At 44.5% G+C, this 72,089-nt stretch overlaps 1 protein-coding gene across 3 annotated transcripts; it reads left to right on the forward strand.

The window, feature by feature from the left end:
* Window positions 1-2,643: 2,643 nt before the first annotated feature.
* Window positions 2,644-56,800, forward strand: LOC117144405 (polyadenylate-binding protein RBP45). 3 transcript variants are annotated; one of them, XM_033309540.1, is made up of 9 exons: window positions 2,644-3,396; window positions 15,098-15,287; window positions 41,609-41,696; window positions 44,105-44,180; window positions 44,547-44,643; window positions 48,893-49,082; window positions 49,229-49,621; window positions 50,529-50,682; window positions 51,470-56,800. In XM_033309540.1, exons 1-9 carry the CDS (start codon window positions 2,659-2,661, stop codon window positions 51,497-51,499), a joined length of 1,956 nt encoding a protein of 651 aa, XP_033165431.1. In that variant the 5' UTR covers window positions 2,644-2,658; the 3' UTR covers window positions 51,500-56,800. The 3 variants fall into 3 exon arrangements, with proteins under 3 accessions (XP_033165431.1, XP_033165434.1, XP_033165432.1); XM_033309543.1 differs by lacking the exons at window positions 2,644-3,396; window positions 15,098-15,287 and adding exons at window positions 19,090-19,217; window positions 20,795-21,773; XM_033309541.1 differs by lacking the exons at window positions 2,644-3,396; window positions 15,098-15,287 and adding exons at window positions 19,090-19,217; window positions 20,795-21,773 and having other exon boundaries at window positions 52,917-56,800.
* The last annotated feature ends 15,289 nt before the right edge of the window (window positions 56,801-72,089 follow it).

The following is a 72,089-nucleotide window of genomic DNA, read 5'->3' on the forward strand; positions in this document are numbered from 1 at the left end:
GTGTGTTTGTGGGCGGGGCACTTGAGGGCGCGTGTGTCCTTTTAGGAAAGTGTCAAAAACCGTTGGTCAAAAAACCGTATGGCAATTATTCAACACAATTGAATATGAAGTGTGGCGATGGCAAGGGCGGGCATGTGAGGCGCAAAAAAAAGTTGCAGCGCTGGGCAAATAATGAAAAATACACCCACATCAGTATTTTTCGGCTGTCTGCACTCAGGCGCACACACACCCACCCACTCGCCCACCCACTCACACATTTGCACCCTTTTCATGTCCTGCTGCTCCTGCCGCCGTTGCCGTTGTTGTTGCGCAGTTGCTGCCGCCTGGCAATTTTTCGGTGATAAAATATTTAAATTTAATTAAGGCCACCGACGAGCAACACGATTGCCGGGGCCAGCGGCCAAAAGGGAAGATGAAGTGGTGCCGTTCCTGGCCGGACCTTTGACCCTGCATTCCCGTTCCCAGGAAACAGGGGGGAAACACGCGGGGCTGGGGGCATTGGATTGGGGGTCCAGGTCCTTTTTGCGCCTTTTGCATTTGCGTATGGTGCGTTTTGCAGGCTTACGGCTCTGTTGGCCGGCAAGAAATTCATTAAAAATTTTTGCTTTGATGCTACCAAATTCTTTTTGTAAGTTTCTTTGTACTTCCAGCTTTGTATATCTCACGGACAGCACAGGGCCACAAAACATACTTTCAAAGGACCTCGGCGGTCGGTCTGTGTCCTTGCCAGTGATTATGTGCTCGGACTAAACCCCTTTCGGTTTTTGTAATTAAGCTGCGAGCGCCACAATAGTTGCATATGCACGCGTTTCTTCCCAGATATGGTGCACACAAATTGAACACGATTACAGCTGAAAATTGTTGGCCAAAAAGCAAACTTTCCACATGCTGGCAACTTAATCGCCGGCAAGAAAAGTCAGAAAGTTGCTGTCTTGCTTGTCTAAACCCTGAAACTAAACTATTCCGGCTCTGCCACCAAACTTTTGATCTTGAGTTGTGCAAATATTTTTCATTATGCGGGCCAAGTATTTATGGAATTATGGAAATTTGTTTTCAAGATATTTGTTTCCGTTCTCCGCAAAATGGGAAGTTCAAACCTGACAGATTCAAGAGTGGATTTCGGGACATAATCTGGTTCGATTCGGAGTCTGTTTGTTGTTTCTAAACACCTGAGGTAGTGTCTCTCTATTGATTATTCATTTTCAATAAATGTAATGCATATCTAAACAGTTTTACTCACTATGTTCTGATTTACAAAACTGAACTTCTTCTTAGATCAATACAAACTTTTCACATCGTTGACCGATTGCCAGGCCCCTGGAATTATCCCCGTATTCATTTCAGACCTGCAATTTTAGGAGTCCTCTGTCAAGTAGCCCATCGACTCCTGATTGATACTGGACGTATGTTGTAAAATGGGGATTTATGGCCTGCAGCCAGTCTGACAATTAACCATGGCCATTGCCAACTGGCTGAGGCGAATGCAAAGCTCCCAGCTCAGAAATTTGGCTACAGGCAGTTGCTACAATGGCTGGACACGTGCACCTGTCTTGTCACATCTAATATTCCATTGTTTGGTCTGTGGCAAGGACTCGTTGCTGGCCAAAATGCGTTTTGGAACATTCCAAGAAGCGAAGCCAACGGAGTCAACAATGCTCTATGGACAGAGGCATGCAAATTGGCCAGGAAAAGGGAATGGAATGAGGGCTGGCCAGAAGGAAAAAGGGCACAGGCCCAGCCAATTTTTCTTGCATTTGCCTTCGAGTTTTTCGGTTTTTCCCGTGTTATTGTTACCCCTGCCCGTCCTGTTTGTCCAAGTTGCCATTTCAAGCGTGTTGCAATGAAAAGCAAACTTTCCATCGCACACGCAGTTCGGGTTAGGCATTCGGTCTTCTGTTTTCGGTCTCTGGGCTGTTGGGCTGCTTCTCTGCTGGACTCAACAGGCGAACACGGGGCGTATACGAAATTAAAATGCACTCAGCTGAAAAATTGGTTTTCTCGTTCTTGACAAACTTTGAGTGATTTCTGAAAGCCTCCGACGGATGCCAGCCCATGGAGGGCGAATCGGCAAACGAGGCGCCAAAACCCCACCCACAAGAAGATACTTTTTGAAAAGCCAGCGCCTCCTTACCTTGTTTTCTCAAAGATGTTTTAATAAGGCGTACATTTTAATCAAGCGTGCCGAAAATAACTCATAAATTATGGAAAGCCAAAGTAAGCAGATGCCGAGGCCAAAGGAATGATAACAAGAAGCCCGAAAATTGCTTGACTCATTAAAAATAAATGATTTGGTATTTTAAGCCCTCTTCTGAACTTTGCTGGCTGTTGCCCACTAAATGGCTGATTGATAATTTAATTGTTCCTAAGTTCGCCATTTGATTTTAAGTTAAAATATCTTACCAAATGACGTCCCCTAACTGTAGTCATTAATGAGCATACACTTTTCTGATTTTGGTATTTTATTTTCAGTTAAATATAGCTGACCTTTCTGTCGAGGCCAAGATAGCGAACCTGTCGACCGGAGTATCGACCAGTCCCGCCTCGGGACTGGGAATCGTAGGCATCCTGCCCTGCTCGCTCCATTGGCAGCCGCCGGGCAAGGCGCCCAAGTTGCTGAGTTACTCCTCCGGTGCCCGTGCCACCAGTCAGCCCTATGCGATGTCCGCCTCCGGGAACAGTTGCTGCAGCACCAGGACACCAGGTTGCTGCCAGGACTGCAGTGGCTACCAGCAGGAGTACGAGCACTTGCCTGTTCCGCGACTGCAGCACCAACAGCCGCCACCGCCGCTCTACCAAAATCAACAGCAGAAGCAGGAGCATCAACAAGGCAGTTGCATTACCACCTTGCAGCAGACAACCACAGCTTCATCCAACTGTTCATACGGCAATTGTCTGATGCCAACAACTGCAACTACGAGCACTTATGTGAGCAATATTGGAACAGAACAGTCGCTGTTGACTATGCAACATTGTCATTCTCATTGCAACATGCAACATTGCAACAGCACCTGCGGCAGCAGCAAGGCACCTGCTATTTACAATAACATACCTGCCCAGTCGATGATCTTTGTACCCGTGATGTTGCCCATGCAACAGCAACATCATCAACAGCAGCAGCATTATTTGCATACGCAACCTCCTCTGCCACCGCCAGAGGATTGCAAACCATTGTTGCAGGCCAAAAGCGTACCACCGCCGCCACAGCCACCGCCTATGCTCACCCACTTCCAGACGATGATGCAACCACCACCACTACCACCTTCACCGATGATGCCTCCACAACGCTTTGGGTGCCCCCTGCCCAGCAGGATTCCTACCACGCCCCCCCTGCCGGGTACCTACCGCGTTCAGAGCCTCAAATCCGCGGCTGCTGCGGCTGTCAGTGATTACCAGCGGGTAAGTACAAATTTAAACTATCTGAAAAATATGAGAAATTTGAAATTTAATTTCTAATTTTAAACCAAAAATCGAATCAAAGTTTGGCCAAAATACCTGTAAGGTGTCTGACATTTATCCAAGGGGCTGGCTGTAAACCTAGAATATTTGTAGTACATCAGCGGCACTTAGTCAATGGATGCAAATCCTCTTGGGCTACTAAAATGTTGCAATTTGCGAAGCACAGCAGAGGCAGGGACAATGCCACGTATACTTAATATTTATGGGTGTGCTGCTGTTGCTGCTGCTGCCAAACTTCAATTTACATAAACATAAAAGACAAGCAACATCGGAGGAGCTCTGTTTCTTCCCCTACCCTTTAGCATCTGCATGCATGTTGTTGGTGAGATTTAGCGCAGCGACAGGACACAAAAAATCAAAGCTACAGGGGAGGGGGTGGGGGCTCCAAATGCAAATCGGAACGAGCGGAAGTGAAAGCGCAGATATGGAAAGGTATATGGGGGGTTAAGGCGGGCTTACGGCGAGCACGAAAAACTAATGCATAACCTAGTAAGATCATCAACACGAAATTTTACAGCAAACTCATGTCCAAGGATGCGGAAATAAACTAGTTGTTTTTGTTACCAGGTCCGCTACCTCTGCCACCTCCTCGCCCGCCACCTTTCCCCTCCTTTAAGTTCCCCCTGCCACAATGTTGTCCTGCGCTCAATGACTTTTGCATTTAATATGAGTAAAGAAGCGCAGGACAACAAGAGAAACGGGCAGCAGATAAATACACTGGAAAGATTCAGAGTAGCTACGATTATGGGATATTTAAGTTTTATTATAATTAATACTCAAAGATGTCTTAGAGTATATAAGAGTATTTCATGAGATTTTTATGTCTGTCCTTCAAATAAGTTCATCTGTTTTTATAAATTTCTTATAGTGATATTTTCTCTGTGCAGCGGTGGGCTAAAAGCTGAGCTGGACTTGAGGATTGGTCTTCGGCCCTTTACGGCGGGTTGAGTCCTGGCCAGCGACATGCAAAACGTGCTGTTTAAATTACGTTCCTGCCTGCAGATTTCTGATTTCGGATTTCAGGTGGGGCCGCCTGCAAGGACAAGCAGATAGTGTCTGCTGTCCGTTCGGCTCCTGAGCTGCTGAGCTGCTCAGCTCCACAGCTCCTTCCTTGCCGATTCTTGGCCGTGTCCGACGATTCGTTTATTTGATAGCCTTGCTGTTGATGCTCCTGCATAGCGGATAAGTTGGTCCTGATTAAGAATCTGCAACAGAATAAACGGGAAATCGCGGCGTCAAAGGTTCGGTGGTGGTCACCTGGCCATGTCCTCATGTCGTGGATAGGAGTCGCGGTAGAATTTCTTAGAAAAATGCATAAGTTCGCTGCCAGCAGTATGCTCTATTCACATTTTTGATGACAACTCTGTAGCATCTTATTTGCAGACCTTCTTCGAGTGATATTTATTTTACAGGCGAATTAAACATGAGAGAAATGCACATCATAGTCCTGCATCCTTAATGCTGTTCATTCACATGTGCTTAAGTAGTTTTATTTAGAAGGAGTACAATCGCACACAGAGGACTCTGCACATTTGAATGTTAAATCTTTTATGAAATGCCATTTTTTTCGACAGTCCGTCTGTCTGTCCGTTTGTCCATATCTAATACATCCAGAAAACGCTCCTGTGAGAGTGGTTTTGTATGGTCATGTGTGTGTGAGTGTGTCCGTCGGTTTGTTGTGGTCTTTCTGCAACTTAACAATACCTTTTCCTCACTTTTCCCAGCTTTTCTCCCGCCTTCCATCCGCCGGCATTCGCTTTCGTTTGTTTTTGCATTTCCTTCCCCTGCTTCTGGAAAACTGGGCGCGCTATCATGCACAAAGAAAGCATTTTATGTGCTGCCTTTAATGTTTGTACTAGCCCACAGTTATAATGTACTCTCACCCAGCGATGTATGGGTACATATAGTACATGTGAGTCTGTATGGAAGAGCATAAATGGGCACTTGAAAAAATTTCTAAGCGCTTTAAAAAAAAGGTTTATTTTAAACACATACTTTCTTATTGACATTGAAATCTACATTTTATTAACTGAAACCTATAAAAAAGTATATTTAGATTATATCGTTTAATTATGTTTTTTTTTGTGCACTTTATCCACAATGATTTTAGTTCCTGGGCCCCTGCATTAGAAAGTTTTCTCGGATCTGTGGTGCATTCGGAATCACTTGAATCCTGGGAATCGTCTGGCTGTCTTTGGCCGCCCACTTGACCCCGCCCCCGGCATTGTGTTGGAAAAACAGTTGGTTTCCATCTAATAATTGTTCTACTCATATTCCATATGCACTTGCGGAGTATTTCAAAGCGGATTTGGTTGTTGGGTTTTACTTGTTTTTATTTTCCTACTATTTTTTTTGTTTTTGGTTATGATTTGCTATGCTGTGAGCTATTCCATGTTGTTTATTTGGGCTGCCGAAATTTCTTACTTAATTCCGCTCCCTGGAAACGATGTTTCGGGGAAGTGTTACTAAGTACTTATATCATAAATAGAAATACAGCCCAAAAACAATTAATGCTAAATGAATGATAATGAAGCAGAGAGTTTTTATTCTGGCGGGCTTGTGCACAATTTACTAAGAGGATTTGGGTAAGCCCACAATTATGCTCCGGATATTAGGCTGTGGCGGTTTTTCCTTTTACAACTCTAGTAAATAAGCCAGGAAAAGAGTTTGGGACAGCTAGGCATATGGTAAATGTACATAACACTTTAATCCATTGTATACTGTGCTCTGTGTACCAGATTGACGGCACTTTAAGAAGCTTGTGCCAAAGAAGTGTTAATTGCGAAAGAGTCACAGCTTCAGCCACTTGGATATTCCCTTAAAAGAGTGCAGTAGTGCTAAAAAAAGGATACGAAGCAGTGGGGCACTCCGAAATGGGAATCCTTCAGCCGACAGGAGCAGGAGCAATTGTGACTTAATGGCCTCGAAGGGTCGCGAGTGATGCGTAAGTGAATCCATATTTCATATGTCGCGTTAACGGGCCAGCAAAAAGCAGACACACAAAGTGAGGAACATATTTCGAGGAGTGCCAGAATGCGTTCACTTTATTGGAAGAAATCCAAGGAAAAAGTGGAAGATACCAACCAACGAGGCTGTCATTATTTCGCTCACAGCAGTGGCAAAATGAAACTGAAACAAAACGAAATAAAAGCAGAGGAAGACGTCTAGCGGAGGAAAGTCGGCAGTGTCCTTCTTGTTGCTTAAGTATAAGAAATTTGATAGCTGCGCCAAAGGATGCGATATCAAAGGATTGCCTTGTGGCCAACGAGTGACAAACGGCGAAGGAAAGTCGAAGGAAACAGTTGACAGCCCCAAACAGCCAAACTGGCAAATTGGACAAGCGCTAGACAGGACGAAAAGAAAGGACCCTGCAGAAACCCGCAAAAAACGCACCCAAAAGCGCATATCCGAATCAGAACTTGGCCTTAAGGCCAGTTGTAGTTTCCACTCGCTGCCAAGCAGCCAAGTTGCGGCATTAACAGAATGTGGTGACTTTCTCGCCTTTCACAGAGCCTGTAAATGTGCTCCATTGCTCTCCAGAGGATGTGGCGCCCGCCCCCGGAATGGGAGCTCTATGCCGATCTCACCATGAGATTCTTGGGTCCTCTGTTAATTCAATCTGCTGGCTGACTGGCCGCGAGATGGCGCCCCAAAGTGCCAGCCACTGCTGTTGAGTGGCCCGAATCTCACCGCATCTGATTGTGTGAGTGTCCGCCGCCGCGTCCTTCATCCTTGGCCCTTCGTCCTTTCTCTTGTGCGCGCCTGTGTGTGCGAGTATGTCGCGCACTGGCTTGCCAGAAGGCGATTAACCCATTATGAGCTGGGAAATTTAGTCTTACGGAGCTGTATATATAACTACTACTACAGCTCTGGATGAAAAGTATAAAGCGCAAAGGTGCATGTATACTTTTTATTTGAGATTTTCTTTGATGTTTCCCAAAAGTGCACAGTATATTACAAGGAGGTATAAAAATCAATTCAGCCAAAAAGATACAATAATTAATCAAAGCTAAAAAATTCTGTTGCAAACGAATAAAAAAGTCCAATAAAGCCTGAAAATTCGAACAAAGCTGAATGGCTCTGGCCAAAAAATAAAAATGGGTTAATCCTCGCGAAGCAGATAAAAAGGACGCGGGCGTCAGGAGCAGCATCGTCCTTCTTGTTGTTGCTGCTGCCACTTGAAAGCTTTTACCACAATGCTTGTGTATCGGTGCGTGTGTCCGTGTATCCCTATGTGTGTGTGTGTGTGTGTGTGCCCATCAAGTGCTTCTTTGTTTCTTGCTGTGTGTGCGAGGGCGCCAAATTTCAAAAGCAGCCGTGCAAAAGCTTTTTTCGCTGCCAAACGGTTTATTTTGCACGACACTCGACATGGTACGCATCCTTTGAAAGTGTAAACGCCGTCAGCAGCTTCACTTTCAATGGCAGCCCATACGGCGTATACTTGATACTGGCTGCTACAGTTGAGGCGCGCTCAAGCGCCGTCCCTTAAAAACCCTGGCCAGTCCTAATTTAATTTAGTGTAAATTCAGTTTTTCTTCTTCCACTCTTTTTTGTTTTGCTGTTGTGTGGCTCGCTAAGGTCAAACCGCCAGGAACAGGGCGAATTAAATGCAATTGACAGTTGCAATTTCCAACTGGCTGTCAGGCCAAATCCCACAGAAACTGCATTCGAAACAAGGGAGTGGCGCAGTGCTAAGTCCAAACTCGCTGTAACACAATAAAATGCAACCTCAACTGACACAAAGAAAATGTTTTACCGAATGTGAGCCAAGAAGGCGCTCGTGCAGGGACGAGGGCAGGCTCAGGTCCAAGGGGGCGTGGCTAAAAACAAAAAAAAAGGGAATAGACATCACGTAAGCGGAAAAACCAATGCCAAGCGAAGCCAAACCGCCGCGGCTGTCAAATTAGAGGCATTCAGGCAGGCACCTCGGAAACTTTGTAGGAATTTCTCATCAACTAGTCGTAGCCGATGTTTCCAATCCCACACCTATGTGCATGTGTTTCCGTTTCCGTTGGACAAATGAGGTGATACCCGGAGAATTTTCAGCATGAGACGACATAACTCGCATTGCAAGTGAGAAAATCACTGAAATGTATTCACAGATTATTGAATCAATCATTTTGGTTAAGTAAACAATTTGCACCAAAGGCGTTGATTCATATGCTACATAGTCCATGACCACTGTGATTCCACTGGCCAGCTCACATGTAATCATAATTGAAATACCCCGGCATTGTTTAAATTAAAGTTTTGCCAGCACTCGTCCTAAGTTGTAATTTAGTTTCACTGCTCGAGAGAAACAATAATAACCGACGCGTCGAAGTTGTTGTCGCAAATTTGCCTGCAGTAATGAATAGGCTGGCATGTCCTTACACCGATAGAAACGACATCCTTAATCAGGATTGATCAATCTCAATCGCACATTGTTTGTCCTTGGGGAAAACATCCATTTTAGGTCACTTAAATTCAGCAAATGATGGCCGAGTATTTTATTGCAAAACAGTAAAACTAATATATGTTTTGACTCTTATAAGTGATTAATTGTTGTATTATTATAAATATAAATATATTATAAATATTATCAGCATATATTTTTGTTCCCAGTGCACCGAAAGTGAAGCAACTATCGATATCTGTCTCAGCTTAGTGTTTGTAAAATACTTTCCAAAATTCTGTCCAAGCTTAGAATAAAATTTATTTAATGGCAAATATTTGCCGGGAAATTACCTGAGTTGAAATGAATGCGAGCGAGTAGGTAAATTAGAATGCAGACACAGGCAGGGACTTTAAATTTCATCTAATGACTGATGCATGTGAGTTGTTTGTTTCATCTCGATGCATTTTGTTGGTCAATTAATTTGCATGTCGTTGGTGGCCGTAACTAAGGATAACAGGGCTCCGAAGATGTTCGAGTGAACACGTCGGCCACTCCCAGGTGGTATTTCTTCATTAAATTAGTGTATGTGGTGACTTTGACAAAACGGCTGTCTGTCTGTTAGCTCATACCCTGCGCTTTTCCCTCGGTGTATCCTTGTTGGCAGTCCAGGAATGTGGACGATGGCCTTGTTTTGTTTGTCTTTTGCAACGTGTTCGGGCATCTTTATTTTCAATAACAAATAAAAATGCCCAAGTAGAACGTAAAATAAATTGCAGCCACGAGCCTGCTGTCTGCTGTTTGGGCCTCAGTTTGCAGACTGTCCTGGATTCCAGTCCATTATGTGTTTCCTCGCATTTCCTTTGCTTTTCGGCATTTAATTGGCCGTATAATTGATTGGAGTTGTTGCTGGTGCTGTTTGTTGTTGTGGCCACTTCCCGGCATTCGATCCCCTCATCTAACTCATTATTTGTGTGTGGACTGTGTGTGTTTGCAGCAAAACATTTCAAAATACCAGCCCAAGTGGCAAAGTTTTCTTTGGCCAACTATTGAATTGAATTGGCCCGTGGCACGAGCCTTTGATAGACTTCACAGCCCCTTGCCCCATTTTGCTGACTGGGCTTTCCGTTCCGACTGCCCCTATAAATTTGTATTGTGCCGGCTTGTTCTCTGCGGTGCGTAATTAATTATATTTGCTTCAGCCTCAAAATGTCAGTCGGTCTCTAATTATTATTATGCCAATAGGGGGAGAATGGCCATTGGCCTCCAGCCCCAAAAGCGATGCCAAGTCTGCATATCTTTTTCGGCCTGGCTCTCACAGGTTGCTTGACATTAATTGATTTATTTGCCTTTTACATAAATTAGGCGCTGAATATTTGGATTCCGTGCCGAAGTGCTCATGGGATGAGATCTAGTCTATGGCATCTGATTTCACTTGGTTTAAGCATTAAAGTATTTTCTATCTTACAACAATTATTTATTAACTAGAAAACATATCTAGTACTATGTAAAAATTTAAAGTTTTATTTAGTAATGTATACATTAAGTATTAATTGAGTAATGCCCATTAATAGCCCGTGTAATAAGGAAACACATTGTAAGGCAGAATGTGGCCAACACAATTGTTGTATCAAACTTTTGGCATTATGCCATTTAGCCGTTTTGGAGCAGACCAAAGTCCGTCGCTTTTTGGCGTTCGATGAGCTGGAAAACGCGATCGTGGCGGGAAACGGAAAAAAGGAAAACTTTTTGACAGCGCAACATGCAAAAACAAATTACCAAACAGTCAAACTGTCAATTACGGGGCAATTAGTTGGCTTCGATTAAATGGCAGTCGCCGTTGTAGTTGCTGTCGTCGCTTAAGCCGTTTTGGCCCCGTTTACAATGGCAGCACGTCGTCCGCACTACCAAGTCCCCAACTTCGAAACTCCCAGCTGGGAAGCAGTGCGCAAATATTTGTGGCTGAAAATTAATGTCCGACAAGCCAGCGGCATGGACAACTTTCTGTGATAATTGGCCCACTGCACTGGGCCCGCTTAAGTGGCCGGCCAGCAGTTTGATTTATTCCCGCTCCCTGGGCTGAGACTCCGGCACTCGATAGCCAGGTGCACGGATCGGATGCATCCCCGGTGGCCACTCAAACGGCAAATACACAACATTTACAATTGTGCCGGCCAAGCGTCCAGCAGTTGCACAATGCACTTTCGGGCCTGGCAACTGATAAGAAGATAAATGAGCCCGTTCGGCAGCCGGCAGGAGTTAAGTCCTGCACTCAGAAAAGGATATGCCGTGACTTATCGAATTTCGCAAGCAATAAACTTTTTGATAGCACTACCAATAGTGAAGAATGTTCGAAGGACTTGCATTAATAAGTCGTTTCATTACTTTTCATTAAGGAAAATATGATTATATTTTCTCTGCAACTGTAGAACCTACAATTTGAATCACACAACACAACCCTAAAGTCAAGCTTAAGATTCTCTTGAGTGTACAGCTAATAAATACTTTCATATGGCTATAAGAAATGGCATTTGAAAGTTTTATGATCGCATAAAACAGCGGAGGGCTGTTTCCCATTTAAGCAGCACAGCCCCGCCAGGATATGCAAAGTGGAGCCGAGACGCTATCCTTCCAAAAAGCCGCCACTCCTCTATCTTTGTTTGTTGGCTCAGACTGCCGTAGGCTGGCATATGCGAACTGGAAATTATGAGCGATAGCATGGCCCGTGCGTCTGAACGGAGTCTTGGGCTATATACCCCGATCCGGCCTTGGATCTGGCTCCTCTCCCGTGCATCGGCACATTTGGCATTGCTCATACGAAGTGTGGTCGCAATATGCATTGTTGCGTGTCCTTCCGGAAACAGCTCTCAGTACACTGAAACTATTATGCGTTTGGATTATACATTTTATAATCCTTAATATGCATTTCTGTATAATCTCATCTGAGTTTAACATTCATGTGATGTCTGATACTGATAGTGGTTGAGATAGTAAAATATAGTTGGTTCGCACAACTTTGCTCACATTTTTTCTCTGTACTGGATGTACGGAACTGCATGCTGCGAGTATCTACGGCACTGCACTCTTGCCGATTGATGCCTTTGGCATGCTTTTGTGTGTTGGCTCCAGCTGCAGTTTCGTATCCATCCTCATTCTCATCCGCATCCCCATCTGCATCTCCATCTCTTCCCAATGCCGCACCCTGAGTGATGTGGGGCCTAATTTATGGCCCGGTTTGCCTGCTGGCCCGTTCTGCATACCGAAATGGCAAACGGCCACTGTCAAAGCAGGAAAGCTACAGAAACTGCAGCGGCGACTGCAGAAAATTGCATGGCATTAGATCGCCGATTGCCCCCGCAACTGGGCTCCTATAAATTGCATTGCATACCTCGGCGCGCTGCTAATTATGCAATCCGACCCGACCCGACCCGGCCCGCTCGATCCAATCCAATCCAATCCGATCCGATCCGTTTCATGCTGGTGCGGTCTCAGGAGAGCCAGCTGCTAGCCTCATAAATATGCATTACAGCATATACTTTCACCTGCCGCTGGACGCGACATCAATCAACGTCCATTAGGCCGAAGAAGTGCGCCAGGAAGCGGAAGTGTGGCACACATACGCACGTACGCAGGTGCCACTTGAAGGACGAGACACGCATGAAGGAAAAGTGGAAGTTTTGTTCGTAGTACTTACTTACCAAACAGAGAACAATTAAATTTATTTATTCCTTTATTTGTTCAGGATAACAGTTGATAATTTGTTTTTCCGATAAATAATGCTTTGGTTTTAAAGCCTCTTGAGCTCATTTGCCATGCATCCTGTTTCGCTGGAATCAAACGTAGCGTTAACGTATTTAACATGTCTGCTGGTCATCAACTAACAAACAATCTGCCTCCGTTTCCTTGGGCTGCCCAGGAAGGCAGCCATGTCAACTGAGCCTGCTCCAAGCCTCCGAGTGAAAAGCGCACACAAACACACACACACATATCTTCGTCCTGTCAGCGGCAACAACAAATGATAAAATGTTTGCGTCCAGCCAGCGACTTTCTCTTACTTTCATCTCCATGCGGAGTGAGGTTGGGGAAGGCGAAATAATTTAATTTCGCCTGCCATGTTCGCCGCAGGCCGTCGCCCGCTGAATTTGTTTTATTAAAAACTGTGCACTATACGCTGGATGGCAAATGAAAGAAATGAAATCAAATACTCAAAAATGAGCAAATAAGGCGAAACGAAGGCGGCGACAACGCAACGAGAAAACAGAAACAAAAATGTACAAAATATGTACCCGATGGGGCTTGGCAATTTTGTAATTTCTTGGGGTAAATCGCGAAACGCTTTGTTTTGCAGATTTCCTTTGACGGTTTGACGGTTATTTAATTTGCTCGCCCCCAGAAATTGGGCCACGAAATCTACGTAATCCCCAGTTCCATGACAAAATCGCAGGCGCCGGAGGGATCGCGGAGTTGATGCTAATGCTATAAATGCTCGCCCATCATTTGTCTTCATTCATCTTTGGCAATTGTCCACCCATCCGAGTTTCGAACGCCACTCGAAATCATTAATTTCAAATATTATCCCCGACTGACTGAAAGCCCCACAGTGAATGGTAAATTGTAATACGAGCGGCATATTCATAAATATGAAATAACTTCGGTGCCATTTAGCGGCAAATAATTTGCTAAAGCCACGCCCACTTTTCAGTGTGGGAAAGTGTTGCTACACAGGGAAAAATACCTCTAAGAATTCTGCAGTAAAATTGGTACCTCTTTGCCTAAATATTTTTTATGATTTTATAACATATCTTAAACCAAACTTTTATACGATACAGAGTAAGCAAGTTGTTATATAATTTGCTTTAAAAAATGAATTCTTTAAGCGGAAATTAGATTGCATTTTGCTTAGCTTAACAGCAATCAATATTTAGTATTTTTGTTTTCTTTTTCTTAGAGTGGCTGGTCCTTTTTTCATATTTATCGTCGCTTTCCCCAGTTCTTTATTAAGCAAACTAATCATGACCCTTTGTGGCCGACACGTGGCTGATAAAAGCGAACCCGGGGACAGCAAATAATGTGCGCTCTGATGGTCGGAATGGGCCCAGGATAACCGGCTACAGGACTTTAGGATCCTTCGCAACAGCTTCTGAATTCGGCATTCCCATAACGCCGAGCATATTCAAGGTTCGCCCAGGCAAATCCTTTAAGTGTCATTCGGTGGCCCCCTGAATTCGGTTGCATCGTTTGCTCTAGTTTTTCCTCGGGTTTTTCCTCTTTTTTTTGGCCAGCATTTTTGGCCGAGTTGTTTGCTCACTTTTTATGCGTTTGGATTTGCACATTTGGACACTAGTTAATTATGTTCTTAGTCCCTTTTATGTCACAATTTTCATTTGGCAACATCAAATAAACTAAATGTCCGGCAGGGGCTCGGCCGGAAAATGCCGCCCGATTTCGGGGGAAAACTGTCTACCGCAATTGTCGTGGCAAGGTAAACAAATATGCGTGTACGGCTGGCTGGCTAACTACATTGCCCATTGGCTGCAGTCCTGATCCCGGGGTTCCTGGGGTTCCTCGTGTTCCCCGGGTTCCAAGTGGGGTGGCTTGGGATGGCTTTGGGGTGGAACAAATGTGCCTATTTGTAGCTGGTGTGGGGTCCTTTGGTGCGGTCGTCTGCTATAAAATTCTGTGCGGAATGGACATTCGGACTTTTAATATGCTCGAGTAATGTCTGCATTAACAGAATTCATTTGCAGGACATGGCCAGCAGCCAGGACAACCCCATCCATGTGTGCATGTGTGTGTGTGTATCTGTGTGCGTTCGCATGTTGTGTTGGTGTGGAGGAAACAAATTTATGTCGTGCTACTTGCTGAAATTGGATTTCTGGCCGCTGCTCCCCTTGGTTGTTATTGTTGTCGTCACATCGTTGCTTTTTAGTCACCGAAATGAGCGGAGAACCCAAGGAGAAATACAAAACTTAACCCACAGGACAAGGGTTGGGGTGAAGTTTGTTTCCATTCCTGGTTTTAGTACGTGTAATCCTTTTTCATGATTTGCACGCCACTTCAGAGGACATTTGTCGGCCTTGGCATTAGTCTCAGGTTAGTCGTTTGTCCTCAGCTCAGCTCTCCCAGTCGTAATCAAGTTGAATGCCTCAATTAGGGTCCTGTCTCTACCTCGAAATTGGAATGACCTGGCACGTGTTTTTATTTTCATCTTTATCTATTTATTGTCTAATTTTAATGGTCCATCGCTTCGTTCGCTCTCCGTTGCAGAATGGCAAATTGCCCAGGAACCTGCCCGCCCTGCGTGCCATGGAAATGGCGTTGCGTACCAACTCCTTTGCCACGCCCCCTCCACCGCTCCCTTTCCCACTGCCACCGCCTCACGCAGCAAGGACCGAAGGAGGCGGACAGGACATGGAGGACTCTGACGAGGAAATGGAGTACATGCCGCCGCTGCACAGTGAGTACAGTTGCAATGCTGCAAACTTAATATAGAAAAAAGAAAACAATTAATATGTATTGTTAAAAATAAGTAATATTTTCCAATATTTTACTATTTAAATAATTTTTTCATATATCATATCATAAGAAATATCGTATTGATAAGAATGTGGTTCAGGTGCCAATTATTTCCCTTGGAAAAGTATGTGATGTTTTTGAGTTATAAGCGTACACCTTAAAGCCAGCAATGTGTCAATATTTTCTCGCGGTGTAAGAGCACCTTTCCCTGTCCAGTGGCAAATTCAATTAAAAATTTTTGAAACTGCTCCACCTGCACGTGCGTGACGAGCTTCTGACGTCCGGCAATGATGGTCGGGAGCAGCAGCACCTGGCCATCGTGGCCATCCCGGCTATACTGCCATCCATTGGTCCTTTGGTCCAGTGGTCCACTGGCTCAGTGGTTCACTGCTCCGTTGTCAGAGGCACTGTCAGGCGTTTCAATTTACTTTTATGTCTCGCAGCCTTATCGCGGCGCAAATTGAAATGAAATCTTGACACAATCAGCATGCCCATGCCACCGGCAGCTCGGATTCCCACATACAATTAAGTTAAACGCTGACCATCAATTATGGGACGGGCTCTAAGGCAGCTGGGTGCCGGTGTGTTCCGCAATGTGGCAAAAGTTTGCAGCCCAAATATATATCTTTGTATATTTATTCCAGGGTGGTAAATAGACAAGCAGGACTGGAAAAAAGTCAAGTCAGAGCGGCAAAAAATTGTCAACTTATGAGAAGTCCGCTCCCTTTTCACCCCAACTTGCCGGGATGTTTCGCTATAGATAATATCAAAAACTTTGCTGTGCAAACAAAAGCCTTGGTAGCACTGGCAAATCGTACCGAAATCTCCTCCAAGCTCGCCTGTTTATTTATATTAATATTTTTATCATTTTATGACGACTCTACAAATGCGAAAGACGACGTTCTGACCACCTTGAGCCGGGATTGTGGCCGAAACTTTCTGCAACTTAAATTCACTTTATTTGCTCGTTGTGTGTTGAGCAACCGTATTAATCCGCTGCCAGAGCACCATTTACATTTCATTTGTGCGCCACGCCCGTGAATATGATAGAATAATGAATATATAAATCAAACGAAACTTTCTCCGTTACGCCTTGTGTAGTTGGTGTTTAGCATTTTGTGTAATAAATCAATTGTGGAATATTTACTGTTGTACGGTCTTGGAAAGTGCTAGATTTAACTCTTTTCTCTCAAGGATTATGATGTATTTTGGTCTAAATGTATGCAGCGATTTCTTTATGACCAGTTATGTTTTGGGTCATATAATTAACCTAGTTAAATTAACAGTACTGTATAAATATGGTTAAACAAATGCAGTGTTTTTTTCATTGCGATCAAATTAAGAGGGCTCAAATTCAAGGGGATATTAACATCAGCTGGCTTTCGTCTTCTCCTATTTTTTACCTCCTTTAAAAAGCCCGCGGCAGCAGCTGTAAGTGCTTCGCTTTGCAGCTGTTCCAATTTTTAGTGTAAATAACCCCGGCAGCAGCAGAAGCAGCAGCCTTGTTTTTGTCCCCTGCTTGAGTTTTACCAGCCAGCCCAACCCATCGCCATCCGCCCACCCATTTTCCACTTTCCACGCTTTCCCTCTTCGGCACACTTGTCAATATGAAAATGTTGCTGCTCCTGCTGCTGGGCCGCTGATGTTGCCGGTGGCGCTGCCGTTGCTGCTGCATTTTTTCGCTCACCTGAATGTTTGTTCAGTCAGAAAGTTTTGATTTATTTACGGCGCAAGTTTTACATTTTACACGACACTCGCCTCCAATTACACGCCGCTGCCACTGGCGCAGCCAGCAACCCTTCCAACTGAACTCATTTGCACCTCAGCAACCCTCGGCTGCAGCCCTAAAAAAGTGAAAAAATGCAAAATAAAAAAAGGGAAAACTGAAATGCTTTCCTTCAGATTTTAATCGCTCACGTGAGTCCTGCGAGTCTGAGTGTGAGTGTGTGTGAGCGCGCAGTTGCTGTTTGTGTTCTTACATATTTAGTCGCAGGATAATATGTCGCCAGGCTGCTATCGCTATCGCTGTTGCTGTGTTACTTTCTGATTTTCCTGCTCATGTTGCTGTTGCCACTAACTTTCCATCATTGTCGTCACGGCGCACTTCGTCATTTGCATATTGCAGTAGGACGTGGACTAGTATTCCTGAAATAGGTCTATGCTAATCAAGCATTCGATGGCCTATATATAATATAATAAATTATATATAAAAAAATATCTTATATCACAAATTAGCTGTTTCCTTACATTTGAAATAATTTGTTTGTTGTTTCATGCGATACACCCGGCTTATAAAGTTTATTTATATAATTTAAGTTATGCGTGCGACAAGTTTCTTACTTTTTGTTCGCTTTTCCCAAGCTTAACCCCTTCTTTCATGAAGGTTTTTCCACTGGTGTTGCATGCAATGCAGCCGAAATCTGTTACACCATCGACGTCATTTCGTCCTCGTTTGTGTTTGTGCCTGGCCCATGAATATGCAACGCAGAGTTTGCCTCGTTATTCCGCCTTGTAAGATTGGTATGGGTATCCGTATCCGTTTCCGCTTTGCGGGAAATCGATCAGGGGTCGCTTTGAGATACCAAAAAGAAGATTGTCGCCTTGGAGGCTCGTCTCGAAATTACAGGGAAGCTTACTTAAATCGAACCAATGTGGTAAAATTATGTGTTAGTACTAGTAGTCTGATAAAATCCTTAATATTTATATTACCCTCAACCTCTCTAGGAAAGTCAGGAAACATTCCGTTTGCCTTATGAACTTAAGAAGTTCTCCCGTATTCATGGTCTTAAGTGACCTTGAAGGCGGTGGAAAGGAATATTTCAGCGGCAGTCTCTTTGCCTTTCGTCTGACCAAAAACCAGAGCCATTTGCGACTTAGACTCATCTTGGCCACTTTTCCCTCCACATGGCCGCAAAACGCCGCCCAGACTTTTGGGCCCAACGACTTTGGAGGTCTGCGTCTAATACGCTCTCGGCAAAGAGTAACAGTTGCTAAAATGTTTTCCATTGTTTTCACGCTCAACAAAAGGCAGACAATTAGTTTTCTTAAACGACAAATCAAGTAGAAATTAAGTGGTGGCGGGCAAGGGCAAAAGCAAAAGCAGCCGCAACGAGCTGAGTGCTGCGGGTGGTTGGGTGGTGGGTGGTTTACTGGGTGGCTGGGTGGCTGGGGAGTGATAACAAAACAAAAGTGGATTATTGGCTCTCGAGCGCATAAACAATGGCATGTGGGTCTGGGCCTTTGTTTGTTTGCCTAGTGTAAAGCGTTTAAGAACACTCCACTCACGACTGTGCGGCTTTTGCATAATGAGCAAAAAGGCGCTAATGTAATCGGCACTCGAAAACGCTGTTAGAACTAGACCTTATTAAGAAATATGATAAGGCAGATTAACAGAGTGGTTTCGTATAACACACAAGTGTGCCATAATAGTCAGGAAAAGTAGGGAAATTTTCCTAAGAGTTAGCACAAGGAAAATCGCGGAAAATCTTTAGTCAGTACAGCAACCTTTTCGAATTTCCACATGCGCATGCCTGTGAGAAAGATTTTCCCAACAGGACTTCGGCCGTCGCTCGGGACTTTTCCTTTTGGCCAGCACGAATGGCAAGCATTCGGCAAGGATGGAAGATTTTCGGAGCGGCAGCGACGCCGGCAGAATAACGGTAAACGACCGGAGCGGTACGATGTGTTGACTATTTGTGAGGCGGACGAAGGCGCTTCGCTTTCAGTTTGAATTGTGTCCTCGTTAAGAAAGGATATTCGTTACATTGTTGTTAAGTTGTTATTATAATTTCACAAACAAACCAACCAACCAACCAAAAGCAAACCGAAAGCCAACTGCTCGCTAAAGAGAATTCAAAATAAAAACCGAAAAGTAAGAAAAAGCGAGAAAAAGGAAAATCCAGCAATCGACGAAGTGATACAAACGAAAGCCGAACAAACGAAAAACTAACTAAGAATTAAATAAAATATAAATTTGCAAAAATAAATATTAAAGCTTGGAAATAAACGAAAATACATAAAAATCAATTATATGCTTATTTAGTAAAAATCTCTTTAGTTTAATTGTGCTGGCTGTTTTAGTGTTTCAAAAAGATATATGATTTGGTGTTTCTGGTTTTTCAAAAGACTTTTGTTGCATAAACGTTCCAAGTGTTTCGAACTTAAAAAATTTGTGTGAATCGGAATTTAATAAGTGTGATTTAGAGGCAGGATTTTTTTTCGTATAGCTTTTAAAAGTCCCTTAAACTTTGGAAATGATTTTTCTAGAAAATCTATTTGAGTTGTGCATTTTTGAAAACGCCTAACCCGTTTTGAGTTCCTTGGCTCCGTTGTCACCCAGGCGAGCATCGATTTTGGCCATATTTACATAGCCAGCCAGAACGCTTTTTGCGTGCATGTATTTTGTTGTGCCTGTTGTGTTTTTGGCCATATCCACATTATGTACAACTACAGGCGTCTGGCACTTCGGCTTGTGGGCCACATAAACCGACAACGAGCAGCCAATAAATGCTGCCTGCCTGCCGACTGGGTTCCTATATAAAAAGGACACTGCAGCTGTGTGTGATTCATACTCTCATACACACTCGCACACACACAGAAGTACACTCGCCCGCCGGAATAAAAATGAAGGGAATGCTGGGTGTCGTATGTATTTTGTATTTTTGGTGTGGCCCTTGCACTCGTCCTGGTTTTTTGTTCGTTTTATCCTTGCGGCCGCGAGTGCTTCCGTGTGTCCTGGGCCCCCAAATAAACATAAAAATATAAGTTTATATTTATATTTATACATAGCATTTGTCTGTCCGTCCGTCCCTCCGCCTGACTGTCCTCCTCGTGCGCGAGATATAAAAACCGGAAGCGTCTGATCCTGACACTTGCCAACACTTGGGGCGTACAGGGTGTCAGGACTTGCTTTGTTTGGGCTGCTGGGAATGCCATCTTTCGGGGTCCTGTCGTAAAAGCCCAGCTCGGTTCCTTGTGCGTGTTTTTTGGCACTTGTATTCCGCTGCTTTTATTATTATTGTTATAATTTTTTTTTCGCCTGGGAGCTGACTGAGCTGGCTGAGCTGTCTGTTTCTGCTTTTGGCACTTAGACATTGCGTTACGCGCATAACTTTTTATTTTTTGTTGGCTCATGTTTCGCTTTGTATGCGAATGCCGGAGCACACAAATCGTAAAATATTAAATTTAATTTTTCAAATGATGTGTGAATGGCTTAGTCTTGATATATGATAATGGTTGTGCGCGCTGCCAATAAAAACAGGGCGAGTCGTCAGTTTTATTTACTTTTCTTATGCTTCGAAGGACTTTGATCACACTAGCAGCCAGGCGAAGTTAATTATCCTTGTTTGTTCGTTTGTACTTATGATTTACAGCTTGCGGAATAATTTCATTTTTCGTTTGCAAATATTTCGTCAAGCTAAAGAAATGTGTGCTTTAATATTTCCATAGAAAAATATAACCAAGGGAATCCGCTTGCCTTGAGTGCTGGGGATTCTGCCTGGAAACATAATTCAAAAACCAAATGAACTTTTCGAAAACAAAATTCATTGGTCTGTGATAAGTGAAGGTCAAGCAAAGAGGAAATTTTTTATAAAAACTAAAAATCTAAAACCAACCACAAACAACACGAAGCGGAACAAACGTCAAGGAAAACCACAAAAAAGGCAGCATTTTCCAAATTAGCAAAATTGTAGAAATTATTTAATGCATCAAATCGTTTGACCAAACAACAAGCAGCAGCATCACAACAACGCTGCGGTTTCACACAAAAAGGCGGCCATTCAAATAAAAACCCGAACGTAGCCAAATTATAACACAATTTATTTATATCATCAACTGCAAGGCGCCAGGCACTTCATTAAGCATTAAAGCGAGCTGCGTTTAACCGCAGAACGTGCAAATTTCGCACCGCAAAAGTACCAGCACCACTGAGCCAGCCGGAAAATGTTGGCCATGCCCACGCTGATGATGCCAGCCACCGCCCAGATGACGCTCAGCGCCGCCCACGGAAAGCCCTACGAGACAAAGCTGCTGGCCATCCACCAGACGCACCTCCAGCAGCAGCAGCAGCAACAGGCACCCGCCCCCCCGCAGCAGCAGCAGCAGGTGCAGCAGTCGCAGCAGCAGGCACCCAACGGCAAGCAGCAGTCGCAGCAGATGACCATTGTCACCACCCAGCAGCAGCAGCAACAGCAGCATCCCCAGTCGCAGTCGCCGCACCAGCAGCAGCAGTCGCAGCAGCAGGCCGCCGCAGCAGCCGCCGCTGCAGCCGCAGCAGCCCACCATCAGCAGCAGCAGGCGGTGGCCGCCGCAGTCTGTGCCGCCCAGCAGCAGGCGGTGGTGGTGCAGCAGCAGCAGCAGTACCAGATCCACTCGCAGCAGCAGTCGCCGCAGCAGCAGCAGGTGCTCTGCATCTCGCCCAAGCAGGGTAAGCCAAAGAATCAGCTAATATTTCGAATGGAATCTCCACCCTTTCTGCATCATTATGTTCTAAGACTAATGGCAGCATTAATATTAGTGCTTCCTGTGCGTAATTGTCATAATCGATATGTTGATGGGCCAGCTAATAAATTCGTACCTCAAAACTGGGCAGCTCCCTTGACGATTCCCTGATGGATGAACGTTACCCATTGAGGTGTGGGCTCGTCCCATTTGTTTACGAGGACCACCAACACTTTGGGCACTTATCGATTGGCTTTTATTGCCTGCCTACGCCTATGGCCGTACTCCATGCCCAGTCCCAGTCCCAATTTGAGTCGCAGGTCCATACAAATTTCACGAGTTTTACGAGCAGCTTGAGCTGTTCAAGTAATGCTTTTTATGGTCTTCGTCGTAAAAGTCGGCCAAGCCTCTAATAGCTGTCTAATGTTATTTGGCCCCAGAACGAGGGCCGCGTGTTTGTCAAAGTTTACGTTTTCACTTAGCCTCTAAATATAAAGAAAAGCAGCCCACACACATCCACCTATCGGTATCACTATCACAATTATAGAAGCAAAGGTGTTTGTCTGCCTTTGTTGCCCAGCTAAGTCAAATAGAAATCAATTTGAAATTATTGACAATTTCCACAGTGGCATTGGCTCAGTCAATCGACTCGACGCGATTCGATTCGATTTGATTTTGATTTGGACTCCCTGATTCTTCGATTTTGTCATAGTTGGCATTCTGACTAAACGAAAGGCAAACACACTCGTGGCAAAAGCAAACAGACGGCGTGGGTGGCAATGTAAATACCAGGATGGGGCGTGGCACTTGTCTGTCTGCTGCTCTTGTTTCTTCGCTTCTTTTTTTTTTGTAGACTCACAGTCAGAGGAAAAAGTGCAAGACAAGACGAGCCCGTGAAGTGCGGCGGACAACGCGGCGTATACGTAACATTTAAACGCACGTCCACACTTGACCAGCTTTTCCGAGACAGGGAATTGAAAATCGAACTGGCGAACTGTGGAGCTGTGCAGCTGTAGTGGGAACTGTGGAAAGAAAAGTTTCTTTCGCAAGTTCGCTGGCGTTGCTTTGCGGCAAATTTGTTTTTAAATTTGCCGAGTGTCTGTCGAAATTTTCAATTGAATCCGTTGTTGGATGCAGAAACAAATTGCCAAAAGCGAACGACGACACAAGAATGTGCAACTCGAAAGTCGTAAGCAAACAGACAAAGGCAGCGTTGAATTTGGCTTATAAAGTGGCTACTCTTTTTGTCTGAGTGTCGCAACCGGCAAATGTCGTCCTTTGTTAAGGACGGTAAGGACGTTGACTGATGCGTTGGCACAGCTGCCAAGTAGCCTGGCCATTGTTGTGCTCCCAGTTTTCTTTTTTGATTTTTTTCCCTTGGCTTCGGTGGGCCAACTTTAAACAGGTGATCGATTTTTCACTTTGTCGCCATGGCGCTTTTCGCGTTGGCCGAGCGAAAATTTAATAAAATGTGGCGGGTCGAAATTTAATCCGCTTGCAGGCGGCTTGCGACACCTATCGTATATTAAATATGGCATATTTAAATTATAAAATAAAGTGAAATAAAATTGAGCGCGCCGAGCTGGGCAGATTATGCCTGAATTTGAAGCCCATTTAGCTGTTGCCGCTGCCATAATGCAAATTATTTATATTATTTTATCTACCAATTTTTTCCTAGCTCTCCATCGATTTGCATATTCATGTTCCTGGCTGCAGCGATAGTTTTTGCACACTCTTGCGCCTGAATGTAATTGAATAAATAAGCATATTAAATGTTTACCGACAGCCAACATACATTTTTTATAATTACAGCTTAAGCTGGGCTCCTTTTTGCTGGGCAGACCTTGAATATATTGGAAAACACTATAAATTCCGTTGGCGAAGCCATTAAGAGCCACGTAATTAGGCTGATGAATTCAGAGACGCAATTCGGAATAACAATTGGGGGGCGGGAAAGCACCCTTAAAGTGGAGAATAAATTCAGTTCGGCGTCTGCCGCTGAGTTAATGCATTTTCCGCTTCCATAGGCAGACACAAAGACCGATTCGTGTGCAAAAGTCGAATGTCCTTTGGCTGCTACTGCTGCTACTGCTGCTCCCTAATGATAATGATGATGATGATTACGATTATTATTGGCAGGCAGTGCATTGCATGCCGAGTGCATTTTGTCAACCTGCTCAGTGCTCACTGCTCGCTAACTCATCGCCCATTATCGTCATTATTGTGGCCGTTAAGTACGTTTGCCGCCATTATCATTCCGCAATGTCCTGGCGTGTCCTTGCTTGCAGTTATTATGCTTTAAATATGCCAGCTGCGTGCTACGTATATCTTGGGCATTTTTTTCTGCCACAACGCCTCGTCGTTGCAGCTGCTCAATGGTTTTTAAAATTGAAAACTATATATCAATTGTGCCTAGGCCAAGGGGATAGTTTGTCGTCTGGACCGGAGGCATTGGCATTGCCATCGCCATCTCGTCCTTTGTCTGGCTCCGTTATTTCCACCCAGCTTCTGCGAGCTGCTCTGCTTTCTCCTTATGGGCTTTCATTTATTTGCTATTAACCTGTCATTGTTCATTTTTATTATTGTGTGGTTTTTATGCTCGCTTTTTGCGCTTTGTCCTCGCCATTTGTTGTTGCAATCGTGTCTCGCGGCATTTTCTTACACGTGTATGTGTGGCTGTTATATGTGTGTGTGCAATAAATTGTTATTATCGCCGCGTTGCAGCATGTCGTCGTCGTCCTTTTGGAAGGACCTCGCCTTGTCCTCCGCAGACCATGCCGAAAGATTTATAACTTTTATTATTATTGAAGCTTATTTGCCGCTTTATCTGGCGCCCCCGACTTTGGTTCACAGCTCAGCCATAGTTTACGACTGGAAAATCAATCATACGCCATGTTTGACGCCAAGCCAAGTCAGCCGACCATCACCTGCCAGTTTGCAGAAGGAAATGGAGTCCCCAGGGATACCCCTTTGTTTTCCCCGGTTGTCAACGTCGTTTTGTATTAATTTTTCACCGCCACCCGACACTCATTGATGTTGGCTGTCATTAATGTCTTTGCCCTGCTGTCCATTCGCTGTCCACTTTGGCAGCGACTTTGTCTGGCTGCCAGGAAGGTGCTGGAATGCAGCAAAGAATACCCAATACCCAAGGATGCACTCGCAAAAATTGCACTTCGATAAAAGAAAAATTTCTTTAAATCTTTAAAAATTGGTAAGACAGGTTGTGTCGGAAGTTTACACACCTATTAAAGCTTTTCATAATATATGATGATCCATATAAGTTAACCATTAGTAGGTGGCTTTGCACTTTTCTCCGTGTGACAGGATATAGAATACAACATATGGCATCCCATATACATAGTGGAGAATGGGACATTTCTTTACGGGCTGCTCTCTTAATTCAGTGGGCGGTGCAAGTGGGCAATGGATTAGTATTCCAAGTGACGTCCAGCGGCTGATGCCTTGTTATTAAGTGGACGCTGCAGTTCCACTTCCACATGCAACCGGCTGGACAGAGGGAAAACTTTTTAACAAACGTCACTCCTGTCCAGAGCTCCCTGGCATTCCGCCTGATTTTCCGCCTCGCTTTCCTCCTCCTTTCTTGGCTCCTTTGCTTTTGTTTTTTTGCTAAATGCCAGCAAACAACAAAAGCAGCATAAGGCAGTTTGGACAGCCGGGATGAGCATACAACTACGTAGCTAATACTTTAGCAGCCGGATTAGGTTCAATTGGAGCGGGCAGCGGGATGAAGCGGAGAACGGGGCGTAGAAAAAGAGACATCCCGGCTGGAAAAAAATCTCAAGCCCACACACACACACACTCACCAACACTCACATGCAACAAGGACTAAAAGAGAAAAGGAGAAAGGAATAAAAACTGTTGTAGCAGGCATTAAAGTTTAAACGTTGGTAAATTCCTACAGCTTCCGCTTTGTTGGACTTCATGACAGTCACAGCGGGGACAATGGACCGCTTGACTGGACAAGGCCAGGTGGTGGCGGTGAAGGCGGTGGAGGGGTGGGGCAGGCGAGGTCCTGTGGTCTGGTCAGGTGCGTCGTGTGCGTGATGGGTGCAAATTAAAGGACGATTACAAATATCGATCAAGTAGCCTTTGAAGGCGAGCCAAGGCAGTAAGTCGAATATCGTGTAACATCTTTGTCTTCTCTTGTATGCGGGAAAACCGAGCTGGGAATGATTAAAAGCTTTAATGTTCTTTAGTTTAAGTCATAAGGGGATAGCAGACCTTTAAACCATCATGTATTCCGATATCAAAAACTTTTTAAGGACCCCATGCAGCTTTGTTTCCGCACAATATCCCAGTGACCGCTGGCTCTCAGTCGAGTCTGCCAAAAAGCACATAAAACGTGAATACTTTCCCCAGGAGCGGCGTTGCACTCTTTTGTGCGCTGCAGTCGCAGATAAAAATGTTTGGCGGGCCATCATAACACGCACATGCACAAATACAAGCTCATATGGTGGCAGCATTGTGCTTGTTATCCTGCGGGCACAGCATCCACATGCGCATCCCAGTGCTCGTAATTTCGCAATCGTCAATCATGATCAATGTTTTATACACAGCATTTTAAATGTCCGCCAGACTCACATGCAAAATGTCTGGTCCTCTTCCTGTTTGGAAAAATCGATGCCGTTGAGCCGTTCCGTCTGGCAGCGGCTTTAAAGTCCGCTTGGGTTGGGTCTGAGGTCAGCCGGGGGTCAGCTGGGCAGCCATTTTGCCAACCGGGTGGCTGGGCGCCTTTGTCTTTGTCTTTGGCGCCTGTTTGGAGGCTGTCGCAGCCACAGGAACTGGACGCAGCAACAGAAACATGCCATGTCCGTGGCACCGGGCACAATGCAGCCAGCAGTCAACGCATTTGACAATGTCAGCCGGGTAGGCATGGTTACCATTCAGTTTTGGCTTAAAGGGGCTTCCCTTGGGGATCTATGATGAGCTTGGGGGTGCTGCAGATGGAGTTGAAAGTTCAATGGGCATGTTGGCAATGGGAATATTTAACTTATTTCTGGCTACCGTAATTTAGTCAATTTTAATTTAATTCTCGTCCCAACTTTACCAGCACTTTTTTGACCCCTTTTGAAACAGCCCCAACCAATACACCCCTGTTTGCCTTCGGCTGCTGCTTGTGTTGGCCATGCGATGGTGCTATCTTGGTCATCCTCCGGCCATGACCATCGTCAACAGGATTCTCCTCGAATGACTAACAGCAGCTGCGGTGCCTGACGTCAACTGAGGCAGAGACAGAGGCAGCGACCGCACAAAAGCCACAAAGCCACATCCGTCTGTGCGCCGCTTGGGTCACTCGCTGCTCTGCTCCTGGGTCGTGGCATGGCCTTTTGTTCTGCAGCTGCCGCGTGACCAGCCAAACAAGCAGCACCACCCCAGCGCCAACCCAGCACCACCCACTGCTCCTCCATGCTCCCCTGACTTTGTGGCATCCGCGACACTTCCCCGTTCGCTGATTTGTATATTTCGTGGCAGCATAATTTATTGATTGAGTGTTTGGCCAGTCCACAGCAACCACCCTGTGCCGCACAACCAGCAAACCACACGCCACCAGGCCACCCATGACCCTGCACCACCTTGCGCACCCACCCACTTTCAATTCCGACTTTCAATTGTCATTGCGAATATTTCAGCTCGTTCTTTTTGCAGCGTTTTGTTTTGCTGGCCCTGTCGGTTTGATTTTGTCAGCTACGCTTTGTTGCGCTTTTCGCCAGCTCCGTCTGTCCCGCTTTTCCTGATTTTCCACGCTTTTCCCCATCTTCATTCCCGTTAACTGGGTTTTTGCATCCAAACTAACACCAACCGCCGATCCACCGACTTCGCTGAAAATTTAAATTGGTTTGTTTTGTACTGCGGCGGTTTCTGGTGCACTGGCAGAAAAGTGCCACCATTTCAACATTAAGTTAATTATCAAATTGTTAAATTTTATATTTATTGCTGTCCAAATATTTAAAGGTATGGAGTAAAAAAGTGATGCATATATTCAGACTATATTTGATGCTAAGGGAATTCTTTTAGTCTGTTTAATGGCATTTGCATAATTGACATAAAAGGACACTTTTCCCAGTGTCGTACTGCCACTGTTTCCAACAGCGCTGCCATAAAATTGCAAATTGCAATTCGCTGGCAGGTCTTGGTCTTTTTCCACTTCCCTCCCCGGACTTTTCCGCCCGCTTTTCCCCGCACTCAAGATGTCTGGCAGACATCAGCGTCATGTTGCGCATCGTTGACAAAGTTACGAGAAACTGTGGTAAATTTTATTTGAATTTCCAATGCATCTGCTGCCGCTTTCCTCCCTTTTCCCCCCAGCACCAAACAGCAGCTGCTCGTTGCGGTTGGCAAGCGTTGATGAATGGAATGCAGTTAGCACCCGAAAAGCATGGAGCTTTCTTTTGATTTCACTGCTTCGTGCCCTGCTCTCCCCTCGCTATCATTCTGTATTTTAGCCACCAATTAATCATGGCCCTGGGCAATCACTTTCTGCTTCATTAATGATCGCAGCCAGCCGCAAAAGATAAGCCCTGGCAGAGCAATTTTTAATCATAATGGGATCTCGGATCCGGGGCTCATCCCCAGTGCCATGTCAAACTTGTTGAGGCCGTTTGGAGCCGAGGAGCCAGCCCGCATCATCGGTGGTATTGGAGGCCGAGGGCCAAGACAAAGACAACATGTCGAACAAGAAGGGAGGTGGCACGCTTTAATGATAACAATAAAACAGCTCACACAGCGCGCGGAGGCATCAATGTCACACATGAGGAGCGGGAAATGCGGAAAAGCACCAGCACAACTTTCAACTTTTACAGCAGGGCAACAAAAATGAAAGCATGAGGGTGTTTTTTCATTTGTTTTTCTTTTTTTTTGAAAAATTGCCACACCAGCAGCAGCAGGAGGAGCAGCTTCTGCGTTAAATCAAAAAATTATATAGTCATATAGTCGGGCGCACACACACACACATTGGCGACATGAGCAACACATGGCCCGGAACAGGAGCAACATGCTCGGTATTTAGGTGCGGGCCCACTGCGAGTGATAAAGGCGATAAGGATGGCAAGGAAAAGCCACGGCTGGCAGAAATTAATTTATAATAGGCATCCTTTACGAGATGACAAGGCTGCTGAATGAGATAATGGCATCAAAAGGCGTGGCTCGTCGGGATTTGTGGCCCGAACCGGTCTCGCATGTTTGGCAAATAACGAAATTACTTAACGCTGGAAAATGGGATGGCGCTTGTAAGCTGTTGCTAATAAATATTTAAAAATGTTTGTGTGCAAAATGGGAAAATGTGATTTAGAGCAAAGGAAGAGAGGGAAGAACTTCCCTAGTCAACTGGCAATTAATTATGCAAGTCGAGACGCGGCAAATGGCAAATGACGTGGTCGAAAGGTTGGTCAGTGAACCCAGGAGCGCCTAATTTGGGTTTTATACCTGTCTCGTCTAACGCTATCTCTCCAGCAGATCCTGTCATTAACTGTCGCTCATCGGCATTAGCTCACTAGAGCAGCACAAACACCATGAATCCTTGGATCCAAACTGATGGCTGATACAGGGCGCGCGCAATAAAGTGTATTTTATGGGCAAATTATGTTTATTAGTGTGTCAAAATGTCAACCTTATGCACGACAAAATACGTATTAAAAAGCACATATAAAAATGAAATATGAAGCCTCAGACACAGGGCCATAAAAGTATGGCTTTTTCGGCAGCCAATTTCGAGAGTAAGGTAATTTCGGAGCACCAGCTTAAGGGAACCGCAAGCCACACAACAAAGTGCCGGTCAAAGGGCGGCAAAGGCCAAAGGGCGAAAAAGGACGAGATGCAGGACGAGACTGCAGGCATTGTAATTCGGCCTTGTCCGTTGTCTACATTGTGGCAGCAGATATAATTCGATTTGCTAGCTATTCCCAACCCGCACGAGCACACGATTCGAATATGAAAATGAAAATCATCGTAAAATTTCTTCAAGAGAAAAACCTTGAGCGATCACTGAAAGTAATGTGCAGCAACGTTAGTAAATTACTTGCAGAAAGTTATCATAAGCATAAATACAGGTTGTTATTTAACTTACAGCTCCTTAAATTATAGAGTGGTCTATGGTTTTATTCTCATGATTATTGGCAGACTTTTGTTGCCAAATGCACACTCTTGATTCTGTTTTTCCAAGTGTAAGCCAACGAACCGGGCAGCAACAAACAGATTACAACAATGGGCGGGCAACATTGTTGCATCAGAGAACGCGCCGCGATGCATGCTAAAAGTAATGCACAATGACAAACGCTCGTCCCAAACCACCACCATTACCACCACCACTACCACGGCTACCACCACTGGCACCGTGGCACCACCGAATCCGGCTAAAAACCCCCGGGGCGAGTGCCACAAAGACTGGGCCAGCATATAAAAATAGTGGCTGGCAAGATGGAGGAGGAGCGAGTGCCTTTGCCTTTGCTTTTGCCCCTGCGATTGCGATTGCAGCCCACGCAGGATGGCCAACGCGCATGACGCGCTCCTCCAACCGCCGCAAACTCACTGGCTGTTCCGCTGACCCACCGCCCCACCAGGAGCCACCAGGAACCGCCGAGAAGCGCCCCGACCACCCAACCGCCCACCAGCGGAAGCTGACGAAATGTTGCCGATGAGCATTGCTAACGATGTGGGCAAGAACAACACAACGCCTACGAGGACGAAGCGATGACGATGACGAGGACAAAGCCAGGACGAAAGCAGGACGAAGTCGGCAGCAACAAAATTGCAGCTAGCCACTTTCTTCCTGGGCGGGAATTGCATTATCTGTTGCGTTTTTATTTGCCGTCTATGTCTGTGTCTATGTCTTTGTTGCTATTTTCTATTTTCCAGCTTCGGCTGCCTTCATTTTCCGCCCACTTTTTGTTTTTGGCCCGCTCGTTGCTCGTCGTCGGCGGTTGGGCGTAAAACTTTTAAATTAGAAATTTTTGTTAGTTGCAGCAATCGAGGGTGGGGTAGGGCAAAAGTGAAGTGTTGGGACGCCAGCACTCAATAGTTTTTTACACTTTGTTAGGCGGTTAGTTTTTGTTGCGCAGCTCTTGTTGTTCTTTTTATTTTGTATTTTTTGTGTGTTCCTAGTTGTGCGCTGCATTGTGGTTTCCATTGGCACTCGACAGTTGCTATTAATTTTTAATTTTTTCTTTCGGCTTTGCCTTCTGCGTTTTTTTTTCCCTTGTGAGGTCAAAGTTTTAATGCAATTTCGGCGTGGGTGTTGAATAAGGAACAGCCTAAATGATTTGAAAACCATCAACGGCTTATGGGTATATGATGAATTTAAAGGGAGAGATTGTGGATTTTATTCCTTTCTGTTACCTCTTTTTTGCTAACAATAAAACCCATTAACATTGTGCGCCCACAAAAGTAGGCAATACTTTCTGTGGGCTTCCTTTGTGCGCCACCCCCGTCAACTAGTTATTGCCTATTTGCCCAGGTCTGGAGTTCAACAAAAGATGAGGTGATTGAAATTTCGCTCCACAAAAGAAAAAGCAAGAAAGCCAGAGATAATTTCAGCAATAGGCGTCACCTAATGGCATTCCGCAAATTGTTTGTTGAATTCACAGGCAAGGGCAAACGCCTGTCAAAACGACTGAGATTCAGGACTTCGGGACTTATTTCCTCCTTTCAGCCCGCCCCTCGTCCTGATGGAATGGCATAAAAAAGGTTGTCATGCTGCCAAGAAGCGGCGAAGACGATGACAAAAAACAACAACTTAATACCCAGCTGATGCCTATTAAGCACAGCATTTGTGGCACCAGCAACACCCGCCACCCACGAGTCGAATCCCACCCACTGTGCAGCGCTGCGTGTGTCTTGCTCTGATTTTGTGGCTGTGATATTTTCATTTGCTTGATTTGTTTTGGCATAATTCTGCCATCTTACTGACTTTTTTTCTTTGGTAAATTATTGGGAATTTCGTTGTGGTTGCGGAACTCGCATCGTTTGGGTATTGGCAAACCGCAAATCAGCAGTTTTCTGTTTTTCCCCCCAATTTTTCCCTTTAGCCTCGCATTAAGCATTCGCCATGGTGGCCTGGGCTCCACTAATTTGGGCTTGCCAAGTGACGATGCACACGTAGCAGCAATAATTTCGGCTAATTGCTCTCTGAACAGCAATTTAAATGCGAAATGAATTCAGTGTGGGCCACACGCCCACAAAAGAGGGCCAGAAAATAGTTTCATTTGAAGCTTCTGCTGCAGTTGTAATAATATTACGCATACGCTGTGTGCGCCCACTGCAGGCTGAATATTAAAAACGAGTTTTGCCGTTTGGCCAGACAACCGGACTAGACCGACATACCGACCACGACCCACTGGAATCCGGAATCCGGTATCTGGATATCTCGTCTCGTCATACATACATGTCGAGTATGACTTTCATTGCAATGCATATCTGAGCGCAGACATCGCTCGGAAAATGGCAGAAATTAAATTCGTCTCTCGACTGACAAATGTCCCCCGAGTGAGCAAAACCAGAAAAGTACTTGACGATACGTAAAAGTCAAGTCAAATTGCAGGGGACTCGCCCGAACGCACCCCCTTTTTCATAAGTCAGCTTGTAATGTTGTTAAGCATCCAAAGATACTGTCAGTGTAGTGGCCACAGAATGCAGGGGGGAGTGTCCTGTGGGCACGACTCTTCTGGCTGTATCTGCAGCATTGTATCTTTAGTGCTGCCGCCGGAGTCGGCAACTTCAACTTGGTCCGGGTTTTTGCCTCTGCTTCTGGTCGTCAGTTTGGCTTGGTTTGGCTGGGTTTGCTTTGGCTTGGGTGGCTGAAGAGCAGCTGATGTTGATGATGATACACACTCAAGTGCGCTTTGGGTACAGCAGTTGAGTAAATACACAAATAGGACTCACACACACGTGGGCAGGGAGAGGACTGCCCTCAAACTCACCCACACACACATACACACACACGGGTACACGGGCACACGCGTCGTATGCGCAATATGGCGACGTCTAAGTTGACTTTGGCGCTGTTGCCGCTTTTACTTATTTATGCCAATTTTTGGCCTGCGTGTGCGAGAGTGCGATGTGCCAGCCGGATTGTGGCTCGTTTGTTATTGTTGATTTTCGGCTGGCATTGCTTCTATTTAAGCATTTAAAGCAAGATGCTACGTGAGTTGAATGCCGAGCCTGGAACACCCCCAGCCTACACTGCAAGAAGTCTGCGCTAATTTGAGCATTAACCATTGCAAGATAGCAAGGCTAGAGAACAATAAAAAAATGGTTTAAGTGCAGAAATTTTCTTAGTATTTATTGAAAAAACCAATTTTTAAATAACATTAGTCAATAACATTTATAATTTGTTCGATTCATATTCTGTCTAACTTGTTCATTTTAAAATCCTCACCGCTGCGGCTGAGTAATCCCCCCTATTAGCCATCTAACATGACCCACTCCCATCTGGGATATGTTTAAATTCCACCCCTTAACCCACTGACTCCCCAGGGACATTAAAGACCTCTAAACCAAACCAAACGAAACCGAACCCAGTCAACCAACGAACCAAGTAGCCGGCACAAATTTAACCAACTGAAGCCACTTGGGAATCGCTCTGACATCGCTCGCGCATTGGTTTTATTTCATTACTTCTGCGCCAATTTAAATATTTAACGAACATTGCGAGTTGATAGCATTTGCCGGCAGCTTTAAATTGACAAAAGCGAAACAGAGCGAGATCGAAAAAAGAAGTGGGCAAATGAACGCGACTGTGGCATAGATTAAATTTCCGCTCTTATGAATGCGCGTAGCTAATAGAAACGGTGGTGCAGGATGGGTGGTGCTGCCTGTTTGGGTGGTTGGCCGTTTGGACGGTTAGGAGGCTGCGACAGCATGGTAGCTGCATATATTTTGAGCTAGGTCCCTGCTGATGCCGCACATCCGTGGTCCCCGGTCGGCGTTCGTCAGTTTCAAATGTCCGAAAAAAGAAATCCAATTTGCTCGGCGCTGGTCCGCGTTGGCAATGCCCCATGGACATGCGTTAATAAAAAAAAGAAAGAGCTCAAAAAAAAAAAAAAAAAAAGATGGAATACGTCGGGCCAAAACAACACAGGCACAAAAAACTGGCCAACTGGCGACGGCTGCAGCCGGCCATCCAAATCCAAAACTGGGGGCCACGGCCATGGGAACGTGTAGAAAATAAAAATTTCTATTTAAATGGCAAAAATCAACAAATGCAACGCAAAACAATCTAAAACACAAATCGAAATTAAATGACCGCACTTGCACACAAAAGCGGGCTCCACAGAAAGCGCCCAAGCACACACATACACACACACACACAGCTATATGTGCACAGTGAAAAAAGGGGGGGAACATGGCAAAAACAAGCCACTCGTGGCCAACAAAAAAAGTGCGGGAGTTTCGGAAAAAAATGGAAAGCAAGTGACTGAAATAAAGTGCAGCAGCTGCGCAGCGTTCTAAAAAAAAGGTAACAAGTTTGGTAAGAGTGTGTGATTGAGGGGTGGAGTATGGAAAGGGGAAGGGGTGTCGGTCAGCTTGCCGGCCGCTTTTCCATGTATGTGTTAGCCAAATGCTAGACGCGGGTTGTGCAATTTCAACATTTCATTCAGCGCCGATTTTTGAATTTCCAGTTCGTCGTCTTGTGCAAACCGTCTGTGATGCATTTATTGTTTTTTTTTTAACAAGGGAATTGCATCAACATCGCTGGGATTTAAGACAGAATTTAAAGATATACTACATAGTGCATACATCTCTTTCACCTTTTTAATAATTTTAATGTAATGAAACTGAAGTTCATGGTTATTATACATTAATTTATTTATATGGCCACCCTTTGAAATGATCTCATTTGGCACCCACTTCAACAACTTTCGGCCAGATTAATTAACTGCAAACGTGCGAGTCTAAATGAAGTCACTTGCCCGGTTTTTCCATAAGAACAGAACCACATACACTTTACAATTAACACTCCAACGCCCTGCGAACCCGATTCGTAGGGTACGCTACCATCCCATCCTATCCCAGCCTAACCCATATGTACAAGTCATGTTGGAGCTGGGAAAAAAGGAGTATCACTGCCACTATTACGATACTATAACTACGACAGCGATTCGGGTGCCTAACGAGTGACACTACGAAATAAAGGGAAATGCCCCGTAAGTGTGGATATATCAACACCTACCGTATACAACCGCCCACAGCACAAACAAAAATTGGAACTGGCCAAGTGTAATGAAAGCGGAAGAGAGACGAAAGACCGGTAACGGCGGAAAATAAAAACGGTAACCGCAATTTGACCCAGGTTTTTACTTGCTTTACATTTCGTGGCGCCCGACAAATATGCAGATTGGCACACGGGGGCTGCTCCCGCTGTCCCCTCGCCAGCGACGCGTTTACCTCTAACATGTGCTACCAACGACGACAGATACATTTTCCGGGTGCTGGTTTGGTTTGTTTCCATCCCCCCGCGCCGGATCCCAGCCCAACCCAACCCAACCCGTTCCACCCCCTGTGACAAACGCTTACAGCAGCGTTAAATGTTCACCGGGGGTGGCTGGCGGGGATGTTGTCTACAACCATGCAGTGCGTTTGTGTGCGTGGGATATAACTAACCCGGACCCAAATGCAAACATATGGGCTACCAAACAGCACGGACAAAAATTATTTCGAATATTTATGAAAAGAGTGAAGTTTATTTTGAAACTTGAAAGGGCTTAAAGCCATTTCAATATCAAACGTAGATGATTTGGGATATTATATCACTTTAAATGATTTTTACACATTTTGTTACAATACTTCATAAAATACTATCTGATAAGATGGTAACCTTCAGCTGTTCAGCAAGCTGCCCAATTTTCTTGCAGTGTACTGCCTGGTTTCTTTAAGCCAATTTTTTTTTTGTTTCGGCCAGAGCTGCTTTTGTTGTTTCTAGGCCGGAACACACGCAATTTCCATTTCGCAGTGGCTCTGTGTGTGAGATTTCGAAGTTATAAGGCAACATGTTCTTGGCACTCGGCACTCAGGACTACGGACTTTAGACTCAACCTTGCTGCATTTCTTGGCCCGTCCTGCCTTTTTTCGATTCCTGGCTACGCAAATTCGTTGTCGTCTCCGGTTTTCCAAGCGCTGCTGCTGCATTGTCGCCCCACACGATTGTCAACCCCATGAAGTTGGAAAATCGGAAAAATACCCGTAGTAGGCAGTAGGCTACTGGCATTTAAATGCGAATTTTGCACGCGATCTGCAAACGGAATGTGGGACCCTGCCACATTTAAATCAAATTATTGACATTTGCTTAAAGGCCGGGCGCTTGAGTCGCATACAAATGATTTAAGTTTCGGTCGGCACTTAAAGTCGAGCACTCGCAGAGTCAGCACTAAAAAGGACTTGAGTTGAGGTCCTGATAAGAGTCGGGAATTGCCGGGCTTGCTGATGACGCCGGTGGTTGGGAGGGATTGGGGTTTTTGTGGCCCCGGGGGCAGCAACCCTTTTGCCGCATTTGCGTTTGCCTTCGCTTCTGTCATGTTTTGTTTTTAATAGTTACTGAATCTCATTAGAATTTAGATGAGTCTTAATGAGTCATTGTTTTACACGTTAGACGAGCGCAGAAGACGCCGCCGCCGGTGGCAACACAAACAACAATACGACTGTAGTGCACTGCTCCCAAAAGTTTCCAAAGCCAGTCACGAAAACATGAAAAGGTGGCGAATTTCCGCGCAAATTTTCTCAGCACCCGCGAAAACACAGACACAAAGACAGGAAAAGCGAGTCACAACACAATGAAATTTTCATTTGATCTGCGCGACGCGACAACTTAATGAGGCTGCACCAAGGGTGGTGCCACCTGAATTACACAGAGAGAAACACTTAAAGGCAAATTTGATGAATTCTTGTTAAACAACTTCAGACGATACTCAAAATCTAGCTAAGGTATCTGAAAAAATCATTCATAGCGCAATGGATTTTATATTTGTTCTGTACATCTTACTCTTTTATTTTCTCCGTGCACTTACACAATACAAACGAAAGGGGCTCATTTAAGTGGCAACTTAAATGCCACGCACACTTGCGGAAATGATGCTGACTCGAAGAGCTCGGTTATCAAAGATTCGTGGGTAGAATGGGCACAAAAAGGTGGCAAAGGATTGCGGCCTGGCAGCTTGTGGTAATCAGCATTAAAAATCAGCATTATCATTGGCGAGGCGGCAACGGCGTCTAATGGCATCAAAGAGACAACGGGCTGGGAGTTTGGAATCCTTAAAGTGACTGGCGTTTCATTAGCGAGTCAAGTTGATTGGCTTTCGAGTTGGTAGCTTTCAGTTGGGAGTTTGCTGCACAAACAGGCGTTGCAGCTGCAGTGCGAGGACGTAATCAAGATGAAATTAAAGCACAAAGTTTGCTTTAAGTCGACTCGTGCAGTGGCCGACGCTAATTAGATTTTTTAGTTCCACTTAGCAGCAGGCCAGGGTCCACTGGCTGCTTTCTTTGCTCGCATTTCATGCAAATGAATGAAATTAAAAGCACATTATACTTTATAATGCGCCCTGATTTGCCCCCCAAAGCAAATTTAATTTAAAGATTTGCCGAGCCACCCATACAAATGGCCGTGTATATGTATACTTATCAGGACTTAGGCAGTCCCAAGATAACCGCAGTGCCAAATTGTGGGCATAAGTGACTCTCGAGAGCACATAAATGCGGCCGGGATCCCATTGATTGGGTTTTAGGGGACGGCCTTGATCAAAGTCATAAGTCAGCGGCATACAAATCTCCATGTAAATATCCTTTCACAGTTGAGTTGTCCTTTTCGGACATCCCGGGATGGCACAGCACGTCTAAGCAACTGGATTATTAACATTTCAATATAATTTGTGGACCTACCATGGTTCATATTCACAGGACGAGGTCGAAGATGGGGAAGGGGAAGGGCAGCCCTAACTTTTCCTGCTGACGTCTGGGAAAATTAACGCGCCTCAGGACTTTGATCCTTTTTTTTATATATGTATACATGGCAGTGGGAACCCGCTGCGTGTTGGGCCCCGTATTTGCTTACATATTCATCAATTTTTGGGTTAAGTTGTGGGCGGGCTCAGGGTATCCGGCTGGGCGGGTATCCGGGTATCCGGGTTGGGTTCATATGTATCTGAATGTGGATGGATGCTGGGGCGGCCAGCACGTTTTGCGGTTGTTGGCGTCAAATTGTTTTGCTTGTTTGGGGCTTTCACTGTCACAGCGGGACGGTATCAGTGCGCAGTCGGTCAGCTGGTGGTTTTTTGACCGCCGGCTAAACGCTTTTAGCTTTAATGCACTGCCCACTTAGTTTGGGCCAGTTCATAATTGCCATTACGCATACGCCGTGTGGTCGCTTACAAAGTGAATTGCGAAATGAGATTGTCGGGCCGGTCAATAAAACATTAGGGCCCACGGATCGATGCGACTGGGACACATACATCTTGGCAAGGCCGTGGGCAGAAACTCGCTCCCTGGGGGCTGATCAACCAGCCATCCACATCCTGCCCGGAATCGTGTCCTCGATGGGGTTGCGTGTAATTAAGCGCTGCAGCTTATGTAAGACAAACAGGAAATAAGGTTTAGCACAAACGCATAAATAACCACGGCAAATCAGTAAAGCAAGGCAGCAGGCAGTGGGTAACATAAATAAAGGCATACAAACAATGAAAGCGGATAACATAAAATTTACAACAACTAAAGCCAACAAAACAGGAGCCAGCCGAAGCAAGCAAGACAAGTAAGAGTGGATAGTTGTGCACTGGGAGAAATAATTGCAAGCTCTGTTCACAAAATCATGTAAGGATTGTAACCTCTTATACAAGCTATACACGTTAATCGGCTTAATAATTGGCTTTCTGGGGAAGTTTATTAAACGAATTTTGATATGATTTTTATCAGTGTTCCAATGTCTCACACACATGGACGCTGGTGTACGCCCTGAGTAGCTTCCGTCTTTAATCAAATGGTAAAAGGAGGTGTGGCAGGAGGCACTGCTGACACACTTAGTCCACAGGCGACTCACAATCCCCGCCAGCTGAATCACCTGGCTCACGACGATGTTAACGCTCTCGCCCAGAAAGTCAGGGAGGTTGATAGGTGAAGCAAGGCAGGAAGCCAGGAGGCCAGGAGGCCAGGAGGCCAGGTGAACGGAAAGGGACAGGTGCGTCCTCGGCAAATATACAAAACACTTGTAACTGCCGTGCAGCTAGCAAGGATTTATGATTAATTTATGGGCACGTGTGTGAAAGACAACGACAACGGCAACGACAACGACAGTGGGCGACTGTAACGATGGCAAAAACTTAATTAACTCATTACATACGCACCGTTTTAATCAGCAAACGAGCCGAGCCGAGGCGGCGGAAGCGGGCGAAAGAAATGAAAAGCTGCCATCGCGCTTGACACGCTGACACCGAAGGCGGCTGACAGCCGGTGGGGAGGGGCGTGGCAGCGGGGGCAAGAACTGCCAATCGAGCCCGCGGCTCAGTGCAAATTTAAAGCGTCCTTTGACTGCAATTAGTGGCTGCCTCGTTTGTCTGTCTCGCACACATACGGGCGAGAGTTACGCTACGTACACTTGCCAACTTGCGTGCCGGTGTTTTTCGCCTTTTTGGCCAACCAGGCGAAAGCATTTCACCTTTGAGCCAGCCAAGTGCGCAAAGGGGCGAAAGCAATAGCGTGAGAGCCGCCGGAACGAGCCCCCACGATTGATTTACAATAACCCCAACTACTCGAGCCGAGTCAAGCCGCCTCAATGTACTAAGCCGCGCTCGGCTCCGCCACTGCGATTACAATGGGCTCATTAACGGTGGCGTATACGCAATTTCCAATTAAATAAAAAGTGGCCACGTACACACAAACGCAGGCACTGCTGGAAAAACCTTTTATCATTAGACATTAATTTAAAATGCTTAAAGGTAATTAATACCTTTCCAAAGAACGCATGCTTAATTCAGCTTATTTCTTCTAATATTTTATAAAATCGAACAGAGTTTTGCTTATTTCTCGCAGTGTTTTCCTCCCTTGGTATATTTGTACACGTGAACACGCAGAGATTTACTCGTTTGGTTTGTGTTTTTAAAAGGCCAACAGGCCGCAGTCAGAACGAATCTACTTATTCAGCCCGCCCAGGATCCCGCTCCTTAACGTTTCACCATCAGTTCCGCTGGCTCTGGGAAATTCCTTTTAATATTTATTTAACACAAAAGCTTTCCGCATTTCGCATTTTGCCTTCGCTGCGGCCGCGACGACGACGTTGCCGTTAATTTTTCGCTTTGCTTTTCATTTTCGCAAAATTACCGGAAATGTTAATTTCTGCACGTGCAGCAGACAAGGCCGTTGGGTGGTGGGCTGTGGTCGATGGGTGGGTCTGGGCCACGCCCAGCGGCGTTGTCAGCCTCGAATGTTGTCGTCGTCGCAGTCGTCAGTGGGCCCCAGCTGAATAGTGCTAATTATTTAGGGTAAGAATTCACTGTGTGTTTGTGTTTGTTTCTGCGAATGGGAAGGGGCGTTGTTGGGCTGACCCCCGAAAAAAAAATACCCGTTGCATTGGCCCTTAACCCATTACCACCCCACGTGCGCTGCCTTTGCTTTTGCCTTTCGCCAAGACTTGGTTGTGAGTCTCGCTGCTGAGCGCTGAGCTGGGCTCAAGCGAACTGAGCTGACACAAGAGCGCACGAAGGACAACGGCAATGGCAACGACAACGAGCACCAGCAGAACCACCAGGACTAACTAAGCCACCCAGATGCCAGCCCACTTGGATTTGCCATTCGCCTACTTTCCTTCGCATTCGCGACTTTTTTCTGTGCCAAAGAGACAAAGCACACAAAAATAATAATAAATGATTGCGATTCGTGCTAGTGTGGGTGTGTTTGCTTTGCATGTGAGCTTCTTATTGTATAAGCGTACACTCGGAAATATCTGCTCGTGCATTTGATAGCAATAGAAATTCCCAATATATATATATTAGCGGTTAAGAAAGAATTTAAATGAATTGAGATACATATTATTTGAATTAATACATGCAGTCTGCTTTGAAAAAGTATAATCTTTTGCGAGAGTTAAGATTGCAGAAAGTTGTTCAATGTCCAAAGTTTCTTGTCTGTTATATCCTTAACCTCTTATAGTGTTTTGCGGTGCAGAGATAGGTGGGTTGGCTGGCAGATGGGTGGTTGGTCGCACCACCCACTGCACTTGTGTTTGTGCAGCCTGCATGACAGCGAATGGCTTTGAGTTTGTGCATGTGTACACGATGTTTGGCCTGATGATGGGGCCAGAAGATTCGAGCGTGGAAAGTTTACTTAGATGAATGGGTTAATTAGTATTAATGGGGACGTTCTTCAGGGGGCGAGTGGGCGTGGCTGCAGAAGAAGAGATACACAGTGGGCAAAGTTTTCTGCGATAAACTAATACAGTGTGGGTGGTTGGGGACCCGGGAACTTTTGTCATCGCCTTCGCCCAGCCATTTGAGCCCATCAATCTGCGCGGCTCCTTTGTGATTTCAATTAACTTATCTCTGCTTATGCAGCATAAAATTATATATGAGAAAGTTCTGCTTCTTAGAGTTTTTGAGAACTTTTTTATGAATATGCATTAAAGCACAACGTCAGCGTTGGCAATAAATTGCGAAATAAAAGCGCATGACTTGGGTTTCTCTTTTGATTTGCGTTTTTATCTGGCGCATATTTTGTGCGATTCACGATGCGCCAGCGGCATCAACCCTTTCCCCAAAAGTCCCAGTAAAAATCTGTGAAAATCTGCGAAAAAACCGATACTCAACTTGACACTCTCCCGCTCTTTTTTTGCAGAACAATTCCACATCTTTGTCGGCGACTTGAGCTCAGAAATTGAAACTCAGCAATTGCGCGAAGCATTCACACCATTCGGCGAAATCTCGTAAGTATTAAAATGCAAATTTTCCATTTGCCAGTTAACTCGGAATTGCCTTTTTCCCATTTTCCCCACTTCTGCAGCTTTTATTTCGCCTTTTCCCCTTTTTTTTGCGACAATTTTCCTGTCACACATTCTCTGATTATTGGCAGGCGCGTGTGGAGGAGGCTCGCAACTCGCAACTCGCTACTCCATAAAAAATTCATAACTGAACGGCAAAAAATGAATTTATGCAAATGCCACTTTGGCCGAACTCTTTTCGCTGTCTGTAAGTGTCGCCTCGAGGAGGCAGAAGGGAGGGTGAGCAAAAAGTCGGGGCATTCAAATATTTAAGTTGCTATTTTTCGGCATGAAAAGGCAAAGTCACTAGCCACCCACAACCACTTACCACCCGCGAGCCACCTCCTCTCCCGTGGCAACGACAGCATCAAAAACTTGGCTTAATTAACTTCTGTTTAATCGCAAAGTTTCGAGTCAAAATGTTAGTCCGTCTCCTGGGAGGAGCGGCTCCTCCACTGCCTCCACCTCCTTCCTCTTCCTCTTCCACCCAGAATAAGAGGCCCTGCGGCGGCTTATCAAAAATTACTCCAAAGTATTTGATTTTCGGATTTGCCGCTTGCTTGAACCGCGAAACGGAGGATTCAGTCAGCCAGTCTATCAGCAAATCTGCTCTGCTCATCTTCCGGCCGATGGCCAATTTAAATTTTAATAATTTGAAAATCATTCTAATGACTCCGGCCTGATTGGGTTAAAGGGTTTTCTGATTCGCTAATGAGCTGGTCATGTCTTTCATCAAAAGCGATTGACAGTGTTGTGTTTGCATCACTTAAATATGAAATTTAGGGAAGTGTTTAAAAGTATCATATAATTCCAATTCAGAATTCCGAGTAAGCACGCTTAATGCCTACTCTTGGCACCTTTAAATAGAACAAATAAAACACATTTACAAGCTAACCTCAGCCAGGAATAGAAAAGCGATACCACTCCCAATCACTGCCTGTTGACAACCGTATCGATGGCTACGCATTTCAGTCCCATTGAACAATCGTTTGGCACCTTTGTGATAGCTATCGCTGACATCATTATCGCCGATACTCCCCGAAAACCCATTCCACATCGCCAGCTGATTATCTCCGAAGGATGTTGCAGGTTGGGTGGTGAGGTAGAGGGCCTGGGTTGGTATGGGACCGGCTTAAAGAACTTTATTTCTTATGGCTTTTCCTTGGGAGCCGAGTCGATCTGCTAGCCAACATGTCAAAACGCTTAACGCACAAAGTCGCCGGGATTCGGTCGTGCGGCTCCCAAGGATCAAGATGTCCCCTCTCCGGCTGTCAAAACTTTTATGCGTGCCTGGCGTTGTTTGCCCTTTTTTTTGCTTTGTTTTTCTGCTTTTTTTCGGGGCATTGTTGCCCGGCTTGGTGTTGCCTGGTTTTGGCATTATATTTTTTTTTTCGTCGGAGGTCCCAGCGCATTTTGTTTCGTTTTGTTAAATGCGCGGCGCGTGTGAATATTTAATAAGACCTGGCAACAAGCCCCAGAAGCCAAAGCCCAAAACAAAGTCAAAGCCTGGCCGAAAAGCCCGACGGGTTCTCGCTAGCTCGGCGTTTTACTTATAATAATCATAAAAAAAAGTTGCCGGCCAGCGTCGCCAACTTCGCCGCCGCTGTGGTTTATGCTTCATAAATGAAAAGTAAACTGCCGGACCGGGGGTAATTGCCAAAGTTTCCTGGCAGCCCGCTTTAGTGCGGTGTCGAGGCCCCAATTGTCCAAATGAGAAGTCGTACAGCCGCTGGGGGAAATCAATTTGGGCCCCCGAGTCGGAAGTTGGCCAATTGGCACAAGTGCCAGGTCACTAGTGTAAGTGACCAAAACGAGCAGGTCCTTTTAGCCAGCAACTGTAATGAGCGCAGTTCGATTTGGTAGAAGGAAATGATGAATCAGGATGGGGGAAAATCACGGTTCGGAAGGCAGAAATTCATCAAAAACTTTATCGTTATCTTAAAGCCCAGCGATGAGAAGATGACCGTACTGGCTTCTTGGCAGCTCAAATCCGAAAGCTCCCTTCGCAAACTGCAAGATAAATAAAAAGTTTGCAGCATGAGGTCAGATTTCTAATTTCCGAATTACAAGGGGACACGCCCACTTCCACGCCCACGCCGGCAAACACAGACTGAATATATTTGTATTTTGTACTCGAACGGAAATATTTGAACACGTCGGCCAGACGAAGACGCAGGCGGAGTCCTCGAGAGATGTCTTTATTAGGAATTTGCATAAATTTTAAAGTTTGCCAGGACTTCCGTTCGGCTGAAAAGCAGAGGAGGGTGCAGAAATATATATATTTAAGACTAAGTTAACTCTGTTCAGGACTTTAATGTTTACATTTCGTGTTATTTTCTCTCATTTTCTTGCAGCGACTGTCGCGTGGTGCGCGATCCACAAACCTTGAAGTCGAAGGGCTATGGCTTTGTGTCCTTCATCAAGAAATCGGTAAGAGCCGCCAAGGGCATTAGCATATTTAAGTGCATATTTATGCAGTCGTGCGCAGGCTCTTTCTTTGAATTTGCCAATGCACGCTGACAAAATTATCAAAAAATTATATATTACGAAAAATACCATTTTGAATAATGCTGAAGAAATCTCAAAAAGATTTTCATTTATAAAACCATGACTAACTAATTTAAAGATAATTTATTTACTATTTTACATATCCTTCTTAATTTACCATTTAATTTTTATTACCCCTTAAAACCTTATTTATTTGAGATGACTTTATTCAAGTGATATTTTTCACCGTGTCCTTCTTACCCCGATTCTGCTACTGACCGTGTCTCTGTCTTCATTATCGCCCCGCAGGAAGCCGAAAGCGCCATTACGGCCATGAATGGCCAGTGGCTTGGCTCCCGCTCAATTCGCACGAATTGGGCCACACGGAAACCGCCGGCGAGTAAAGGTAAGGAAATCATGAGTGTCACTCCAGTCGGCAGGCCAACAAAGTTTCCGGTGTGCGTACACTCCGGACTTTCGACTACCGACTACGGACTACGGGACCCGGACCCGGACCCGTACTCGAACTGAAACTCAAACTCGAACCGAAACTCCGGCCAGACGACGCGTCGTTCTTATTACAGGAAATTATGGCAATGAATGCCAAAGGTAGAGCGACACAGGCACAATGCCAGGGCCAAATGTGATGCTGGGAAATGGCTGGGAAAATCGGGGGAAGGCGACGGCATTAAGGAAAACCGCTCGCTATTTATAAGCGTCGCACAAATTTTCTGCCAGATTATGTTTTCTTAATATTTTTGTCCCTTCTGAACCGCACGCGTTTAATTTCCGTAATGGCCTGTACCCAATTTGGTTTTAACTTTTTCAATTAGTCGACCCAGAAATAAGTACTGAAGCTACTAAGCAAGGAAGAAAAAAAAAACCCATTCAATTAGGCCCCGGCAAATCAATTTTCATTTGGGCCCAGCGACACGCCCCCAATTTATGGCCACGGATCGTTGTCAACCGCACAGACTTCCCAGGACCTTAACCGTAACTATATCCTTAGGCCGGGGCGTAATCATTATTAACAGCGGACAAACATGCGCGGGGCTTCCCCCGCCGTTCGGCTCTCATAAATCAAAACTTAACGCATATTTGCATGTTTTAACATAATTTTTATTTGTTAGACATAGGCCGTGAGTGGAGTAGAGTCGGAGGGAATCAGATAAATAAATTTTGCCAACACGAAACTATTATCATAAAGGACTCACAAACACACACACATCACCACCCACCACAGGCGCACAAGGCAAACAGGGTTACACAACGAATATTTGGGGAAATAGTTGGAGTCAAGGTGGAATTTATCGTGCAAAGGCCCGAAAACTGTTGAAGGGTTCGGAAAATGTGAAGGAAGACGGAACGGACGGGACTTTTCCGAATATAATATTTTCCCTTTGCACTTATATTGTTGTCATAAAAAACGCCTATGAAAGCTTAAGCGTATTTTTATTGGTCTCATTGTTTATTTGACTCTGTCACGGTTTTGTCTGCTCCACTCTATCTGCCGCTCTATGGGGTGAAGTGGAGTAAAGCCAAATTACCGAGCGGTAGTTGGGGCATCCTGTAATACAAGTTATTATTAGCAATTTGACAGCGAAATAATTTTGATTTTTTGATCGCCTCGATGGGCTGAGTCGGCACTAGGAAAGTGAGTAGCATACGATACACAATCGCTAAAGGCTTTTTATGTCCCGCTCACATATGCAAGGGTTGAAAAATTGTATATGGGGCATCTGGGTGTATGGGTATGGGTGTATAGGTTTTATGGTCCGCCTAGCGACTGCTGGCGAAACTTTACGATTTGTAGCACTCAACTCATTTCGCATTTGGCATTCGCATTACTTCATGTTTTACGCAGCCACTTTGCCCGATTCTTTTGGCAATCCCATCCAGTTGGCCCGGCATTTTTATGTTTTAAGCAGGCTGCACATTTCACGTCCGTCCGCGTTTAGTGGGCCACTCATGTGTCTGCCCCATTGTTGCTAAAGATTTACGATCCGGCGCAATTGCGCATTTTACAGTTGTGACAATTTTGGCGACGCTTTGCAATTTCGTCCTGGCTAAGAGTTTCCCAGCACCTACCCCCCCTCGACCCTTTTCTTCACCGGGTTTATAACAAACGCATTTGCCGCGAACCTTTTTTATGGCCCTGCCCCGAGAAGAAAGGAAAAGTGGCCGCAAAGTTTTTACCTTTGTCAAACAAGAAGCGAGTCTCTAGTCCGCTGCAAGCCCATAAATAAGGACCGAAATACCTGCAAGCTCATTATGGTAATAACTTAATTAACCAGAAACAATATGCCGACGACAAAAGACGACAGAGCTGCCGTATGACAAATTTCTTTCCCGAAACTATTTGACTTTTGACCCGGCTGTGTGGGCGGTAGTTTATTGGCCAACTCGCGGGAAGATATTCGCAAAAGTTTAAGTTACCTGAACTCGTTACAGGCAGATGCCAGTTGACGCAATAAATCAACATTTTATGCAGAGTTGCGCACAATTAAGTAAAAGTTTAAATGCCTCAATGCATTCGGGATGGGGACCTAAATAAAGATATCCATGGGTGGAGTTAAGGTAGAGTTCGTAATATATTTAATATGAATTGTTGCAAATATCGATTAGGAATTTTTTCGGTGGAAACAAAAGTGCGTCGTAATTAGCATACTGCCACGCCCATGCCAGACGCCCCTTGGCACAGCCCTGGAAAAAAAACCGAGCCTTTCCATGCATATTAATTACTTTTGAATTTGCTCAAGTGTTTGCCACGTCCTCCAGGCTCGTGTTGTTTTTGCCGCGTGTAAAAATGTGAATTATTTATGTTAATGATTCGGTGATTATTTCATGATTTAGTTTTACATGCCTATAATTGCTCATTAAAATTTCAAATCGCCGGCGAAAATGGGAGCACCTGCCCGCTGGCCGTTGGCATTCGCATTCTGGCCATTTGGTCCCATAATGGCCATTGGGCTGACCAGATTCCAATTATTTGTGTCTGGCCCACGACGCCCACGGATTGAAAATGGGGAAGTGGGAATGCACATGGTTTGTCGTAGACAAAAATGTGCGATAATTATGGCCATGCTGGGCTGAAAGCGCTTTAATTTGCTGCTGACATGAAACTTGGCCAAGTTAACTCAGCGCCAAGGCTCCGGTCACGTAGGGCGTGTGCGAATGTGTGAGGCTCGTTGGTTGAAGTTTTCAAAATTTAATTACACCTATTTAAAAGCGTAAAAAAGAAATTAGAGAAAACAAAAAGTGGAAATAATAAGGGCCGAAATGCAGGCGCACACAAACACAAAGCAAAGTGCAAATTAGTGAAACATGGCGCTCTAAAGTATGCAATGTTTCTTATACGAGGGCACTGAGAAAAATTGCATGTCACATGCCAAACGCAAAGAGTAAAGAACACGTCAAAATTTAAATACCATAAAAATATTGAAATACTTAGTTATTTGAGCTAATTTTTCTCAGTGCTCTGGCTCTGATTTGCGTGTGTGTGCGTGGCGAAAGCGCATACGTTTGTGGCAAAAGCTTTCGAAAGTATTTGCGAGCTTGTTAGTTTTCCGTGTTTTTCGGCTGCACCCTCGGTTAGGAGCCGTGATTGTTGTTGTTTGGTGGCGTGTGTGTGCAGCAATCCTGTTGCATGTCATTGAGCCATATTTTTGTGTTTTCTTCGGCATGTTCGCTGCGCAGTCGGAGGCAAAACAAAAAGCAGTCGCACACACACAGAAATCCAGACATCCTGCATTGGCATTTTGAGTGGTCGAAATGGAGGGAGTTGGCCAGCAGTCGCCTGCCATTAACAGACCATGTTAAGTAGGCCTGGATCCAGAAAGTCCTTGCAGCCATATCTATAGGCCAACCCTTCGATCTGTGGAAGTGTCATTAGGACTATAGCCCCCCACAATAGAATGCGTGGAAATCCCAGCGAAAAACTAAACAAAGACATAAACACGCAAGGCAGGCATTACTTTTAAAAGTGCAAATTTAGTTTTAACCTCAAAGGAAGTAATTAGTGTAGCTTTGCATACAAATACGTGCATTCATGGCGTATACGGAACAACAATCAGGGCAACGACAACGACAATGTGGGGTTGTTTCAGACCATTACTATACATATATATGTGGTGTATATTGTGCAGGGCGTACAGTGAGTGCAAAAAGCATGGCGACAATAAAACGGCATACGAAAAATGTATATCCACAAAATACGTATAATAAAAAATGCAATAACAACCGCAACAATTTTAAATATGCACCGGCAACAAGAAGAAAGCAACGATAAATGGTGTTGCAGCACCGCCCCCCTGCAGCCCACACTCACACACTTACACTGGCTCACACACACTCACGCGCTCAGTGGAGCACATGCATATAGGAACCGCACACACACAAGCATATTGACTAAGTGCATGCGGTTATTTTAATTACCAAAACGTTGCCGAGGCTGCTCTCTCGTTGCGTTGCTGCCGTTGTTGCGGGTAAATCCGTTAATTAATTTGCATATTAATCATGCAGCTGGCGAATAAAAAACCGACTCGAACAGAAAAACAGCCTTCCATAAATTGTCGTTTGAGGCGGCAACATTAAATCCAGATCCATCACACCAACACAGCCGAGTAACACTTGCATCCCCATTTCATCACCCGCAGAGAACATCAAGCCGTTGACCTTCGACGAGGTCTACAATCAGAGCAGTCCCTCCAATTGCACCGTTTACGTGGGCGGCGTCAACAGCGCCCTCACCGCCCTCAGCGAGGAGGTCCTCCAGAAGACGTTTGCTCCCTACGGCGCGATACAGGAGATTCGCGTCTTCAAGGACAAGGGATACGCTTTCGTGCGGTAAGCCAAGTCATCTTAAATATGTATTTAATTTTAAAGAATTCCCCGATTTACTTGACTGTCAACTATCCATCATTAACCATCTCTATCATCCTTATTTCCACTATTTTCAAATATCTTATTAATTTCTGGCATTTATCCGACAGCTTCTCCACCAAGGAGGCGGCCACCCACGCCATCGTGGGCGTACACAACACCGAGATCAACGCCCAGCCGGTGAAGTGCTCGTGGGGCAAGGAGAGTGGTGACCCCAACAATGCGCAGACCATCGCCACCCAGGCGCTGAACAGTGCCGCCGCCGCTGCCGCCGGTTTCCCGTACGGAGTGGGCGCGGCTGCCGCCGCCGCCGCTTACGGACAGCAGCTGGCCGCCACGGGCTGCTGGTACTCGCCCACGCCCACCTACCCGGCCTCCTCGGCCACCGCCGCAGCGGTGACCCCGGCGGCGGCCAGTGCAGCCGCCGTGCAGAACCAGTTCCTGCAGGGCATCCAGGGCTATCACTTCGGCCAGTACGGCGGATATCAGCAGGGATACATGGGGTGAGTGGAAGTGGTGGTGCGGAGGTGGGGCTTGAGATTAGGGACTCGATGGCGGATGGTCAGGGTTGTCAGGGTGGTCATCCATTGTCATTGGATTTGCGCGCAATAATTTTATTGGCTGATTTGTCTGTTCGGAACAGAGCCACAAAGTTGCACGGAAAGAAACAAATAATCTGAATAGCCACATATACAGCAAAAAGAATAAAGTATAAAGTCCATTATAATGAATCCTGTGGTTAAGGTTCGAAATATAAAATTTAACACGAAATTTATATATGAAAGTACCCATATTTTCTCTCCGTGCGTGGATGCAAATCCAAAAGCTGCCCGTTCCATCCGTGTACTTTGTGCAATGATTGAACCGCCACCAGGGATCGGGTAAAACAACAACAAGAACAGCCACGGAGACGACACCAACAACGACAACATGACGGATGGGTGAATTCATTTGCTAATTGCGAAAGTTTTTCATTTGCACCCTCCTCGGTCTGCGGCCGTATGAAATACATTTCCGCGTCCGTCGGGCTGTCAACATAACGTGCTATTTGCATCGCAGTCGCGTAAATTTTGTTTTCCGCCGTACCCCCGACTCGCCGACGCTTTGGTTGCGAATCCCTTTGCCATCCGGCGACTATGCTACCCGTGATAATTGTGGCGCACACCACGCTCCGGGGACTTTAACCAGCGGATCAGCAAATGCAGCAGCTCTACACTGGAAGAAATATAAGTGGGATAGGAAAAAGTATACGTTTTGATACCTCATTGATAGAGAAATATTTAAATGAGTTCAAGCTATCTTTAAAAATTCTCTATATACTATTAAGGAAGGAAAATATATATTGGATATTATGTATCTATATTTTCTCTGCGTGTACTTATGTTTGCAAACTCCCTACTATCGTTGCAGCATGGGAGTGCAGATTCCGGCCACCTGGCAAGGCGTCACCCAGGCGCAGATCTCACCTGCCCAGCAGCTGGCAACGGGCGTGGCCGGCACCGCCATTCCGCAGGCCGCCGGCGTGGTGGCCTATCCGATACAGCAGTTCCAAGTGAGCCCCCAGGTAGGTGACTCCCACTCAGATACAGATACAGACACATAGACAGATACACTCGTTGCCCGACACATTGAAACATTTTTCGTGCATCTCTACTACGTTTGTTGAAAGTTCTGAATGTATTTTGGATGCCATTGTAGTCCGCTCGATTCGACTCGATTCGATACGATTGAATTCGATGCGATTCGATGGGATTCGTTCGGTTCGTTAGGGTGTGCGATGGGTTGTTTGCTCGGCAGCTGTGTGTGCACTCGAAATGCGTACATATTTCTGGCTGCTATCAAAATATTCCATCGCCATTCGAATGCCTTTGCCTGCTAATGTTATTCTTTTGCATTTGAATATCGAATGTGGACAGAGACAATTGTAATCTGTCAATATGCATGCATGCTTTTGATTAAATAACATTATACCGGATAGACGGGGGTGTAAAACAATTGAACACAAAATATATTGAATATTAAAATAAACATTTGGATAATAAATATTGGAGCCGTTTCTGGTGAAATATGCATGGGTACTCTTTTGCATGTATTGCTTAGTAATCTTGCCATAAACCATTTGTGGTATTTGTGCTATCTTTTTTAAGTGTAATATATATTTGCCAATTAGCTGGTACGCTTATTTGTTTATTTCGTGAGCTCAAATAGTTCGAACAATTTCCAACAATTAATTATGCATATGAAATTTGTGTGTTGTATTGAGAAAATAGCCACGTTTTTGCATTACAATTACTTTTATTCCGTCTACTACTTTTTTCCAATTCTTACTAACACCCATATTATTTTTTAAGGTTTATCCTCTACTCTTGCAGGCACAGTAAACGCCAAAAGCCAAAACCCGAAAATCCAAGCAAAATTTTTAAGTACAGCCGCAATTTTCTGAACAGAAACAAAACCAAACTGAGCTGTAAATAAAATGCGAAGCGCAGAACACACAAATTACAAAACAATTGATGGCATCTTGAAGTTTGGCGATTTTAGAGAGCTGCACCCCAGAAACAAAAAGCAAGCGCGAATGCAAAATCCGAAATCCCACACCCACATAAATATATATATCTTTATATATATATAAAACTAGAGCATAATTATCTGTCAACGCCCGTTGAAAAAGCTTCGGGGGAAGCAAACAATTATTATGTATATGCAAACAAAAAAAAAAAGAAAATGAAAAGAAAGCGAACATATTTTTAACCCTAGTTGCTTACACCACCACACACACAAACACAACTCAAACCACATATTTTAATGCTTTATGTAATTGTGTTGGAGCACGGCGCGCATACAAAAATAACAACAATTATTAATTTAATAAGGCAGCGGGAGAAATTGGGGGCCAGGATTACAATTTGGTCGAAGGAAAACATAAATCGAGTGGGTTGTTGCAGCCTAAATCAAACATAGTCGCGGCATTACATTAAAGTAAACATAATTAAAAATGCGTTAAAATTAATTACGCGCACACAGACAGGCCGACACACGAATTCAAGAAAATATGTATGTGTGTGCGTGTACGCAAACAGTCCTTAACCCCTTTCACAGCAGGATCATTTTGCATTGCCTACTTTTGTGCGCAGTTTGGTTTTAGCTTAGCACAGACACACACCTTTACACTACCTTCGCTGGGCGAGTGAAAGTCGTTTCCTATTCATCCAGCTTTTGCCCACTAATAAGTGATTAGTGTGTGAAATTAAAATGGAATCAAAAGAAAAGAGAATTTAGAGGAAGAGCAACTTTCACTCACCCGCACACACTTAGCACTAGTGCCTATAAACTATGATAGATGATACTGCTTAGAAATAACTGCCAGTTATCGGGCCAAGTGCAGTTGATTGGCCAACTAGCTCGTCATGTCCTGCTAAATATCATTTCCTATATAGAATGCAACTGAAAGTTCACGCACTCACACCGATTTGTGATCGATCAGCAATCGAAAGACAGGTTCCTACACACGCACACTCACACGGTCTCACCAGCACTCGCAGTTCGAAGTATCTGAAAATAAAATAATCATATAAAGTACAGGAAAGTCCAACCCAGCCCAGCCTAGTCCATAAATTGCTTAAAAGTTCACATCCTAATTCATTATGACTTTTCGCTTCACTTTCAACAAGCGCTTCAGAAGAGCCATGTACAAAGCAGCCGCAAAAATGTTTCAAACTCCCTCCAAACAACTTACTCTTGAAAACACGCCAGTACTAATCCATGTTTGTACATGTTACGTTTATGGTTTTATTTCAGTTGCCAGATGAGGAGTGGCTAGCTGCAAATTTGTTGTGTTAGTTCTCTGTTGTTTAGGCCAAACGAAAGCGATAAGGAAACCCAAAGCAAATCAAGTCAAATCGAATCAAACCAAACAAAACCAAACCAAACCGAAAGCGAACCGATAACCAAACAGAATATCCAAGTAGCTAAAAATATGTATGTGGTATGAGAATGAGTAAAATATAGAAAGATAGAGAGAGCAGAACTCCCCTACACAAGTAAAATATATTGAAAACAATCAAAGTATGCCATCGAATGATATTAATTGATATTAGCTAATCGAGCATAGCCGTAATAAAGTAGATATTATCGCCTAATCATATAAGCCAATAAACACACTTGCAGCCCAAAAACAGAGACAGTTTCGCAGGACATAGGACAAGATATCCCAGAGGCAAGCATTAATCAACTTATAGACAACACGACACACTCACACGAAGCTATAGGGATCGAGAATACATAGCATAACATGAATGTGAAACATAAAATTAGTCATATGGTAAATACAACTAAAAGTGTAGAGTATATTAATGTAAAGTGGTAAAGTCTAGACTTAGAGTTGGTTGATAAGTACATAGAGTATACAGCATATGCATTAAACAAACATGCTTATATAACATATATATACATATATATATATATATATATACAAGCCGTATAGAGAACACTCACACCACTACAGCGCCCACTCACACAGAAACATGCATACACTCACACGGTGTTTACATACAGAGAAGAAAAACTAGATGCGAGCAACGTATGGTAAATGATATTTATTGTTTATTGTGTTGTGTGCGATGGATGATAAATCACAAATAGATGTTCAAAATGAAAACCAATTAAAACGATGACAACAAGAACAACGGGCAGAAATCCCAAGTACTAGAAATAGCAATACGCATACGTAACGTAATCGCAATCGCATCGCATCGCCATACGTATCGGACAATTAAGCTGCAAAGGACGACAGGACGAAGGGACGAGGCTTGATTTGCATTTGACACGCCCCAATCCCCAGCGAATTGTAGCGTGGAATTTGTTATGTCATTTTTTAGTGGAATTTTTGCAACAAACGGAGCAGAGCATTTAGTTACACACGCGGGTGTGGCCCTAGCACCAGTAAATGTCTATCGATAATACCCACACACGGCTATACACAAATACAGATGTGTATTCATAGGATGCGCTCACTCAGTACGATAAGATGGGTCGGGGATTTTAGCCAAGGATCTGAGGATCAGCAGGACACACAGTCCTACGGGGCAATCGTACTGTATATTTAAATGTTTTTAGCACTAGAATCTAGAGAAACTACGAGGCGCATGGCATGCGACTTAGATGTAGATGTGATTTTAAAGTGGGCGGGATTGGGCCGGATTAATAATGCAAGCAAAGTGAAGCTGACAAATGCATTTTTTGTTGTTATTTTATTTTCTAGAATTTTGTTAAGTATAACGAAAATGCGAGAACAAAAATTTGAAATGTTGTTGACCAAACGAAAAATATAATAATCTTAATAACAGTTTTGCAGAAAACAAAAATTTGGCTAGGAAAACAAAGAAATTAAAAAACATTTATAAGTGAACAAGTTTATAGTTAAGACAAAAAATACAAAAAAAAATATTATCGGTTTGTTTGTTAATGTTTGCGCTACATATCAGTAAAGAGTTAAAATGGGTAGTTGGCACGTAGAAATAGTGAAGAGTTGGAAACTAAATAAGAATTAACTGTGGATGGTAATAAGCATAAAACAAGCTGACAAAGACGACGAACTAAATAATATACAAACATAAAACAAAAGCATTAAAATATATTAATAACAGCTGTAACTGTATGTATTTATGTTGTGTAACTATAAACTGTGCTAAGTCATTTATATACGTCTATATATATATATATATGAACATATACAAAGTATTTATACACATGGCAGCCCACGTCACATATACAGCAGAGAGGTACTAATCCTGGCAAAAGGATTTGCCCATCCAAAAACAGAAACAAAAGAAAAAGAAAAGCACTACAAGGATACTGTGTAGCTGCACTATATTGCCGCATGATGATTATTATTATTATTATTCATCGACTCAGGTTCTGTTCCGATCATAGCCCGTTTCCACCATTAGTCAAGCATAATTCAATTCCGAGTCCTTCGCTTTGAGTTACTAATTCGGTTTGGGTTCAAAGCCATCTACACACTGAAACGATTGCAGTTATTAACCATAAACTACAATTACCAATTAGTCAATTCGAAGTGTAATTAACTGGAGTGCTGAAACAGGAGCAGTTAGCGAAATTTACCACACGCGATGCATATGGAAGCACATAGCATAAATTAAACTAAACGGGGGGAGAACAAATTTTAACGAGATCCAATTGCAGCAAGGCGAAACCGAAAATCAATCAAATAAAAGTATTATCTAAGCTACAAACAATTATATATATTTACATGCAGGCAGACCCTTCAACGTCAATGGCAGTGCATACTATTAACCCAGTTCTGAGTGTGTGTTTCCGTAAGTTTAATTACACACCAGCAAGGATAAGGCAGGAGAATATGTTTTGCGGATACAACCGAATGCAAAGCACATATATTATAGTAAATGTACTAGCCACGAGAGCAGTAGTTGGAACCAAATCAAAATCAGCATCTAAACTCAGCAGGCAAACAGGATATTTTTGTTCAATAAAGCAGACGGAATGAAGGGCATGTTATGCAATTAAAATTACACTAAGATTGTAAACAAATCAAATGCAAATGTAGAAAAAATCAAACGATGAGCAAACAACCAAAAGCTGCTAACAAAACAAACATCAAAAGGAAAACAAAAGCTAAAACCGAAAAAGTTTTGAAAGCCATTCGACACAAGGACAGAACAAACTCACAGATACAGATACGGATACAGCTACAGATACAGATACAAACGCAAACATAGATATCGATATTATACGAACAATATATATATATATATACATATATATATACAGACGTAAAATATGATAAGTAAATAGCAAATAACTAAAGTAAACAAAGTATAGATATCGACTGCAGTATTGCAAATATTTTGTAGAAATTTAAGCATGTTTGAGTGTGTTTTAGGACAAGGAAAACACAAAGGCGTAGGGCAAACAGGATGAAAAAATCGAAAACATTGTAGCGGAATATAAGGGCCGAAAACATAAGCAAACAACCAAAACAACCAAACAAAACAAGAACAAAGCCGAAAATTGGAAACCTAATGCATAAGCTAAGTATTAAATATACACTAAAACAGAAATATATATACAATTTAAATACGGCATCACCAGTCACACAGACATACACACATAAGAACGGCATTTGCATAAGAAAACACACAAGTGAAACAACGTAACGAATATTAAAAGAGTTAATCAAATTAAGCATAACAAGAAATTCAAAGGAAAAATATTTATAGTTGAAAACAAAACAAACAAATAAAAACCCGGACAATTTGGTTGCGTATTTGTATACCAACGCGCCAAAGAAACCCGAATAACCCGGCAGCGAAATGCAAGCAAAATATTTTACAACAATGTCAGCGAAGAGCGGAGGTCACCACCTCATCGCAGCAGAGGTGACCCCGACCAGTGGGGTAAGGTTTTAGAGCTAGACGCTGGATTGCCATAAGAGGCGAAATGCATAGAGAAATTATACTTAGGTGACAGCAAAAATGAGAAAAAAAAACAAAACAAAATAACACAGAAACAAGAGTGTAATAACAGGCGGGATGGAAAACAAAGAACAACTGCAACATAGAAATGATGAAAATAAGTAAATATACCGAATAAACAACAAAAATTATATTATGTATACATAAATATATTGAAAGAAAACAAATAAAAACGAACAAAAAAATTTTGTAAAAATAAAACATCTGGCCTGCGTTCTTATTTCTCAGAATTTCAGCATTTATTTGTTAATTTTTGTTATTTGAAACTTAAGTTAAATTTCTATTTAATTTTATTAGATTTTAAAATGAAGTATATTTTCTGTTATTTAAAGCCCATATTTTGTACGCCGCTGAGCAGTTGAATTATCGGTTCCCAGAGCACTTTGTACTGCCATAAAATTCAGTCGAGATGATTTTGCATTATGTTGTCCTGCTGCCTTATGATCTCTGCATATGGCAGTTTCCCTGGCTGGTTGCTCATTTCCCCCGAGGCTTTTGGCCATCGCTATCTGCTGTTGTTTTTCATCTTCCCTGCTTTTTCCTCGTTGAGGAGCGCTGCTTTTCCATTTACACAGGTGACATGAAGAAGACGTTCTGCTACTTATGCGTATGCCTCACAGGTGAGTTCGTTAAAAACATTTATGCCCCGGATGGGGCACACCGTGCCACCTGCTTCGCAGTTGGGCCGCCAAGGATGGATTGGCATAACAAAGGCAAAGGACAACACGTGCAACAATAACAAATCAAAAATTTACAAAAACAGAACAACGACAAAATGCTGAAGGGAAAGTGGAAAGCTGCGGAAAAGGATGGCGGAAAATGCAAAGCGGAGAAAAATGTTTAAAACATATTTTTGCGCCAATTCTTTTTGTTGTTTGCTCGTCCTTTTTTTTGCCGTCGCGACTGCTGGCTCTTGTTTCACATTTTTGCCGCAGGTTAAAACCAGCAGACTCACACTCACGCATACGAGCCCCCATTTATATTTATTGCGTGCGTGTGAGTGTGTCTATTATCACAAAGATTTCGAGCACCGTCACACACACACACATACACGCAAGGACGCAGAGATGGCTGCATTTTTAAACAACATATGCGTTACTTTCACTTTCGCCCGACTTTCGTGTGTGTGTGTGAGCGCTCACAAAGTAATGGCGCTATGTTTGATTTGCATTGCAAATCGGCGTAATTTTGCAAAATGTCTTCCTATAAGAGAAACAATATGTTTTATTTACTTACATTTGACTTTGATTTCACTGTGTCATCCGCAACCCTCGTCTGATTCCGTTCGCAGGCGTGCAGATGTTGGCCCGAGTTTCCTTTGCCTAAAAAAATACAGAAGCATAAAAAGTGAAATCCAAGCCATTGCTTATTTTAACTTGGCTCTGGATATATGTATGTAGATGGGGGCGAGGGAAAAAATAGATTGTTTGACTAGGAAATGCTGTGTACATAGGGATAAGTACATTTGGCTGGCGTAGTTTTTCCATGGATATATTTAGAATCGTACGAAAAATAGCAGCTGTATTTTAGAAGGGCTTTGCTTATTTGGCCGACTTCAATACGAAAATAATATTGTTTAAAGACTGGCAAACTGTGGCTAACCGTGGGAAGATGAGAACGTAGGCACCTTCAATAAACAGGAACAAGGCGTAGAAATAAAATGATATATAAGAAGGATATCGGTAGCATAGCATAAACATCTATCCAAGCATAGAGCTACCTCATATTCATAAGGCTGCAAGCTCGTTTTCGAAATGCCACAGCTTAGCCTTCCACGCCTCTCGACGGCATGTTTAGTTAATAATTCCCATGGCTGAAAGCCTGTCGCCTCCACTAAGACGACACGGCAGCAAGAAGCATTTTCTGCATAACAGGATATTTGCAGAATATAAAGAATGTATCAGCAGCAGCTGCAGCCGGATGCCAGGGCGAGGGGCTGGGCGAAGGTTGGAGGAGGGGCTCAACAGGACGTGCAGCTGTGCGACGGAAACCGGAAATGCGCAAATAGCAGGGCACTGAGGATTTTTACGCTCAGCACGATTCCGCACGGCATCGGGGCTGTGGCCGCATGCAGAGCTCAATGCCAGCTGAGTGGCTCCATCTACATCTCCATAGCATATATCCCTATATCCTCGTGCCAGCAGATTAGACACTCAACAGGACGAACGGGAACGGAGCAACAATGCAGCTGGCAGGCGACAATGCCACTTGACAGCAGATATGCATTTGTGTTTTGTCTCTCTGCTCAGATGTCGTGACACATCCTGCCCCCCAAACCACGCCAGCCTTTAATTAGGTCACTCGCAAAACGGTCGAGCGGTGAAGAGTGTGCAAAAGTTTTCAATACACGAAATCATTAACATACACAGCACCCTGTAATTTATGGCCAAAAAGTTCTTCTTTTTTTGGCATATTACCGGACGGCTATGACTGCTAACTGATACAGATGCCACCCCAAGGAAAACACGTGCCCTCCTTTGCGTCCGTCGGACAACCACGATTCGGGACATAATGAAGCAAACAGTTTTCACAGAGGAAGCAGGTCCTGCCCACCAATGTCCTGCATCGGTACAAGTAGCCGAATATCCTCGGCTCATAACACAAAACAGAACAAATGTCCTCTGCTGATAAAGCCTCATAATAAATGTCGACCTTTCGTTTTTCCATTTATATTATCAACTCAGGGGGAACGCCGAAACGAGGACTTTTCGGACAGGCACAAGGATAAACAGCGGCAGAGCCTTGTTGTTGCCGCCCATCCCTGTCTGGCCGAAGTGGAAAGGGGGCGTGGTCTCATTGTGGCTGCTACTGCTGCCATGCTACCTGCAACATGCTTACATATATACTTAGTATATTAAAATTTATAACAAACAATGCGACCTGCAAAAAATAAGCAAACAACCAGCTGAACTTCGAACAGAAACTTTTTCATACCCTAATAATAAAATGATTAACAGCAATTTACTGTTTAGACTGTTTATTTCAAATAAGATGAGAGTTTATTTTAAAAAAAAATTAATTTAAAACTAGATAAAAAAGCTTATTATTAATATTTTAAGATTTCGTTATTTGCTCATAAATAAATTGCATAAGAGCATCGGACAATCAGCTCTCTCTACTTTTTAGAGATGCTCTTTTTATAGACCCTGGTCAAATCAAAGCCCTTCAACCTGAAGGACACACGCAGAGGGAACGGTGGTGCAATTTATGTTATTTCCCCATTCGCCGCCATATCAGATGAGCTAATAAAAAATATTATAATTACATATATCTGACGGCGGTGACCAGCGCACGGTGAATGGTCCGCAGCGCCTTGGGTCCTGCGCAGCTGGAGCGAAGTAAGCCATAAGGACAATTTAGACTTTGAAGTGCCATTGCCATGCGAACTTATTTTAATTAGACGCGCGCACATAAATGCTTAACGCCCTCGCCGCAGAGCAGTTTCACCTGGGAGACAATGCGACCGCCACATAAAAACAGGTGCCCATCCCCGAGGGGTGAAAGGTGAATGGTGGGCGGTGGAGCGGCGGTAGGTGGTCGGATGGAAGGTGTGCGGCAAGTGCCGTGTCGTGTTACTCACATTAACCGATGCCATGCAATGCAGCCATAATAAGAGGCGAGCGCAAGTTTAATTAGTGCACCCAGTGAGGCCAACGGAAAGCGGAAGCCTGTGGCCACCGTTGCGTATGAGCAATGTGTGTTCGTGTGATAAAACGGCCCGGCCGCATCAAGGTCCCCGTGTCTGTGGGTACTTTTATTGCTGTCATCCATCTGAGGAGTAAAACTCTTATGGCCATAAAACTCTAGAACGCACGGGGCAAAAACAAAGCGAAGCCCGACCGAAAACGGGTAAGAAAAAAAAACAAAAACCAGAGCGGAGCCACCGCAAAAAATGCCAGAGTGCTGAACTAATAATGGCACCTGTCAAAATTCGTTAGCCCCAAGCGGGCCAGAAGGGGGCAGAGGTGCTGGATAGGATAGCGGGGGTTGAGGTACCACTGGGGCATAGAGTTTGAGGGGGAACAACTTTGGTCCGAACGACGAAACTCAGGCGACATTCATAGTGATTTGGTTTGGCAGTTTTGTGTCATTTGTTAGATCAACCGATGGCACACATGACTGAAACTGTACAGAGCAAAATACTAGTGGTATGTTAAGGTAATTAACATATTTAGAATCGTAGAAAAATAAAATTAAAGGCACATTAAAGTGTTAAAAACCATTCACCGTTTATTTCAGCCTTAAGGTTTAATCATATGAAAAGTTTTATGCAGCTTGGTGTGCACTTATAAAGAAGTTTTCCGCTGTGCACAATGCCAAATCCTGACCTGGTGATGATGCCGTGGCGAGGGCCTCAAGTCGCTCACTCGGATAGCTCCTGCTGATATGGCTTGAAGGACGCAGATGAATGGCGAAAAAAACGGGGATCATATAGCAGAATCATCAGCAGCAGCAGCAGCACTAGCGAAGACAATGAAATTTATCACCCAACCGCAAAGCCACAAAACTACAGATACAACAACAAACACGTGACATCTAATAAAGGCCACGAGATGGAGAAGAGGTTTCTGCGGGCGGAGACGGAGGCATGCAACACCATTGTGCACCTATGAATGCGAAGTATAAGACTGCGCTTTAGTTATGCATTTTATGAGGGACCTTGCAGCAATTTGATGGCCCTCGGTGGCCGTGTTCTCCGCCTCCCCGTTGGGATTATGGTCGTAATGCGTGGCATAAAAACCAGCCCGACCCTGGCCACTACGTATATCTCTAATGGTGATGATCATCAGACCTTTTCGGTTTCTCGAAAAAGTTTAATCGCCCTCAACGGCAGCCGGCTCCCGGTGACCGTCCTCCATCAGTTTACGTTGATGTCGTGGTGGGATGTCGCTGTTGTCCGACAAAGCCGCAAACACTTCATGAAACTCAACAACATGCAGCTGGAAAGGAACAGGAGCGGCAGGACTGCAGCAGTAGCAGGAGCAGCAGCAGGCGTCGCAGGAGGAGCTCCTGGAGCTGGACACGACATGTGTGGCATGTGCCACACGCATGCGTTGCATGCCAATGCTGCCTGCCATATAAACAGAATAAGAAACTGCATAGAATTTGCAATGGCAATGGGAAAAGTGGAGCAAGGCAGTAGGGAAGCGGCTGCACAGTGAGAAAACATACCTCTGTCTACATTAAACGTATATCTTTTAGGCTATTGACAAATCGAGAAAGTGAAGCATTTGTATTTGTTTATCGAAAAAATAAATATATATTTGATTGAGATACATTTTTGTTTGCTGTGTACAAAAGCCAAGCGGCAGCTGGCCAAAGTCGAAGGAAGTTGGTTGGCTGCCATGTCAACGGCTAAATGACACTGGCACTGGGAATGGAAATAGGAATAGGAATAGGAATGGTCTTAGTATTGGAACTGAGTGTGGCACTGTGTGTGTGCTGTGCGGTTGTGTGCCACTTCCGGTGACAATGTGCAACCGTGGCAAAAGGAATGAATACGACGACGTGCAAGTGAACGAGCCGGATGAATGGTCAGTGGCAATGCACAAAGGCCGGCGACTCGATTTGGGATTGCAACAGGAATAGGAATACGAGTGCAGACAGGGATAGGGATAGGGATTGGTATATGGCCGGGATTCGGAACAAGAAAGGGCCAGGCACTTGGATTCGGACTCGCAGTGTTTGCCGTTGCATCCGAAACACTTGCAGTGCAGCCAATACCAAAAGTGGATGTGAATATTCCCCAGCTTCTTTATCCGCCCAAATTCATATCTGTCCGTGCGATTTGATTTATGACGAAGGGACATGTGTAATTTAAAGCTCATAAATTTGTCGTTGAACTGTGAAAATAACTGTCAACCGTTGACCAAGTTGCTGGCCTGCCAACTTTTAATCAAACCATGTACTTTCCTAAAAAATCTGCATATTAATTTACAATATTCTGTGTACCTACTTTTCCTTGAAATATATTATGTATTTTTGCGATTCCCCATCCACGAATTACAATCCCCTCTATGCTAAGATTTCATTTGTGTCCCTTTTTTGGGAATGGGATACATTTAGGGCCCCTAACTGCAGCGATAAATTCAATTAATTGCATTTTATTTCGATTATCCCGCTCGCAGGCGGCTTCGCCACATAAATGTCAATTGCGGTCATTGAATACTTGAGTGGTAGTATCTGTATCTGTATCTGCTCTGCAACCATCTAAAGTCTAATTTTTGCTCATTAATTCCATTCAACATTTTTATGCACTGTCATAAAATTCATTTTACGAGAGGCAGGCATTTCATATGTGTATATGGTATATCCTGCGATGTTTGTTGTTCGCCTAATTAGATTAGTTAGTTGCGCATTCTTTGGGGGCAAAGATTCGGCTTGTCATAGAAGGATGATTCAGGTTTCGGGCATCCGGAGATTGACTTTGGCTCGAATGGCAGGCCCTAATTGGTCGTTTTTGTGGGCTTTATTTGCCAAACTTTCTTCGTTTAATTGCTGCATTTTGCAAGCTGCATTTTGCCGAAACTTCTTTCGATAAATTCTGAATGCTTTGTTAATTAATTAAATGGCAACAACAGAGCCTGTTGTTTGTGCTCGTTAAAAACGATGCAGACAGTGTGTGATATCATTGTAAGCCAGTCGCATCCAGGGGCTGCTGCATAAGGGAGCCAGCTGATATCTGCCATCTGAAATCTACCCATATTCGTAGACTCGTCAATCCACACCTATGCAATTGCCATGGAGGCTGGAATTTTTGCATTTGCAACTGCAGCAACCGAGATATTTCCACTCTCGAACTTTGTTCTGCTCGAAACGCAGTGGCACACACTGAAGAGAAGAGAAATGTGCTAGAATGGTATGTTATCGGTGCGTATACTTGATTTTTATACGCACACTTAAGCAAATAACTACGGGCATTATTTCAAAATTCGAAAATTAAAAGCAAACAACAGAGAAAGAGAAAGCAAAGCTATCGCAGATGGCCGTAAGAAAAATACACACACGCACACTTGGAGAAAGAAAAAAGGAGAAAGGCGGGGCAGAGTTTTGATGTAGAGTGATGCGAAATGTTTTCCTTGCGAATCTACCTTCAATTTATGCATTTATGAATATGTAAGCACAATCGAGGGAGCCGTACGAATGTGTGTGTGTGTGTGAGTGCAGTCGAGTGGCACAGGCACATCCACATGCGCACACACTGATTAATAAAACGCATTTGGCTAAGAAGTTTTGTGCTCTGCCAAAAAGCATTCGCATTGCTCAGCCCCAAGACATTTCGTCATGCGAAAGGAGGCAACATGAAATATTTATGGATTAATGTTTTATTTAGCCCGTAGAGCAGCCAGAGCCAGGGCAAAAAATACAGAAACAAAAACTAAAATTGTCTGGCCATGTGCGAAATTACGTATTTTGAAATGCAAGCGCAAATTTTCGTTTTGACCCCAGGAGCTGTGTTGTGTTGTTGTGGCCAAGGATTTAATTTGGGTTATTTTTTTTTTCTCTGGTAAACAGATTGTTGACTTGTTTACCATGTATTTACATGCGGATAACTATGCGGATTCGGATTTGGCATGCAAGTGAACTTTGGCCAGTCGAAAACAATTTCAAATCAAAGTTAATCAATTACGAGCCCAGTCACAAAGTGTCATGAATTTAACATGACAGCAATGTCGAATTGTCTGCACGAAACACGCTCGTCCGCCCCCAAAAAAACAATCAGTGCAAAGGCCCTCGGCCACGCCCCCATGTTCCACAATTAGCGTGACAATTTGAAAACGCCGAAAGCCACCTTTGTCGAGCGTCAATCAATCCCATTTTTGTTACCAATATGTGCGGCTATTAAATTGCGTATACGCGACGTGGGCGTGCCAGTCTTTAACGCGGCACAAGGAACCCTTTTTATGGGCCGACGTCACTTACTCATTACGCAAAACGGCGCCCAAGAGAAATTCTATATCAGTTTTACCGACTGTAAAACGTTTCGTAGCCTGGCCTCGTAAAACAAATAAACTTCCTCGTTGACATTTCTTTACGACAATCAATTTATGACATTTATGATAGGCAAATGGCACGCGCTAATCAATGCGTCGTCAACTTGCTGCTGCTGCTCCTCCTCATTGCCGTTGGCCTCGTCCTTTTGGAAGGACGACAAACTTCCGTTACGCACTGTTTGCCAGGACAATGGGGCACTGGCACTCGTTACATCGGCTAATAGTCATTTGCCACGATATGGAAAACGAGTCGTGTTGAAAAATTAAACGAGCATCGAGACAATTGCCAAACAAGTGGAAAAAAGTTTATGGACAATTTTACGACCGACACAGCCCTCGGGCAAGGATCAGTCAACTTTTATTGGGTGAAGGCAGTAATCAATTTCTGGAGACTGTGAAATGACAAAACCATTAAATTCAAATAGTTTATGAAATCATGTCTATTTACGTAGCAGCCATGGGTGATTACCGCACGAGAATATGCCAGCGAAATTAGTTGAATTTTATTCAAAGTCCATTAAACTCGGGGAAACTTGTGGGTTTTATTGCTTGCCTATTGGTATGCAAATTACTTGTTAAAATAGTTTATGGCTCCCTTTGAGGCCGATCAAGAGCAACTCAAATCGCTCTGCAATCTGTAATGATTTTTTAAATATAATATATATAATATAATGCATTAAGAATGTAGAGTCGGAATATTAGATATTTTTATAATCCCCCATTAGGGGCCATAAGAATTATAGTGCGCTATGCCGACTAACTGATTGTTTATTCTTTTGCTTGAATCAAGAGAAATATGAGTCCCCTTAGCGAATCTAATAGCAACAATATCCATAAGCGCCGAGTGCACTGTTACACGCACTTCAACTGCAATTAAAGGAAGGAAAAGCGAGGAAATTCCGATGCATATATGTACAGGGGAGCTACTGGGCGCGTGTATGTGTGCGTATTCCATAAATAAATTAGAAAGTGGCAAAAGCGAAAAACGTTGAAATGTCAGCCGAGTCGACGGAGCTTTCATTCTCGAGCTCGTTTTCACACTGCCACGAAAATGGGGCGGGAAAAACAACAACGATGCCGACGCACTGCGACATAATGGCGTCCACTTTGCGTTTTTATGCTTAATTTACTTAAAAGGACGGCCTGCAACTCGGAGCCAAAGTGCACTGATACATGGCAGCCCTGGATGGTGGGGCACATAGGAAATGGAGGGAAACGTTCAGGACGACGCACCCCAAACAGTTATGACTTAGGCACAGAATGGGGCGACTCTCGATCCGAGCAGGACACGCACGCAATGCAATGCCAGGATAACTATATGGCTGGGATGTATGGCAGGCGAGGGGGCGAACTGTCCGAGTCTATGGGTGTACTTTACATTTCACGCACAATTTTCCATGGCACGCAATTTGCCGCTTATGGCAGGCAGCGGCAGCGTGGAGCGGCGTTTTACTATTTTAAAACGTTCCCCCATACTGCGAGCGAATACAGTGGCTCCTCATAACACATGCACGGCGACACATGCAGGCGACAGCTTAGCGAGCGCTGAGCAAGTCGCATATTACATATTACATCACTCGCCGAGTGACTGAACCCAATCCAGTTCATACCACTTGCCCTTTTCTTCAGCCATGTCACGTTGTTGTTAGCATTCCCCATGTGCGAGGGTTGGGGCCGCTGCACTGTGGGAAAAACTATGCCAAATCAATCACTGTTTTGTCGTCTATTTGAAGGGCTTTCTTCATTAAATCCAAGCTACCAAGGAAAGATGTTCCTACTTTCAAATAGGTTCCCTGCATAGCTGTAGTAAGGTAGGAAGTATCTAAGTGATTTGTACATTATATTTAAGTTATCAACATACGCACGGTACTTTTGCGCTGTGGAAAACTTTTGAGAGCGGTTCGCTTCGAGGACTTGTGCGTGGCAAATGCGCACTTTTCAGCGGTTTCGAATTGGGCTTGGCCTTTGAACCCCGCCCAAAGTCATTTCTTTTCTATGCGGGGGATGAGATGGCCCGTTGAATTGTTAATAACATTTTGGGACTCACGCATTTAAATGAGGCTCACGTACGCGGACGATTTGTCACAAAATAATTTTTACGACTTTGCGACTTCATTGCTAGTGACCAAGCGCTCCACTCACACTCCCCCTGAAAGACCCGCCCCCCATTTTTCCGCCGGATAATTGTTGTCTTTGGCCAACGACGACGACGATGACTGCGAAAAACGTGGCATCATTCGATTGCCGCTAAAAGTGTCGCATACTTTTCTTCGCCACGGGCGGTGTCCTCAAGGTTGGCGTGTCGTCCCCACTTAAACCCTTAACGTCATTTCCCTCGGCATTAGGTGGCAACTGTAGATCATGATCATTATACCCCCTGCACAGCACATAGGGCACACTCGCACTCAGAACTTGTTTGTGCCCGGCTTATGCCTGATTGCATTTACCCTGATGGCACGAAGAAGCTCAGCCTTGTCGCCGTCTCAATAACAACTGCAAATGGAACGGGCCCACTTCGCCTCAGTCGAGTCAAATCAAGCGGACACGATTGGCGGCTGCCTCGACTGCTTTTTATGGAGGCTGCTGGCTTGGAGCTGGAACTGCGGTTGCCAAGCAGCGAGAGCCGCGAATGAAATTAAACGCATTGCCACCACCGAAGCTGTCGATGTCTTATCCGCGGCCGCGATACACAGGCCAACATAGATACACAAGTACAGTGAACTGAAGAGATATATGAATAATAGGAATAAAACAACAAGGATACACCAGGCTGGTCACCAGCAAGGACATGCATTATCTTCGCATTTTCTTTAGAATCCCACGGAATAGAGAGCATGGGCGACATTCTGTTTCCTACGGTTTACATTGCGAGTGATCACTGTATCGCCATACACTGACAATGTCGAATTTAAATGACGTGCGAAACAAGAATTTAATTTTCTACTTGCGCTAGCAACATGAAAGCCTCCCGGAACTTGCTACCCAAAACCCAACCCCTGTGCCCACCATGCCCCGCCAATGTCAGGCTGTTCCGCTCGCTATTCAATTTTTATTTGCTTCCCGTTCTAGTAGTTGGTTTCGGTTCTCTGCTTTTTTTTTCGTTTTTCCGGCCGGAGTCGGCTGCTAAAACTCGTCCTCGTCGATGTCGTCGGTTACTAACTCACATCGCTAGACGTTTGGCAAAATGACAAATTTGCAGCGCATGTTGTCTCTCACAAGGGGCGGCGATGGCATGAGGAATGCCACGGCACCGGCCAGGGGGAAAGGGGCCGGGCAGCAAGGATCCGGGGCGTAGGCCGTGGAGGGTAAGGACATCAGGACATCAGGACATCAGGACATCAGCCAATGGCGCGGCAGTGGGTTTTAGTTTCAGTTACCCTCCCCGTTCGCCGTTTGTGTGCCAAAATGCGTTGCCTACTTTCGGGCCTGGCATAATGAAATTCCAACTTTTGACTTATTGACGACGACAGCGAGGACGAAAACGAAACGAGGACGCCGCCTGCTCCGCTTGTTGTGGTTACCGCTGCCGGCGTCACAGCGACGCTTGCGCCATGTCCTAACCATCCCCAGCTACTATGGCAACCTTCTTGCCAATCATGTCAGATCATAGACCGGGGCTCACACCGACCGTAAGTGTGTGAAATCTCTGACATCTACACCTGCGGATATCTTAAACGACCGCTTATCGTTTAAGGCTAGCGTCTAAAATAACTTCTGTGCTAGTGGCTTTCTGAAATGTCGCGCTCATCAAGCGCGCAGTTTTAATTACAAGCGCATTGGCGAGCAAACGGCAAAAGCTTATTAGTTAGCATAATGCTATCATTTGCACAAAAGGCAACTGGAGCCCCAGTCGAGATGAAAATTCCATCGATACTTGTCAGATCCAACTGAACCGGGAACAAAAGTGGCTGCGAGGCAGCTGGGCGCTCGCCTTTCAAACGAAACTCAAAACTGAGTCTCCATGATCCAGTTGCATGTTAATTAAGTACATTTTTCCGGTGCGGACCGAGCGGGGGGAAAAGCCAACAACAAAGGGTTGACACAACAACAACGGGAACAAGCCGGGAGCCGAAGCAGAAGCAGAACCAAGCTGATAATTAAGGCCTGAAGAAGTCCCTTTTGTCTACGGCAAATTAGTTGCATTTACAAATAACTTTAAATTGGCCAGGGCCAAAAAGCGAACTCTGGCCATGTTCAACTCAGAATCAGATTCAGATTCGTTTCGTTTCCTTTCCGTTTTTGGCTTAGTCGGTCTAAGCGGCTCAGCACTGCAGTAATAATAACTGGCTGTGCAACTAATTTGGTTGCGATTCCCCAATGTCCTGCTGGCCAGGACTCGACTTTTAATGAATGTGCGAGAGCCAGAGCGAGGCGGAAAGTGAGTGAGTGAGTGAGTGCGAGAGTATTGTGCATAAATTCGTGTTTCTCGTATCTGCAGGCGCAGGAAATTGCGCAATTTTCTAGATGTTTTCACCCAGAAATTTTTCCGAATTTTCCTTTTTGCAGCTCCTTTTTCGGCTCTTTTGTCTTGCAGTCCACGGGCTGCAGGACTTACGCCTCAGTGCGTCGCACCTCCGCCTCGCTTGGCATTCAATGAAAATTAATTTTAATTGACTTTCGCTGAGCGAGTGGGCGCTAGGGGCAGGTGCGGGGGCGTGGGCAGCTGGCTCTGGGCCATGTCAATATTTACATGCCACGCATAAATTATCTACACATTTAGGCACACGCATTAGCCACCACAATGGCCAATTTCCGAGGCGAGCTGCCGACTGACCCGCTACCCGGCCAGGAGTATATACGATATAGTTGGCCAGCTTATTAACAGGCCAACACGCACGCACATTCGGAGCGGCCAAAAAGCGCAGGCAATCAAAATTATCCCGACCGCCCAGGACCACGCCCACTATGCCGGCCAAAGCCATCGAACTTTTACGCATTGTTTATGTTAACAAAATGTAAATAAATGAGCCGTACAAACGACAACGACGAAAGCGACAACAAAGGGCAATTAAATTCCGGGCCACGCAGGACGATGTCGCAAAGTAGCTCCTAAGGACAACAACAGGTGTTCAGGTTTACAGGGTTGGCTTGGCCAACAAAAGCACGAATAACAAAATAAAAACCTAAACGTACGAACAAAAAAAATAACAGAAACGAGAAGGAAAAAAAACAAAACCAAATAAATCAAACCGGAGGCAGACAGGCGCACACGCACTCCCCAAACCGCCCGCATAATCCCCCGGATTTTGGTGTGAGTAAGTAGCCAGGACTCGCTTGACCGGCGGCGGCAGGACATTGTGTATCGAACGTTTTATCGCTTATGCAGCCACTTGGTCGTCGCCATCGCCATCGCCATTGCCGCTGTTTGCTCAAGTGGCTCGCGTGTTAATTGTCGTGGAATGTGCATAACACGGCGATAACAATGAACTCCTCGAGCTACTTTTCCACCTCAGCCCGCTCAGCCACCCGCTGCGATTCCAGGCGGTTCGAGGCTAACGTGCTCGGTGACAATTCAAAACTGTCCAAGTGGCGCTGGAAAAGCAGCGCATAATGAAACGGAGCGGGAAACGCATAAATAAGGCCAAAAAGCCGCAAGGAATAGCGAGCCAGCGGAAGTGCGACTTTGCCACGCAGAGACCCATAGGAAATTTCGCAATAAGTCTGATAAATATTATTGATAAAGCTTTTTTCAGATGTAGAGGAATGCAGTTAGATATGCATTTTCATACAAGCGTTTGACTCAAATAAACCACTCTATGTCCATATTATGACTAAGTTTTCATTAAGTAAGTCATTACAGAAAGTAGTCTATTTATAAGTATTCAAAAGTATATATGCAAAAGAAAACTTGCATTGCAGTAAAGACTTAAAGTGTAGCATATTTTTAAATTTCCGCCCAAGCTTTTTTTATGACTTATCTTAGCGGCGTTCCACTAAATGCCCTGTGCCATTAAAGTCGCTTTCCTTTATTTTTATCGCTTTTAATTGCATTTATTTTCGGGCGTCGCTCCTTGGGCATTGTCTATTTTCCATTTTACTTCCGCCCGTTTTGCGGTTTGCTCATTTGTCGCCGTGTGTTTGCTCGTTTATTTTATTTAGCAATTTATTTCACACATTGCCATTTCCCTAGCGGTCGCTTCGTCTTCTGGTGGTTACTGTTTTTAATTTTTGGCCATTATGAGCGGACGGCCGTAAGGAGATCGAGAAGCCATGCCCTCCGTATCCGGTATTCTGATGTTGGGGGTTGTGGTCCCAGTTCCACTTTCAGTCCCTGGCAGGCAGGCAGGTCAAAATTATGGCCACACATATAAATTGTCAAGCGACCATTCATCTTGCAGAATAAATGTTGCAATTTGTTGGCTTTTGCTTGGTGCGGCGGACCCGAATGAAGATGGCCCCCACCAGATAGCCCAATCGCACGCCGAGCATAAAGTCCGCTCTGCCCCCACTCCTCGTATCCTCGTACGCACAACAGTATGCTAAGTTTTTTATTCGGCTTGCCCATCCGTTCGAGTTTATGTGTCGCACCTTTGCTGACCGCGGGTCGTCGGGGCTGCGACCCCGAAACGAGGGCTGTAAATTCTATTGCTCCGTATACGATTGTGTGTTTGTGTGCGTTTCGGGGCGACACAAATAACTCACAGTTTGCACTGGCTGCGCTAGTGGCGCCCGAGCAGGGACCTTTCATTAGACGGAAATGGAAGTGGAACTGAAACTGACTTTGGCCTGCCTCCGCTGACCATTTGCGGGCATATATTTGCGCACAATTAATTATTATAAATGTCGTGGTCGCCGGGAAACACGAGCCGGAATTCGTAGAGTCAGCGGAGGAAGCAAGAGTCGGACGACTGCAGGCAAGCAAAATTGTTTATGAAAATTTATGATTACAATATTAGTATGTCGCAGTGAATCTTTTCTGACCCCCCAACAAAAGGCCACGGCCTTTGTCTTTTAAATTATGGTTGCATGCATTTTATTTATTCGTTTGCCGGATTCCCTTCTGCAATTGCATTCCATGCAGCCCAGAAGTCCTGGGAAATTTCTGCAAATACCCAATGGCAGGTGTACACCTTTTGGTTGAACAAGCACATACAAATTCCTGTGTGTGTGCATGTGCGGCAAGCTGATTATGATTATCGCCTCTTTATCCCATCAATGTTTGCCAGCAAAACACATGTGGCCCGAGTAAGAGTGTTTGGATTGGTATTGATACCCTGTTTACAATTGATTTCACACGACTTCATTCACGTTTATTCACAAGAAAAACTTTTTAATGCCTTCAAGTGCAAACAAGCGAGCGATGAAAGCACACAGACACCCCCAAACACACACACAGATACGTACTCAGATGACAACAATAAAAGGTCGCAACATTTTCCTTTTTTCATTCCGTTTTCCTTTCACCGATTGCGCCCTCTCTCTGATTTGTATTTGCTTAAATGATTTTTTATTTATTTACTTAA

This window comes from Drosophila mauritiana, chromosome 3R (genome assembly GCF_004382145.1).
Source record: "Drosophila mauritiana strain mau12 chromosome 3R, ASM438214v1, whole genome shotgun sequence".
Taxonomy (NCBI): Eukaryota; Metazoa; Arthropoda; class Insecta; order Diptera; family Drosophilidae; genus Drosophila; species Drosophila mauritiana.

What these genes read in the sequence shown, in the direction of transcription:
- LOC117144405 (XM_033309540.1), top strand. Translation starts at nt 2,659, where the DNA reads ATGTCCGCCTCCGGGAACAGTTGCTGCAGCACCAGGACACCAGGTTGC. An exon ending in CTGTCAGTGATTACCAGCGG is followed by an intron (nt 3,397 to 15,097) that starts GTAAGTACAAAT and finishes TCTCCGTTGCAG; the next exon opens with AATGGCAAATTGCCCAGGAA. An exon ending in AGTTCCAAGTGAGCCCCCAG is followed by an intron (nt 50,683 to 51,469) that starts GTAGGTGACTCC and finishes TTATTTTTTAAG; the next exon opens with GTTTATCCTCTACTCTTGCA.